This window comes from Triticum urartu, chromosome 3A, assembly GCF_056163025.1.
Source record: "Triticum urartu cultivar PI428250 chromosome 3A, HENAU_Tu73, whole genome shotgun sequence".
Taxonomy (NCBI): domain Eukaryota; kingdom Viridiplantae; phylum Streptophyta; class Magnoliopsida; order Poales; family Poaceae; genus Triticum; species Triticum urartu.
The window spans coordinates 380,235,737-380,307,825 of NC_141875.1; the positions used below are offsets into that span (position 1 = coordinate 380,235,737).

The 72,089-nt window shown below is 48.4% G+C and overlaps 1 protein-coding gene and 2 long non-coding RNA genes across 5 annotated transcripts; all 3 read left to right on the forward strand.

Moving 5' to 3' along the window:
• Nucleotides 1-4,439: 4,439 nt before the first annotated feature.
• Nucleotides 4,440-5,336, forward strand: LOC147979766 (uncharacterized). Its single transcript, XR_015599736.1, has 4 exons — nucleotides 4,440-4,513; nucleotides 4,636-4,737; nucleotides 5,026-5,111; nucleotides 5,239-5,336. It is a non-coding gene; the product is annotated as an uncharacterized LOC147979766 (long non-coding RNA).
• A 12,029-nt stretch (nucleotides 5,337-17,365) lies between these two features.
• Nucleotides 17,366-21,036, forward strand: LOC147979767 (uncharacterized). The gene is made up of 3 exons (XR_015618995.1): nucleotides 17,366-17,775; nucleotides 19,058-19,135; nucleotides 20,749-21,036. It is a non-coding gene; the product is annotated as an uncharacterized LOC147979767 (long non-coding RNA).
• Nucleotides 21,037-24,430: 3,394 nt separating this feature from the next.
• On the forward strand, nucleotides 24,431-50,981 carry LOC147979768 (uncharacterized). Of its 3 annotated transcripts, XM_087547155.1 has the most exons (3): nucleotides 24,446-25,082; nucleotides 26,365-26,442; nucleotides 36,816-50,981. In XM_087547155.1, exon 3 carries the CDS (start codon nucleotides 42,015-42,017, stop codon nucleotides 43,167-43,169), a length of 1,155 nt encoding a protein of 384 aa, XP_087403281.1. In that variant the 5' UTR covers nucleotides 24,446-25,082; nucleotides 26,365-26,442; nucleotides 36,816-42,014; the 3' UTR covers nucleotides 43,170-50,981. The 3 variants fall into 3 exon arrangements, with proteins under 3 accessions (XP_087403282.1, XP_087403281.1, XP_087403280.1); XM_087547156.1 differs by lacking the exon at nucleotides 26,365-26,442 and having other exon boundaries at nucleotides 24,431-25,082; XM_087547154.1 differs by lacking the exon at nucleotides 36,816-50,981 and having other exon boundaries at nucleotides 24,474-25,082; nucleotides 26,365-36,624.
• The last annotated feature ends 21,108 nt before the right edge of the window (nucleotides 50,982-72,089 follow it).

The following is a 72,089-nucleotide window of genomic DNA, read 5'->3' on the forward strand; positions in this document are numbered from 1 at the left end:
AGTTGGATCTTCTGATGTTTTCTTCCACCTCTACTCTCTTGTAATGGATTGAGTTTCCCCTTTGAAGTTATCTTATTGGATTGAGTCTTTAAAGATTTGAGCACACTTGATGTATGTCTTGCCGTGTGTACCTGTGGTGACAATGGGATATCATGTGATTCACTTGATGTATGTTTTGGTGATCAACTTGCGGGTTCCGCCCATGAACCTATGCATAGGGGTTGGCACACGTTTTCGTCGTGATTCTCCGGTAGAAACTTTGGGGCACTCTTTGAGGTTCTATGTGTTGGTTGAATAGATGAATATGAGATCGTGTGATGCATATCGTATAATCATACCCATGGATACTTGAGGTTACATTGGAGTATCTATGTGACATTAGGGTTTTGGTTGATTTGTGTCTTAATGTGTTATTCTAGTATGAACTCTATGATAGATTGAACAGAAAGAATAGCTTCATGTTATTTTACTACGGACTCTTGAATAGATCGATCAGAAAGGATAACTTTGAGGTGGTTTCGCACCCTACCATAATCTCTTCGTTTGTTCTCCGCTATTAGTGACTTTGGAGTGACTCTTTGTTGCATGTTGAGGGATAGTTATGTGATCCAATTATGTTATTATTGTTGAGAGAACTTGCACTAGTGAAAGTATGAACCCTAGGCCTTGTTTCAACGCATTGCAATACCGTTTGTGCTCACTTTTATCATTAGTTACCTTGCTTTTTTATATTTTCAGATTACAAAAACCTTTATCTACCATCCATATACCACTTGTATCACCATCTCTTTGCCGAACTAGTGCACCTATACAATTTACCATTGTATTGGGTGTGTTGGGGACACAAGAGACTCTTTGTTATTTGGTTGCAGGGTTGCTTGAGAGAGACCATCTTCATCCTACGCCTCCTACGGATTGATAAACCTTAGGTCATCCACTTGAGGGAAATTTGCTACTGTCCTACAAACCTCTGCACTTGGAGGCCGAACAACGTCTACAAGAAGAAGGTTGTGTAGTAGACATCACGTAGTAATTTCAAAAAAAATCCTACGCACACGCAAGATCTATCATGGTGATGCATAGCAACGAGAGGGGAAGAGTGTTGTCCACGTACCTTCATAGACCGTAAGCGGAAGTGTGATGACAACGCGGTTGATGTAGTCGTACGTCTTCACGATCCGACCGATCCTAGTACGGAAAGTACTGCAGCTCCGCGATCTGCACACGTTCAGCTCAGTGACATCCCACGAACTCTCAATCCATCTGAGTGTCGAGGGAGAGCTTCGTCAGCACGACGGTGTGATGACAGTGATGATGAAGCCACCGGTGCAGGGCTTCGCCTAAGCACTACGACGATATGACCGAGGTGGATTATGGTGGAGGGGGGCACGGCACACGGCTAAGGGATCAATGATCTACTTGTGTGTTCTAGGTGCCCCCTGCCCCCGTATATAAAGGAGCAAGGGGGAGGCCGGCCGGCCCTAGAGGAACGCCAGGGGAGGAGGAGTCCTCCTCATAGTAGGAGTAGGACTCCCCTTTCCTAGTCCTACTAGGAGGATGAAGGGGGAAGGAAGGAGAGGAAGAGAAGAGAAGGAAAGGGGGGCACCGCCCCCCCTTCCCTAGTCCAATTCGTACTAGAGGGGGAGGGGCGTGCGGCCCTGCCTTGGCCGGCCCTCTCTCTCTCTCCACTAAGGCCCATGTTGGCCCATTTGTCCCCCTGGGGGTTCCCATACCCCCCCCGGCACTCCGATAATTAGCTGGTGATCCCTGGAACTCATCCAGTTTCCGAATATAGTCATCCAATATATCAATCTTTATGTCTCGACCATTTCGAGACTCCTCGTCATGTCCATGATCATATCCAAGACTCTGAACTACCTTCGGTACATCAACACACATAAACTCATAATATCGATCGTCACCGAACATTAAGCGTGCGCATCCTACGGGTTCAGGAACTATGTAGACATGACCCAGACACGTCTCCGGTCAATAACCAATAGCGGAACCTGGATGTTCATATTGGCTCCCACATATTCTACGAAGATCTTTATCGGTCAAACCGCATAACGATATACGTTGTTCCCTTTGTCATCGGTATGTTACTTGCCCGAGATTCGATCGTCGGTATCTCAATACCTAGTTCAATCTCGTTACCGGCAAGTCTCTTTACTCGTTCCGTAATGCATCATCCCGCAACTAACTCATTAGTCATATTGCTTGCAAGGCTTCTAGTGATGTGCATTACTGAGAGGGTCCAGAGATACCTCTCCGATACTTAGGGTGACAAATCCTAATCTCGATCTATGCCAACTCAACAAACACCATCGGAGACACCTGTAGAGCATATTTATAGTCACCCAGTTACGTTGTGACGTTTGATAGCACACTAAGTGTTCCTCCGGTATTCGAGAGTTGCATGATCTCATAGTCATAGGAACATGTATAAGTTATGGAGAAAGCAATAGCAACAAACTAAACAATCATCGTGCTAAGCTAACGGATGGGTCAAGTCAATCACATCATTCTATAATGATGTGATCCCGTTAATCAAATGACAACTCATGTCTATGGTTAGGAAACATAACCATCATTGATTCAACGAGCTAGTCAAGTAGAGGCATACTAGTGACACTCTGTTTGTCTATGTATTCACACATGTACTAAGTTTCCGGTTAATACAATTTTAGCATGAATAATAAACATTTATCATGATATAAGGAAATATAAATAACAACTTTATTATTGCCTCTAGGGCATATTTCCTTCAAAATTATGTTGATAATAATTGTTATACTATTGGTGCTATTCATACTATTAATTATAGTACACATGCACGTGCAACGCACGTATCATAATCTACAATAAAAACATCTATTTGAGTATATTTTCTCTTCTAGCGAGTTTTTTACCGACCCATTCAAATCTGTCTTATGCTCAGTGATATGAGCGCGCGTGTAACATACGACCCATAAACATGTCTTCATATAACATTGATGATCACATAATTCTATTATAATTTGTTACATAATTTAAAAAAACACAACTAAACACCATTATCTCTTGAAGGTCCATTTATTGATACGATCTATGGTGCTTCATCCGATGAATGGGATATTGGTTTGAGCTTCGTTCCCTTCGTACTTTAAAATATATATCAAAAACTTCCTCGTCAACTTCATTTCCTTCATACTTTAAAATATGAAAAAATATGTCTTACTCTAGTAAAGGGACATCATCAATCATACCGATGAACAAAGTTACTCTATTAAGTCATCATTTGTTGGAGTGACAGTCGGTGAAAGGATAAATGATTGTGAGATGAGCTCAACTTCGGGTGATATGTTCGATGTTTTTGGGGGGGGGGGTCTATCAATAATCATTCAATCTTTGGGGTCTGTGTTGTTTCCGTCATCTTTCAAGTCTTGATTTCTTGTAATATCATCATTTTATTCCTAATCCACTAAAATGACAGGTAGTTTTGTTCTAAAATATGTCATATGATCCTATAAAATTTTATGGGTCTATCAGAGTTAGTTAGTTTTGATAGACCCATAAAATTTATATCTCCGGTGAAGTACTCCATAAAATTTATATTACTTTACAAGAGGGAGTATTTCATAAAATTTACCATCCACGCACCACAAGATGACCTACAGGATTACAAAACATAAAATATATCAGTTTTATTTAATTTTTATTGATATTTATACGAAACTTTTTAAACCATCAACTGATCATCATGATCATAACAAGCCGTGATGATTAAAGAAATGGCACCCAAAATCGAACATGCGCTATAAAAGAAAAGTATTTTTCTAGAAGATGAAAGAAAATTGGTTTGGACAACGCCACAGTCACTCACAATCCTTCTCTGGACACTGCTAGTATATACTGTAGTTGTACTAAAAAAAGCCAGTCATTCCACCGCCCCTGTCTTTTCTCCTCCCTTCCCTAATCTTCCATGGTCGCTAGATCCCTCCCTCCATAGCCGGCGCTCCCTGTAAGGCCGCCCCTCCCCTTCGTCACCCACGCCGGCGGACGTGCATGCCCCTGCTCCACCTCACTCCTCCTTCAAATTCGGCCGTCGAAGTGCTCGAGGAGGCGGTCGAGCTTGGCATGCTCGCCGGCGACGCCGGCCCCTTACCGCACACGCCGGACTACTGACCTCTCAGGCGGGGGGCGCACGCCGACCCCAGGAAGAGAGAAGCGAAGATTTTGTGCCGGCTTCTTGCTCAGCTGGGAGTTTGAAGAGGACGGCCGTGGCCATGGCCTTGGAGGAGGTGGAAGTTCCCGTCCCCACAGAGAAGTTGTCCATGGATCCAAATCTGTAAGCAGAAAGAAAAGAACCTGATCTTGGATTTCTTCACTTGCATTATTCAGAGTCATCCTAGTCCACCATACGTTCCCTTATTCAACTGGATGACCGCAGAGACGGCGGAAGGCGGGGTGGTGTTGTGCTGGTGGCCACCGGGAGCTTCAACCTTCCCACCTACATGCACAAGCATGTTTGGTAAGCCGCAGCACCTGTTAAATCTGTTTAGAAACTCTGAAGTGTTGTGTTAATATTAGAACAGGCTGAGAATCAGAACAAACAGATTACATATTACCCCATCTCTTGTTTCATACGTACAGAGCTTGCGAAGGATGAGTTGCAGCAGCGAGGGTAGTCGGTGCTGGGATGTTACTGCCTTAATGGATACATGTCCCTGGTGAACCGATGCTAACAAGAAGAAGGTACTATGCGGAACTGGAAATGTGTATGGGTTTGTGTTAACACCACATTCTCATGACCGAATTTGCAATTTGGGGCTGCTCATGACCTCTTGCCGTCTGCTCACCGGATTCGCCTCTGCGAATTGGCATGTTGAAGCTCGTCTTTCGTGATGGTTGATCCATGCATAATAACCTGATTTTTCATGTTATCAGTACATGCGTACCATTGGATTTTCGCTGTCACATAAGGTACTTTCAGTTCGGATGATGTGTTCATTTGATGGACACATTCTTGTGTTCTTGATACAGGCAATGCAGAAAGGTCATCAGCGTACCTTGACCATTCTCTCAAGAGTTAAGAATTCTTTTGTGCAAGGACGGCTTAGCTGATCAAGGTATGTGACAATGATTTTTGTTGTTGCAACACAGTAGTGTCTTCTCTCACATTGTTGGATCACCAATTGTATCAGTACTATAACATTGTATATAAATCAGTTGTTTACGACTTGCGTTTTGTCTCAGGAAGTGTCAAGGTAATGCTGCTATGTGGTTCTGACCTGCTCGAGTCATTCAGCAAGCCAGGGGTTTGGATTCCAGATCAGGTACAAAACTTGAACACTTTTTGGTAATAATTGTTATACTATTGGTGCTATTCATACTATTAATTATAAGAGTGATTATGCTAAAGATATGCAAAACTACAAGCTTGGGGATGCTATGTTTGCCGAGAATGACATGTTTGAGAATTTGTTTGCTACAATTAATGTTTATACCAAGCTTGGTGATGCTATGCTCAATGAAAATGATCCTTTTAGTCCCCCTACTTTCAATGATCAAATTTGTTATGATGGTTGCATGCCTCTCCTATTTATGATGATTGCAATAATTATGAAAGAGGGTTTGGAAAAGTGTCAACTTTAGATAATAATTATCCTACTATCTTGGAGGGTGTTGAATCTTATTATAATGATAAAAGTGGATTTGGAGAGGCCTTGAATTTATTTAGTTGATTCCACTATCTTAAAAGAGGTTTCAATTGGTTATGATGAGGACAAAGTTGCTACTTATGATGATTATTGTGATGATACTTATGTGATAAAAAGTAGTGATAATTATTGTCATAATTATGAATACCCTTTTACTGAACATTACTCTTTTAATGTGGAAACAATTTATAGTATTCGAGTTTCACATGATACTCCCACTATTATGCATGAGAATAAATTTGCTTATGTAGAGAATAATAAAATTTCTACGCTGTGAATCATCAGAAGAATGCTTTATGTGATATTTATATTTTTGAATTCATTCATGATGCCACTGAAAATTATTATGAGAGAAGAACATGTGCTTTTACATATACATCTCAATAATATCAAGTTCCTCTCTATGTGTTGAAAGTTTTGAAGTTATACTTGTTTTGCCTTCCTATGTTAGTTGATTCTTTCTCCCATAAATTGTTTGCTCACAAAAGCCCTATGCATAGGAAGTGGTTAGGCTTAAATGTGTTAGTCATATGCTTCATGATGCTCCCGCTATGTTTCAATTCGTTACTTTTATGTAGCATCATTGAAATCATCATGCCTAGCTAAAAAGGCATTAAAGAAAAGTGCTAGTTGGGAGGCAACCCAATATTTCTACATATTGTTTTTGTGTGTTAACATGATTAAGATACTGTAGAAATCATGTTTTATAGCCTTTGTTTCAATAATTGCCCAAGTAAAGCCTTTGGGATGATTTGGATGATAGTTGAATTGATACTGTGCAAAAACAGAAACTTTTGCACCCAGTGCTGGAATTACCATAGTTCACTGAGATGTGATCAAATTCTTAAAGTTTCACACATGATTTATATAAAAATTTCCTACATTGTCCTAATTTTTTAGAATTTTTAAGTTACAGAAGTATAGTGTTTGTTCAGATCATTACAGACTGTTCTGTTTTTTGACAAAATCTGTTTTCAACGCATAATTTTCTTGTTTTATAGTTTCTATGGCTTATATTGGTCAATATAAATTGTATAAATGATAGGAAAAATAGGCATTATGTAATAAAAAATATGAATATTGTCTTGACATTACCAAAGTGAATCATTTTCTCTTTATCATACTAACCTATCTCACGAAGTTCCAGTAAGTTTTGTGTGATTGAAGTTTTCAAGTTTTGGGTGAGACATTGATATAAGGAGAATAAGGAGTGGAGAGACCCTAAGCTTGGGGATGCCCAAGGAACCCCAAATAAATATTCAAGGAAGACTCAAAAGTCTAAGCTTGGGGATGCCCCGGAAGGCATCCCCTCTTTTGTCTTCAACATTATCGGTAACCTCACTTGGAGCTATATTTTTATTCATCACATGGTATGAGATTTTCTTGGAGCATATTTTCATTTTGTTTTTCCATTTGAATAAAATGCTTAGATCTTAAAGTTCTAAATGAGAGATAGTCCTCACATAGCTACCTAATTGTTTGACTACTCATTGATCTTCACTTATATCTTTTTGGACTAGTTTGTCATTTACTCTTGTGCTTCATTTATATCCTAAAAGTAAATTTTTGAGTGAATTGAATATCATAAAATCGAAAGTATATATGCTCCATATGCTTAGTAGTAGTTTCACTTTGTGTTTGAAAAGTAAAATTTATTGAAGTTTGATAATCACAATATTGGTCATACAAGCAATTCATGAATGATTAGTATATGGAAGAGAAATTTTACATGCAATTATATTATCTTGGACATCTTTTATGATTGTGAATACCCATTAATTATTTTCAAACTTGATCAAATTGGTTGAAATTGTACAAGGAAGACAATGTAATGAGTTATGGCTGGGTATATTTGCATCGAAGTTATATTGTTATGGATCCTCCAACATGTGGTGATTTGTTTATAATATTTGCTAGAAAAAAATTTTGTACTAAGCAGGAATGCTGCTTGTGCATCCAAAATCCTTGAGCCAAGTTTCTTCCATAAAGTGTCCACCATACCAACCTATATACGGTATTACCCTACCGTTCCAAGTAAATTTGCATGTGCCATCTCTAAAATCTTCAAATAAACATATGTTTTGTGTGCCCATACCACTCATAGAGCAACGGGGCGGTCAGTACCATCCATGCTAAGTGGGTTATTCTCATGATGGGTGTTTATTCACTTGTCCTTGCATGAGAGAGGCTGGCAATTGGGATGCCCAGTTCCTTAAATAAAAAATATATAATAAAATAAACCCCCCTAGAAAGTTGACTATTTGGAGGGCACCCATGAATTCGGCTAGCCATGGCTTGTGTTTGTATGGTTGAGGGGGAGTAAACTTTTCATTTCCTCATGCGAACCGCCAATAATGTGTTTAGCATGGAAGATATTGAAATCCTTCGTCGTGACGTTGATAGGAAAAGCACACCACTCAAAATGTATTCATCTCTGTTTTAAGCAATGAGCTCTGGCACCTCTACAAATCCATGTTTCCCTCTGCGAAGGGCTTATCTTTTACTTTTTCTGTTATTTTTATTTTTATTGAGTCTATTTCTTATTACAACCTATTCTTTAGATGGCAAGCATCATGTGGTGGGGAAAGATCTAGGCACACATATACATTCAAATATATTTGATAATGAATTATTGTTGTTGACAATTATCTATATGATAAATGAGTTGGGAGGCGAAACATTAAGCCCCTATCTTTCTCTGTGTTCGATGGATGCCATTTGTTCTAAAAATATGCTTTAAGTACTAGCAGTCATAGAAGACTATATAATAATTGAGTATGTGGAGCTATTACTTAGACTTTACTGAAAATAAGATGCATTGAAATTGTTCCGTGACTAAGAACATAGGTTGTTAAGTGATGTCTACTACACAACCTTTCTTCTTGTAGACTCGTGTTGGGCCTCCAAGCACAAAGTTTTATAGGACAGTAGCAATTTCCCCTCAAGTGGATGGCCTAAGGTTTATCAATCCATGGGAGGCGTAGGATGAAAATGGTCTCTCTCAAACAACCCTGCAACCAAATAACAAACAGTTTCTTGTTTCCCCAACACACCCAATACAATGGCAAATTGCATAGGTGCACTAGTTCAGATAAGAGATGGTGATAAAAGTGTAACATGGATAGTACAAATAGGTTTTTGTAATCTGGAAATATAAAAATAGTAAGGTAACTAGTAAAAAAATGAGCAAAAACGGTATTGCAATGCTTCAAAACAAGGCCTAGGGTTCATACTTTCACTAGTGCAAAGTCTCTCAACAATGATAACATAATTGGATCACATAACAAAACCTCAACATGCAACAAAGAATCACTCCAAAGTTTCTATCGGAGAACATAGGACAAAAACATGCATCAACCCCTATGCATAGATTACACCAATGTCACCTCGGGAATCCACGAGTTGAGTGCCAAAACATACATCAAGTGAATCAATAGAACATCCCATTGTCACCATAGATATCCCATCACAAGACATACATCAAGTGTTCTCACATCCAATAATCAATCCAACATAACGAAACCTCAAAGAGCAAGACACAATTCATCACAAGAAGGTAGAGGGGGAGAAACACCATATGATCCAACTATAGTAACAAAGCTCGCAGTACATGAAGATCGTGCCAAATCAAGAACACGAGAGAGAGAGAGATCAAACACAAAGCTACTGGTACATACCCTCAGCCCCGAGGGTGAACTGCTCCCTCCTCATCATAGTGGCCGCCAGGATGATGAAGATGGCCTCCGGTGATGGTTTCCCCCTCCAGTAGGGTGCCGGAACGGGCTCCCGATTGGTTTTTCGTGGCTATAGAGGCTTGTGGCGATGGAACTTCCGATCTAGGGTTCTTGTCGGAGGTTTCTATATTTATAAGAATTTTTGGCATCGGAAACAAGTCAAGGAGGTGCCTGAGGGGCCCACAAGCCCTCAAGGCGCACCCTGGGGGTAGGGCACGCCCCCTGTCTTGTGGACTCCTCGGGACTCTTCTGGTCCAACTCCAGTGCTTCGGGGTATCTTTTGGTCCATAAAAAATCACCGTAAATTTTCAGCCTATTCCGAGAACTTTTATTTCTACACAAAAAACGACACCACGGTAGTTCTGCTGAAAACAACGTCAGTCCGGGTTAGTTTCTAATAAAATCATACCAAAACCATATAAAATTGTTGCAAACATGGCATGAATACTTCATAAAATTATAGATACGTTGGAGACGTATCAGCATCCCCAAGCTTAATTCCTGCTCGTCTCGAGTAGGTAAATGATAAAAGAAAGAATTTATGAAGTGTGAATGCTACCTAACATATTTATCAATGTAATCTTCTTTATTGTGGCATGAATGTTCATATCCATAAGATTCAAAACAAAAGTTTAATATTGAGATAAAAACAATAATACTTCAAGCATACTAATAAAGCAATCATGTCTTCTCAAAATATCATGGCTAAAGAAAGTTATCCCTACAAAATCATATAGTCTAGATATGCTCTATCTTCATCACACAAAATATTTCATCATGCACAATCCTGATGAAAAGCCAAGCAATTGTTTCATACTTTTAATGTTCCCAAGCTTTTTCAACTTTCATGCAATACATGAGCGTGAGCCATGGATATAGCACTATAGGTGGAATAGAATATGGTGGTTGTGGAGAAGACAAAAAAGAAGGAGAAAGTCTCACATCAACTAGTCAAATTAGTGGGCTTTAGAGATGCCCATCAATTAATATCGATGCAAGTGAGTAGGGATTGCCATGCAACGCATGCACTAGAGCTATAAGTGTATGAAAGCTCAAAAAGAAACTAAGTGGGTGTGCATCCAACTTGCTTGCTGACGAAGACCTAGGGCAATTTGAGGAAGCCCATCATTGGAATATACAAGCTAAGTTCTATAATAAAAAATTCCCACTAGTATATTGAAAGCACAAGTGGTCCCTAGGTGATTTTGGTAATTAATGTTTCAACATATCTCTTGTTGGACTAATACTTTTATCTAGTATATTTCAGATAAATTCAACAGTGGCATGGCATGGACAAGAGGATGTGAAACCCCGTCAAAATGCTAAGGACACATGTTGGCAAAAGCTCAAGACTCATCATTTATATTTTAGTGATCCAAGATCACATTGAGTCCATAGGAAAGACAATACTATTAAAAGGGGATGAGGTGTTGCTTATGGTCTACTTGCTCAGAGTGCTTAGTGATATTGCTCCAAATCCCTCAACCATTTTCTCTTCCAAATATGTCCAAAACTCAAATTCAAACTCGGCCCCATCGAAATGATCCATCCGGCGCCACCGAGATCAGTTGACGTAGCCACTGCCAGAAACCCTAGCAATTCGGTTACACCGATACGGATCTCGGTCTCATCGAGATGGCCCTGCAAACTCTTTGTTGCCTATTGCAATTATTTGGGTCTCACCGAAATGTGCAATCGGTCCCACCGAGTTTGCTTGACCAACTCTCTGTTTGCTCTTTGCTGAAATCGGTCTCACCGAGTTCAAGCAATCGGCTTCACCGAGATGAGGTTTTTCCCAAGCCCTAGCTAGCACATCGGTCTCACCGAGTTCTTCTAGTCGGTCCCACCGAGATTCCTAATGTTCACATTTTGAACTGAATCGGTCTCACCAAGTTCTTCTATTCGGTCTGACCAAGTTGGGTCAAATGTATGTAGCAGTTGGATTTTGTGCGGAGGCTATATATACCCCTCCACCCCTTCTCCATTTGTGATAGAGCCATCAGAACGTACCTACACTTCCACTACACATGTTCTGAGAGAGAATCACCTACTCATGTGTTGAGACCAAGATATTCCAGTCCTACCACAAGAATCTTGATCTCTAGCTTTCCACAAGTTGCTTTTCACTCAAATCATCTTTCCACCATAGCCAAATCTGTGAGAGAGAATTGAGTGTTAGGGAGACTATCATTTGAAGCACAAGAGCAAGGAGTTCATCATCAACACACCATCTATTACCTTTTGGAGAGGGTGTCTCCTAGATTGGTTAGGTATCGCTTGGGAGCCTCCGACAAGATTGTGGAGTTGAACCAAGAAGTTTGTAAGGGCAAGGAGATCACGTAGTTCGTGAAGATCTACCCGAGTGAGGCAAGTGCTTCATGAGCGATGGCCATGGTGGTATAGACAAGGTTGCTTCTTCGTGGACCCTTCATAGGAGGAGTGCTTCGTGGACTCAAGCAACCTTACCCTTCGTGGGTTGAACTCTCCATCAACATGGATGTACGAGAGCACCACCTATCGGAACCATGCCAAAAATCTCCGTGTCTTCATTGCGTTTGCACACTCCAAACCCATCCCTCTACTTTCTTGCAATTAGCATGCTTTACTCTTGCCGTTGCTCATACTCTTGCCATGCTTGCTTGAAATGTATTGTGAGTGCTTAAACTTGTGCTAAAACTCCACCTCAACTTGAAGAAATTAAAAATTACCACTTGTACTTGTTGAGGGTCTAATAACCCCCGCCTCTAGACCCCTCTTCTCGATCCTTTCATATGCGAAAGTGATAAAATAAGAGACTCTCTATCATGAAGAACATGGTGCTACTTTGAAGCACAAGTGTGGAAAAAGGATAGTAACATTTTCCCTACTCTCTTTTCCTCTCATTTTTTATTTTCTTTTTTTATTTGGGCTCTTTGGCCTCTTTTTTATTTTGGGCTCTTTTCCTATTTTTATTTTATGTCCCGAGTCTCATCCCAACTTGTGAGGGAATCATAGCTTCCATCATCCTTTCCTCACATGGGACAATGCTCTAATAATGATGATCATCACACTTTTATTTACTTACAACTCAAGAATTACAACTCGATACTTGGAACAAAATATGACTCTATATGAATGCCTCCGGCGGTGTACCAGGATGTGCAATGATCAAGAGTGGCATGTATAAAAATATGAACGGTGGCCAAGCCAAAAATACTATGCCAACTACATGATCATGCAAAGCAATATGACAATGGTGGTATGTGTCATAATAAATGAATGGTGGAAGTTGCATGGCAATATATCTCGGAATGGCTATGGAAATGCCATAATAGGTAGGTATGGTGTCTGTTTTGAGGAAGGGTATATGGTGGGTTTAATACACCGGCGAAAGTTGCGCGGTACTAGAGAGGCTAGCAATGTTGGAAGGGTGAGAGTGCGTATAATCTATGGACTCAACATTAGTCATAAATAACTGACATACTTATTGAAACAATTTATTAGCCATCGAAATAAAGTACAACATGCATGATACTAGGGGATATATTGGTAGGAAAAGACCATCGCTCGTACTTGACCACCACTCATAAGGAAGACAATCAAAAAATAAATCATGCTCCGACTTCATCACATAACGGTTCACCATACGTGCATGCTTTGGGAATTACAAACCTTAACACAAGTATTTCTACCAATCCACAATTACTCACTAGCATGACTCTAATATCACCATATTTATATCTCAAAACAATATGCAAGGAATCAAACTTCTCATAGTATTTAATGCTCTTTATATGAAAGTTTTTACTATACCCCTCTTGCAACTGACAAACTACTCCAAAAAGATATAAGTGAAGATCAACGAGTAGTTGAATAATTATGTAGCTATGTGAGGACTCTCTCTAATTTAAAAAAATAAGATCTTGGGATATTATTAAAACAGCAAGCAAAACAAAATAAAATGGCATTCCAAGGATAGCACATATCATGAGAAGGAGCAAAAACTTAGGCTCAACCGAGGCTAATCGATAATTGTTGATGAAGAAAGGTGGGATGCCTACCGGGGCATCCCCAAGCTTAGATACTTGAGACTTCTTGAAATATTATTTTGGGATGCCTTGGGAATCCCCAAGCTTGAGATTTTGTGTCTCCTTAATTCCTTTTATATCACGGTTTCCCTAAACCTCAAAAACTTCATCCACCCAAAACTCAACAAGAACTCATGAGATAAGTTAGTATAAATCAAATGAAAAGCCTTATCATTCTCTACTATATAAAATCACTAAAATTATTATTTAACATTGCATACTAAGAGCCTCTACATATTTAATACTCCTATCCTCAAATAGAATCATTAAACGAGCAAACATATGCAAACATAATAGCAATTTGTCTAAACAAAATAGTCTGTAAAGATTGCAAGAGGAATCATAATTCCCTAACTACAAAAATTCTAAAATGTTACCACACTGTAGAAAATTTGTTATTGCTCAACGTGTAAAAATTTCAAGATTTTATCACGTTTTGACTTTCCAGAAGAATTTAGACAATGATAGAAAACTTTTTGTATTCAAAACAGCAACATATAGACTTGCAAAATAAGCATGATAAAGGCTATACTTGACCTTTTTATTGAACTAAAAGATGCAAAAGATTATTCAAAATAACAACAAGCAAATCCTAATAAAAGAAAATGACACTCCAAGCAAAACTCATATCATGTGGTGAATAAAAATATAGCCTCAAGTAATTTTACCGATGGATTGAAGACAAAAGAGGGGATGCCATCCGGGGCATCCCCAAGATTAGATGATGGGTTGTCCTTGAATATTACCTTGGGGTGCCTTGGGCATCCCCAAGCTTAGGCTCTTGACACTCATTATTCTGTAGCCCATCGAAACTTCACCCAAAACTTGAGAACTTCACAACACAAAACTCAACAGAAAACGTGTAAGCTTGGTCAGTATAATAAAGCAAATCACCACTTAGGTACTGTTGTGAATGTCGGTGTCAAAACTGGCCGATCTAGGGTAGGGGGCCCGAACTGTGCGTCTGAGGATCAAAGGTAACAAAGGACACAGGGAACACGAAGTTTACCCAGGTTCGGGCCCTCTTAATGGAGGTAAAACCCTACGTCCTGCTTGATTGTATTTGATGAGTATAGGGGTTACAAGAGTCGATCTACCTCGAGATCGTAATGGGTAAACCCTAGATGTCTAGCCTATATGAATTCTGATAGCTTCTACGGACTAAACCCTCCGGTTTATATAGACACCGGAGGGGCCTAGGGTTGTACAGAGTCGGCTTGCAAAAGAAGGAAATTATACATCCGGACGCTAATCTTGCCATCCACACATAGGAGAGTCCTATCCGGACACAGGGGAAGGTCTTCTACCTTGTATCTTCACGTTCCATCAGTCCGGCCCATATCACACAGCCCAGACACCCGAGGACCCCCTAATCCAAGACTCTCTCAGTAGCGCCTAAACCAGTCTTCAACGACGATATGTTCGGCACACGACTTGTCTTCGGCATTGCAAGGCGGGTTCCTCCTCCCGAATACTTCAAAGCAATCTTCTGAATAAAATAACTGTATGCGGCTCTACATGACAGTCACAACCCTCAACCACGAAGGCAAAAATATTTAATCAAAATAATGCCTGTCAACTGACAACTTTTCCGCGAAACGCCACATCTGGCCTCTTTAACATTTTGAACAGTTTTTTCGCCTCCTACTTCGTGTTTCGAGGCGCGACCTCTATTGACACGTCTTGTCAAAATAGAGATCGAGTCCTCTTATCACGGGATCCTCATCAATATGGGTTTGGGTAATCCAACCGTGCCATTCACACGACCCCTTGGGAACAGGCGAGTTTTAAGGCTCGAGGTGGGGGCGCTTGATATTCACTGCCTATATAAGTGGATAAAGATCCCATTTTTCCTCCCCACGCCTTCTTCCTTCTCCTGCTTCCCATCCTCAAGCTCCAGAGCCCAAGCTTCAATCTTTCCCACCGCCACCAACCTCACCAGCCATGTCTGTATCCGGCTCAAAGGGCAAGAGGGAGGCCTCCTCCGTCACGGAGAAGGACGTCAAGGAGATCCAGGAGGTGAGGTACCTATCCGCGGACATCGCACACAGGCTCCCTGCCAAGAAGCAGGTTATCCCAACCCCATAGCCCGGCGAAAGGGTTGTGTTCATCCCTCACTTCCTCCGCGGACTAGGGTTTCCCCTCCACCCCTTTGTCTGCGGCCTCATGTTCTACTACAGGCTAGACTTCCATGATCTAGCCCCAAATTCTATCCTCAACATCTCGGTGTTTATCGTCGTGTGTGAGGTGCTACTCCGCATCCCCCCACACTTCGGCCTATGGCTAAAAGTCTTCAACGTGAAGCCGAAGGTGGTCGACGAGCAGCATGCGGACTGTGGCAGTGCCATGGTGAGCAAGCTTCCCAACACCACTTGGCCTAAAGGGGCCTTCGTGGAGATCGTCAAGGTGTGGTAGCAGGAGTGGTTCTACATCACCGAACCCTGCGGCGCCAGATGAGTGGCCACTCCTGAGTTTAGATTCGGACCCCCTATGCGGCTCGCTTCATGGACAAATAAGGGTCTGGACTGGGGGTTGATACGTCTCCAACGTATCTATAATTTTTGATTGTTCCATGCCATTATATTATCTATTTTGGATTTTTAATGGGCTTTGATATGCTCTTTTACATTATTTTTGGGACTAACCTATTAACCGGAGGCCAAGTGCCAGTTTTTGTTTTTTCGCCTATTTTAGTGTTTCGCAGAAAAGGAATACCAAACGGAATCCAAACGGAATGAAACCTTCGTGATGATCTTTCTTGGACCGAAAGCAAACCAGGAGACTTGGAGTGGAAGTATGGAACTCCATGAGGCGGCCACGAGGCAGGAGGGCGCGCCAAGGGGGGTAGGCGCGCCCCCACCCTCGTGGGCCCCATGAAGCTCCACCGACATACTTCTTTCGCCTATATATACCCTTATACCCTAGAAACACCAGGGGGAGCCACGAAACCACTTTTCCACCGCCGCAACCTTCTAAACCCGTGAGATCCCATCTTGGGGCCTTTTCTGGCGATCTGCCGGAGGGGGACTCGATCACGGAGGGCTTCTACATCAACACCATAGCCTCTTCGATGAAGTGTGAGTAGTTTACCAAAGACCTTTGGGTCCATAGTTATTAGCTAGATGGCTTCTTCTCTCTTTTTGATCTTCAATACAAAGTTCTCCTCGTTGTTCTTGGAGATCTATTTGATATAATACTCTTTTGCAGTGTGTTTGCCGAGATCAGATGAATTGCGGGTTTATGAACTTGATTATCTATGAATATTATTTGGTTCTTGTAACACCCCCAGTGTCATGCTACAGTAACCCACCGTTATTAAGCTAATCATTTTACTAAATAGTGTTTAATCACCTTTGATTCAAATATCCTTTGAAATTTCCACTTTCAAGTCAAATTCAATTTGCAAGTGAAATATGAAGTTGCACAAAAGTTGCTGCAAAATAGTTCATCTTTTACCCTAAATTCCATAACATTTAATTGTTAAGGAAAACAACATCACCTCCAAGCCAAGATGGACTTTAGCGATTAGAACAGTGCTATTTCACCATTTTAAAATGCTATTTTATTTGTGAAAATTCCAATTAGATTCAATTGTCCCTCAAACTATTTGTGGCAGTGCCAAATACTACAAAGAATTTAAGTGGTCTAGTCCCACCTTTTTCAAGGTATTTTGGTAGCCCATACTTTTCCCTTTGTCTCTGTTTTAATAAAACAAAAAGAAAACAGAAGCCTAAAAGGAGAAAAGGTGAAAATAAAAAAAAGGAAGGTGAAAATAAAAAAAAGGACCCCCCGGGCCCCTTGGCCCAAAAGGCCAAGGCAGCCCAACTGGACCAACCGGCCCAACCCTTCCCCGGGTCGTCTCTCCCTCTCCTCCCCTGTACGACCGACTGGGAGGGGGCTCCCGCTCGTCCCCGCCGGACCTGGCACCGCGCCCCATACGCCACCGACGGGAGGATAAGGCCGCCCCCCCTAGCGCCTCGGTTCCCCCCTGGCCTCACTCCCGCTCTCATCCACTTCCTCCCTCTACTCTAGAACGCCTCCGACGCCGTTGTTGCCGTCGACCTGGCGGCCATCGTCGCCCCCACGCCAAGCTGGGAGGTCCCGCGGAACCGCCGTCTTCTGCTTCGTCTTCCTCGCCCACGAGCTCAAGCCCAGAGCCACCGCATCGGCCGGATCGATACCATCTCCTTCCTCGGTCGTCGCCGTCGTTCATCATCGATCCGTCGCCTCTGCATCTCCTAAGTCACCAACAGGCCTCCGTGTGCCTCTGTGGTGAGCTCCTCGACCGATTCCCCTCGTTTTCCCCTTCGATCCGTGCCGTTCTACCCCACTGTTCGCCGTGGACCGAGCCCCCGAGAGCTTCCATGTACGTGTGTGTGCGTTCTCTAAGCTGTTGCTGCTCCTTGCACGCTGGTACTGCTGCCGCTCCTGTGCAACGCTGCTACTGCTCCTCACCGCGCCTGCGTCCCGCGCGTGCGGACCTCGCGCCTCTGCGAGCCGGCGCTCGCGCCCGCGCCCGCTCACCCCGCCGTTGGCCGCGCTCACCGCGTCCCGCAGCCACGCCTCGTACGCGTCGCTCCTGCATCGCCCGCGCTCCACCCGTGACCTGCCTGTGTGAAGCCGCGGTCCCTGCTGCTCGGCTGCTACCTTGCCGCTACTTTGTCGATGCTTCATACTGCTGTCGCTACTGCTGACTCCTGTTGCTTGCTTCTGCTATGCCGCTGTTTTGCTTGCTGCTGTCGCCGCTCGTTGTTTTTGCTGATGCTCCTAAGCGTTGCTCCTGAGTGCTAGTTACTGCTGCTTCTACATACTGCAACTTGCCGCTGCATTTTCCTCCTGATGCCGCTGCTACTTGCTGCTAATGGCCATGCCCGTGGCCATGTCCAAGCACATGTGGTGTGCGTGTGTATGCACATCCACCACCGGCCGGCAGTGCAAATTATCTTAGGGACTAATTACTAGTTAGTTTTACTGCTAGCCAATAACAATGGCCCCCACTATTAGCTAATCTAATTTAATTAAAGTCTAGTTAACCATAGGCAATGACACGCGGGACCCATAGGAACTATTCACCGGTTGACCCAGTCAACAGCTGACTGTACTGTTGACTTTGACCTGGCCCTACATGTGATTGACTGTGGCTGGCAACACACTTGGTGACAAGTGTAATTTTACTGTTTTATTTTCGAAATAGTAATAAATCCAGAAATTCATAAAATCTATTAAAACTTTGAAAAATAATATAAACTAATCCGTAACTCGTATGGAAAAGTGTTATACATGAAAGTTGCTCAGAACGACGAGGCGAATCCGAATACACGGTCCATTCGTCCGCCACATGCCCCTGGCATAGCGAACATGCAACCTTTCCCCTCCGTTTTGTCTGTCCGAAAATGCTAAACTTTGGGAAAACTTTCTCGGATGTTGTCCCCCTTCGCAGGTACCGTGTAACACCGCGTTAGAACACCTCTAGCGCTGCTTTTGTCTTGTCTTGCATAGTATTGCACTTGTTTGCTCTGTACTTACTGTTTCTTCCCCCTCTTCTCTCCGGTAGACCCCGAGACCGTTGCTGATGCCGATGTGATCGACTACGTCAACGTCGACCCTTCTTCCCTTTCAGCGGAGCTTCCAGGCAAGCCCCCCTTTGATCATCCCGATATCGCCCATTTCATTCTCATGCTTGCATTAGATTTTGCTATTGTTATTGTTTGCTCCTATTCTGATGCATAGCCTGGTTTTGTAACTTGCTTATTGTTACCTTACCCACTTATCCTAAACTGCTTAGTATAGGTTGGTTAGTGACCCATCAGTGACCCCCACCTTGTCCTTGTTGCCCCTGCTTCATCATCGAAGACCCGATCAACGGGATTGAAGACCAGGCCCTGGCACCGCACATCACTTTCCCTTAGTTGCTCGACACTACTAGGTTACTATCGAGTGCCGAGGGTGAGAACTCATCAGCACTTCTGATGTTAACCCTATAGAGTAGCTATTCGGTCGTGGACATCGAGGGTGATTTCCTCCTTAATCACTTCCGTTACGACTAGTCGTGCAACCCCTCAAGAGTGAACCTCGAGGGTGGTTCCTCTTATGTTCACCTTGATGATTACATCGAGTGGAATCCACCGAGGGTGGTTCCTCAGGGTTCTCCTTGGTGTTAGACACACAGTTACTATGGTTACTATACTTTACATTGAACCATGTTACTAAAGACGGGTCGACCCTGAAGGGTACCCGCGCGAGCTTAATTACGAGTGATGTGGAGTCGGGTTGACCTGGAGGGTGCCAGCGAGATAATTACGAGGCGTGGCCGGGCATTCCTAGCCCTTGCTGCAAGTCCTCGAGACGGGGCGACGGGGTCACATCTTTCGTGAGTCTCTGCTTGTTACCGCGCGTTCCTAATCCACTACGATTTGGATATTTGATCCGAGGGGCCTCTGGCCTGATAGCACTAACCATCACGTGGGCATAGTATGGGCGTTCTGCGTCGTATGCATCAGCCAAAGCTTAATAGACGTCATGCGATTGAGCGGCGCGCGCCGGGTTGGACTGGTAAGCTCCTGCCTTTTTAAGGAGGTAGCTAGGTCTGCTCACCGGCCGCCCACGCAACATGCAGGAGTTCCCGGGGCGATGGCCCAAGACCCCTAGGGGCATAGGTTTAGTCCGGCGTGCTTGACCTCTCTATTAAGCCTAGGTCGGGTTGCGGCGTATTGTTTGGCCGAGGCCGGGCATGACCCAGGAAAGTGTGTCCGGCCGGAGTTAATCAAGCTAGTGGGTAAGTTGGTGCACCCCTGCAGGGAAGAAAACATCTATCGATAGCCTGTCATATGGTAACGGACACTTGGAGTTGTATCCCGATCGATACAATTAGAACTGGATACTTGTGATGAGAAATGAATGGATATGAGAAATGGATAGTATGGCTCTGGGATTGCTTTCTCACAGGGATTCGAGAAAGGATCTCTGGCCAAGGTTGATAACACTACTATTACTTTACATTATGTTGATCTGTACTCTTCTAAATGCTGCAAGATGCTTGAAGATACTTGAAGATGCTAGTCTTCGATAGGCTAGGCTTTCCCCTTCTTTCTGGCATTCTGCAGTTTAGTCCACAGATACAACCCTTTTCCTTTGATACAGATGCATACTTAGATTAGATCTGATGTAAGTCTTGCGAGTACTTTGGATGCGTACTCACGGCTGCTTTGTTACCTCTTTTCCCCCATACCCGATTGTTGCGACCAGATGACGGATCCCAGGAGCCAGACGACACCACCGAAGACTACTGCTACCCCGAGGGTGCCTACTACTACGTGACAGCCGCTGACGACTTGGAGTAGTTAGGAGGCTCCCAGGCAGGAGGCCTTGCCTTTTCGATCGTTGTTGCTTTTGTGCTAGCCTTCTTAAGGCAAACTTGTTTAACTTATGTCTGTACTCAGATATTGATGCTTCCGCTGACTCTTGTGTATTCGAGCTTATGTATTCGAGCCCTTGAGGCCCCTGGCTTGTAATATAAAGCTTGTATTATTTTAATTTGTGTCTAGAGTTGTGTTGTGATATCTTTCCGTGAGTCCTTGGTCTTGATCGTACACATTTGCATGTATGATTAGTGTACGGTCAAATCGGGGGCGTCACAAGTTGGTATCAGAGCCGACTGCCTGTAGGTGGCCCCCTTTCCAAGTCCTTGGCCGAAGTTGAGTCTAGTCACTGAAAAACTTTTTACTAACATGGTTGTGTGTCTTACGGGCCCACGTCGCCATTGGGTGGTATTATGATCTTTTACTCCTCGTCTATACTCTGGGATTCTGATCTCTCTTCCATTCGGGTTAAATGGTTTTGCTAACTCTAACTCTAGGTTCTCGTAAATACTTTCTCCCAGAGAGCCCCTTTATTCCAGATGATGGCCTGCTTCACCAGAAGATTCCGAAGGTACCCTTCAGTATTTCCCGAGACTTTTGTGCTTGTCGCTTTTGCAACTCGCTACCTCCGATATATCCTTACGGATAACTTCATACCCTTGTCGTTCAAACAATCATTCCCAGTTGCTCTTTTTATTACAAGATGCATCGAATTATTCTTCGACTTTTAAGAATCCCCTATGTCACTGCCTTGTGATTCTTTGCCACATGAATACATCTACGAATAATTCCTCACACTTATCGGGGATTCGTTCATCCCTAGTTGATCATATGTCTCACAAAATTCTTCGAATGCAATTCGATCTCCCGAAGATCCTCTAAAGCCTAGTGCTCCCGAAAGTTTTGCCTGCCTGCATTATGGTTAAATCCATATGTCTGGCAATATTCATTAAACATCCTTTGTCATTGTCATCCTGAGCCTATTGATTCATTATGTTGCGATTGCTCGCAATCATCATTCGAACCCTGAAATTTGACCTTCCTGCTCATAAGTCATTCTGGACATGAGTTGGTTCTCGGCAAACCAAACCTTAATTGATTGTCGATCTATATCTATTCAACTTACTCGTCTTTTGATCAACGTGTCTGCTTCTGATCTTCTAATTTGGAAATCATAATTCCTTTGCATTTGAGCTTTGAATTAGTCAGTTGTTTCTATAATCCAATGCCTTTGCATTCTTTCCTTCTTCTGATTGAGTACTGACACTCAAATCAGATCCATTGAGGACCGTTGAATCCTTTGTTGGATTATTATCTGGCAGTTTCCTTCATGTTCAAAATTTTGTGCGCTCTTCCCCTGACACATAATGCCTTTGGTAAATTCTATCATCTGCTTTTGTCAACCATGCTCTGCTTTCGAGCTGGTATATTTTAATCCTGAAGTTAGTGGTATATGTTCCTAAGATACCCCTACGGGTTGAACATATGCCTTCCCTAATCCGTGTGAACTCGAAAGAGATGTGAGTCAAACTCTTCTGGTGCTTCACCAGATAATCTTTCGTACTACAAATTCTTCGAAAACGAGGAGTGAATGGAAGGTTATGCATTGAAGAAGTGGGAGTCGACCTTGAACATTTGTGTTCATGCCCATGGACCCGATGTAGAACTTATCATGGAAGCTACTCGTAAAAATAATTATTTCTTTGGTACAAGCTCATCTTGTATCTATGAATTGATCCTTTGCAATCGTGGTTCCGACCATATTTCCTCCTTGATTCCATTTACTGGATAAGTTAAAATACTTATCCTCTGCAAATCATTTCCCCCGTCCAACCTCTACTCCGATTTACCTTCCGGTGTTACACCTAGTACTTGATACTGGGAAGATTTATACCCCATCACATCATTTCTAGCCTGATCGGCTATATTTTTATCGTGTCAACTTTTAACTGTGCTACCTGGTCCTTATTCCCGGAGCACAACCTTGCGACGATGAGCGAAGCTTACGTCGATCTTCTTCACCTTATCATTTCACCTCGAACAACAAGCTTGATTTCGAGTTTGTGTCGTATCTGTGGTTCCAATAGCCTTTCGCTTCATCCTTCCTGTTGCTTGATGTCGTCGCTCCTCGATGGCATCTTCCTAGAGCCTCTCAACAAATGCGTCGTGATCAGCATCAACATTTTGACTTCTGTTGAGATGACAATTGAATTCATGGTGAGAAATACCATCCTTGACCTTCAATGATTTGAGTTATCATCGACAACCCCTTGTCTTCCTTCCAACACATGTTTGATTATGTCTTGGTTATACCTTGGACTCCTTGCTATTCCTGAAATTGTTCCTTGAGTATTTCTTGTGATCTTCAACTCCAACCCCTACTTGGAACACCATGTTAATGCTACCTCGGAGCATGACTGAGGTTTTCCGAATATCAACAAGAACATTGGGAGCGCAATGCTAACTGTTCTTGATCAATTATCCAAACACCGTTGTATGGGTAAACCTCATAAATTCCTTGCCCCTTTGTCTAAATGGTTTAATACTTGGAGCCCTATCATGCTTTGCTTTTCCTTGGGAAGGATATACTCCCAACTCTTCCTTTCCATTGGATTATTTGATCTGATAATCATATTTTTCCTGTCCATTGGTTTGTTTAAACCTTTCTTGTGACGTATATGGTATAATCAGAAATAAATTTTTATAAAACACCCCGATGTACAACCTTGTCAGTGAGACCCTGTTACTATTGTTGCTGACATTTCGGTATCACCGATGGACACGAACTTTGCCTATTGGTCCGCCTCGAATTAACGAGCAGCCAGTAAGATGTCACCACCCTCCCTACTATTGATCGATTTTCATCACAGTTCCACAGGATCGGAACCCTCTCCTGTACAACCTTGATTCTGAAGTATCCTATGCCCTTGGTTTTGTGTGTTATCATGAGCCACCTTTCGAGATATGATCTATTCCCGATGCTCTGAACCCCTTTTCACACTCTGTTCAGGTATCGATCAGATGTACATTCACTTGAAAACTTTTTATTGTACCTTCATACTTTGCTCTCGATGTTTCCTAAGTTTCAAATTGAGAGGTGCCTCGATGCCACGTTCACTGAGATAGCCCCCAGGTACCTATCTTGTGTTGAGCTCCGTCCTTCCCAAGTCTTTCCCCCTTACACCACCCCTTAAATCTCGGGACGAGATTTCTTGTGGTGGAGGAGATTTGTAACACCCACAGTGTCATGCTACAGTAACCCACTGTGATTAAGCTAATCATTTTACTAAATAGTGTTTAATCACCTTTGATTCAAATATCCTTTGAAATTTCCACTTTCAAGTCAAATTCAATATGCAAATGAAATATGAAGTTGCACAAAAGTTGCTGCAAAATAGTTCATCTTTTACCCAAAATTCCATAACATTTAATTGTTAAGGAAAACAACATCACCTCCAAGCCAAGATGGACTTTAGCGATTAGAATAGTGCTATTTCACCATTTTAAAATGCTATTTTATTTGTGAAAATTCCAATTAGATTCAATTGTCCCTCAAACTATTTGTGGCAGTGCCAAATACTACAAAGAATTTAAGTGGTCTAGTCCCACCTTTTTCAAGGTATTTTGGTAGCCAAAACTTTTCCCTTTGTCTCTGTTTTAATAAAACAAAAAGAAAACAGAAGCCTAAAAAAGTGAAAAAAGGACACCCTTGGGCCCCTTGGCCCAAAAGGCCAAGGCAGCCCAACTGGACCAACCGGCCCAACCCTTCCCCGGGTCATCTCTCCCTCTCCTCCCATGTATGACTGACCGGGAGGGGGCTCCCGCTCGTCCCCGCCGGACCTGGCACCGCGCCCCATACGCCACCGACGGGAGGATAAGGCCGCCCCCCTGGCGCCTCGGTTCCCTACTGGCCTCACTCTCGCTCTCATCCACTTCCTCCCTCTCCCAGACGTTCCCCTCTCCAGTTCTGCCCCACTCTAGAACGCCACCGACGCCGCTGTTGCCGTCGACCTGGCGGCCATCGTCGCCCCCACGCCGAGCTGGGAGGTCCCGCGGAACCGCCGTCTTCTGCTTCGTCTTCCTCGCCCACGAGCTCAAGCCCGGAGCCACCGCATCGGCCGGATCGACACCATCTCCTTCCTCGGTCGTCGTCGTCGTTCTTCGTCGATCCGTAGCCTCTGCAGCTCCTAAGTCACCAACAGGCCTCCGTGTGCCTCTGTGGTGAGCTGCTCGACCGATTCCCCTCATTTTCCCCTTCGATCCATGCCGTTCTACCACACTGTTCGCCATGGACCGAGCCCCCAAGAGCTTCCATGTACGTGTGCGTGTGTTCTCTAAGTTGCTGCTGCTCCTTACACGCTGGTACTGCCGCTGCTCCTGCGCAATGTTGCTACTGCTCCTCACCGCGCCCGCGTCCCGCGCGTGCGGACCTTGCGCCTCTGCGAGCCGGCTCTCGCGCCCGCGCCCGCTCACCCCGCCGCTGGCCGCGCTCACCGCGTCCCGCAGCCACCCCTCGTACGCGTTGCTCCTGCATCGCCCGCGCTCCGCCCGTGACCTGCCTGCGCGAAGCCGCGGTCCCTGCTGCTCGGCTGCTACCTTGCCGCTACTTTGCCGATGCTTCATACTGTTGTCGCTACTGCTGACTCCTGTTGCTTGCTTCTGCTATGCCGCTATTTCGCTTGCTGCTGTCGCCTCTCGTTGTTTTTGCTGATGCTCCTAAGCGTTGCTCCTGAGTGCTAGTTATTGCTGCTCCTAGATACTGCTACTTGCCGCTGCATTTTCCTCCTGCTGCCGCTGCTAGTTGCTGCTAATGGCCATGGTCGTGGCCATGTCCAAGCACATGTGGTGTGCGTGTGTATGCACATCCACCACCGGCCGGCCGTGCAAATTATCTTAGGGACTAATTACTAGTTAGTTTTACTACTAGCCAATGACAATGGCCCCCACTATTAGCTAATCTAATTTAATTAAAGTCTAGTTAACCATAGGCAATGACACGCGGGACCCATAGGAACTATTCATTGGTTGACCCAGTCAACAGCTGACTGTACTGTTGACTTTGACCTGGCCCTACATGTCATTGACTGTGGCTGGCAACACACTTGGTGACAAGTGTAATTTTACTGTTTTATTTTTGAAATAGTAATAAATCCAGAAATTCATAAAATCTATTAAAACTTTGAAAAATAATATAAAATAATCCGTAACTCGTATGGAAAAGTGTTATACATGAAAGTTGCTCAGAACGACGAGGCGAACCCGAATACACGGTCCATTCGTCCGCCACATGCCCCTGGCATAGCGAACATGCAACCTTTCCCCTCCGTTTTGTTTGTCCGAAAATGCCAAATTTCGGGAAAACTTCCCCGGATGTTGTCCCCCTTCGCCGATACTGTGTAACACCGCGTTAGAACACCTCTAGCGCTGATTTTGTCTTCTCTTGCATAGTATTGCACTTGTTTGCTCTGTATTTACTGTTTCTTCCCCCTCTTCTCTCCGGTAGACCCCGAGACCGTTGCTGATGCCGCTGTGACCGACTACGTCGACGTCGACCCTTCTTCCCTTTCAGCGGAGTTTCCAGGCAAGCCCCCCCTTTGATCATCCCGATATCGCCCATTTCATTCTCTCATGCTTGCATCAGATTTTGCTACTGTTATTGTTTGCTCCTATTCTGATGCATAGCCTGCTTTTGTAACCTGCTTATTGTTACCTTACCTGCTTATCCTAAACCGCTTAGTATAGGTTGGTTACTGACCCATCAGTGACCCCTACCTCGTCGTTGTTGCCCCTGCTTCATCATCGAAGACCCGATCAACAGGATTGAAGACCGGGCCCCGGCACCGCACATCACTTTCCCTTAGTTGCTCGACACTACTAGGTTACTATCGAGTGTCGAGGGTGAGAACTCATCAGCACTTCTGATGTTAACCCTGTAGAGTAGCTATTTGGTCATGGACATCGAGGGTGATTTCCTCCCTAATCACTTCCGTTACGACTAGTCGTGCATTCCTAGCCCTTGCTGCACGTCCTCGAGACGGGGCGACGGGGTCACATCTTTCGTGAGTCTCTGCTTGTTACCGCGCGTTCCTAATCCACTACGATTTGGATACTTGATCCGAGGGGCCTCTGGCCTGATAGCACTAACCATCACGCGGGCATAGTATGGGCGTTCTGCGTCGTATGCATCAGCCAAAGCTTAATAGACGTCATGCGATTGAGCGGCGCGCGCCGGGTTGGACTGGTAAGCTCCTGCCTTTTTAAGGAGGTAGCTAGGTCTGCTCACCGGCCGCCCACGCAACGTGTAGGAGTTCCCGGGGCGATGGCCCAAGACCCTTGGGGGCATAGGTTTAGTCCGGCGTGCTTGACCTCTCTATTAAGCCTAAGTCGGGTTGCGGCGTATTGTTTGGCCGAGGCCGGGCATGACCCAGGAAAGTGTGTCCGCCCGGAGTTAATCGAGCATGGTGGGTAAGTTGGTGCACCCCTGCAGGGAAGAAAACATCTATCGATAGCCTGTCCTACGGTAACGGACACTTGGAGTTGTATCCCGATCGATACAATTAGAACTGGATACTTGTGATGAGAAATGAATGGATATGAGAAATGGATAGTATGGCTCTGGAATTGCTTTCTCGCAGGGAGTCGAGAAAGGATCTCTGGCCGAGGTTGATAACACTACTACTACTTTACATTATGTTGATCTGTACTCTTCTAAATGCTGCAAGATGCTTGAAGATACTTGAAGATGCTAGTCTTCGATAGGCTAGGCTTTCCCCTTCTTTCTGGCATTCTGCAGTTTAGTCCACAGATACATCCCTTTTCCTTTGATACAGATGCATACTTAGATTAGATCTGATGTAAGTGTGGGAGTCCTGGATTAGGGGGTCTCCGGACAGCCGGACTATCTTCATTGGCCGGACTGTTAGACTATGAAGATACAAGATTGAAGACTTCGTCTCGTGTCCGGATGGGACTCTACTTGGCGTGGAAGGCAAGCTATGCAATACGTATATGGATATCTCCTCCTTTGTAACCGACCTTGTGTAACCCTAACCCTCTCCAGTGTCTATATAAACCGGAGGGTTTTAGTCCGTAGGACAACAATCACAACATACAATCATACCGTAGGCTAGCTTCTAGGGTTTAGCCTCTCTGATCTCGTGGTAGATCTACTCTTGTAACACCCATATCTTCAATATTAATCAAGCAGGACGTAGGGTTTTACCTCCATCTAGAGGTCCCGAACCTGGGTAAAACTTTGTGTCCCTCGCCTCCTGTTACCATCCGGCCAAGACGCACAGTTCGGGACCCCCTACCCGAGATCCGATGGTTTTGACACCGACATTGGTGCTTTCATTGAGAGTTCCTCTGTGTCGTCGCCGTTAGGCTTGATGGCTCCTACTATCGTCGGTAGCGATGCCGTCCAGGGTGAGACTTTTCTCCCCGGACAGATCTTCATATTTGGCGGCTTTGCACTGCAGGCTAATTCGCTGGGCCATCTGGAGCAGATTGAAAGCTACGCCCTTGGCCATCTGGTCAGATTTGGAAGTTTGAACTACACGACCGACATCCGCGGAGACTTGATCTTTGACGGATTCGAGCCACAGCCGGGCACGCCGCACTGTCTTGATGGGCATGACCTAGCTCTGCCACCAGACGGTACTCCATAGGCCGCGCCCACACCAGCTCCGACCCTTAGCTCGGAGCCAGCTGCACCAATCGAGGATGGGTGGCTAGACACCACCTCAGGGGCTGCAGTCTCAACGGCGATCGAGCCAAACACCAGCATAATCCTCCGCGCAGCCCGTGACTCCAAGGTGCCGGACTCTCCTCCGGACCCCGAACCATCCGCGCCCCTGCCAATCGAATCCGACTGGGCGCCGATCATGGAATTCACCGCTGCGGATATCTTTCAGCACTCACCCTTCAACGACATTCTGAATTCACTAAGGTCTCTCTCTTTGTCAGGAGAGCCCTGGCCGGATCATGGCCAACAGGACTGGGATGCGGACGACAAAGAAATTCGACGCCCACCCACCACCCACTTTGTAGCCACTGTCGATGATTTAACCGACATGCTTGACTTTGACTCCGAAGACATCGACGGTATGGATGACGATGTAGGAGACGAACATGAACCAGCACCTATAGGGCACTGGAAAGCCACCTCGTCGTATGACATATACATGGTGGATACACCCAATGAAGGCAACGACGACGAGATAGCGGAGGATGACCCCTCCAAGAAGCAACCCAAGCGCCGACGTCAGCGGCGCCGCTCTAAGTCCCGCCAAAGCAAAAGTGGTGATATCGGCACAAGAGATAATAACACTCCGGATAGTGCCGAAGACAACGAAAACCCCCTCCAGCAACAGTTAGATCAGGAGGATGAAGGAGCCAGCTCTCCTGAGAGAGCGGCTGGCGGAGAGGAGGAGGATGACAATTACATGCCCCCCTTCGAAGACGAGGCAAGCCTCGGCGACGATGAATTCGCCGTACCAGAGGATCCCGTCGAACAAGAGCGCTTCAAGCGCAGGCTTATGGCCACGACAAATAGCCTAAAGAAAAAGCAGCAGCAGCTTCAAGCTGATCAAGATCTGCTAGCTGACAAATGGACTGAAGTCCTCGCAGCTGAGGAATATAAACTCGAGCGTCCCTCCAAGAGTTACCCAAGGCGCAGGTTACTACCCCGACTGGAGGAAGAAGCGTATGATACGGCTGATCTGCCACCTCGTGGCCGCGATAGAGAGGCATTCATGCCGAAAGCTCAGCCTCCACTCCAACGCCATCCAAATAAAAAGGCATGGGGAGATACGCCAGACCTGCGAGACATATTGGAGGACAAAGCAAAGCACTCAAGATCGATCTACGGATCACGAGAGCGCACCACTCTACGAGACGGTAAATGTCACGTCGGATACAGTAAAAGCAAATCCGGCCGGGCCGAACACAGCGGGCAGGACCCATACGAGCTGCGTCGCGATATAGCCCAATACAGAGGCGCCGCACACCCCTTATGCTTCACAGACGAAGTAATGGAACATCAATTCCCAGAAGGTTTCAAACCTGTAAACATTGAATCATACGACGGCACAACAGATCCCGCGGTATGGATTGAGGACTTCCTCCTCCACATCCACATGGCCCGCGGTGATGACTTACATGCCATCAAGTACCTCCCACTAAAACTCAAAGGACCAGCACGACATTGGCTTAATAGCTTGCCAGCGGACTCCATTAGCTGTTGGGAAGATCTGGAAGTCGCATTCCTCGACAACTTTCAGGGCACTTATGTGCGACCACCAGACGCCGATGACTTGAGCCACATAATTCAGCAGCCAGAAGAATCGGCCAGGCAATTCTGGACTCGGTTCCTTACAAAGAAAAACCAAATCGTCGACTGTCCGGATGCGGAGGCCTTAGAGGCTTTCAAGCACAATATCCGAGACGAGTGGCTAGCCCGGCACCTTGGTCAGGAAAAGCCGAAATCTATGGCAGCCCTCACGACGCTCATGACCCACTTTTGTGCGGGAGAAGACAGTTGGTTGGCTCGCAGTAAAAACATATCAAAGAACCATGGTACCTCAGATACCAAGGACGGCAACAGCAGGTCACGTCACAACAAGCATAAGCGCCGCATTAACGGCGAAAGTACTGAGGATACGACAGTCAATGCCGGATTCAAAGGCTCTAAACCCGGTCAGCGGAAAAAGCCATTCAAACAAAGTACGCCGGGTCCGTCCAGCTTGGACCGTATACTCGATCGCTCGTGTCAAATTCACGGCACCCCAGACAAGCCAGCCAATCACACCAACAGGGATTGTTGGGTGTTCAAGCAGGCCGGCAAGTTAATTGCCGAAAACAAGGACAAAGGGCTGCATAGCGATGACGAGGAAGAACCCCGGCAGCCGCACACTGGAGGACAGAAGAGGTTTCCCCCGCAAGTGAGGACGGTGAACATGATATACGCAACCCACATCCTCAAGAGGGAGCGAAAGCGTGCGCTCAGGGACGTATATGCGCTGGAGCCAGTCGCCATGAAGTTCAACCCTTGGTCCTCCTGTCCGATCACCTTTGATCGCAGGGACCACCCCACTAGTATCCGTCACAGCGGATTCGCCGCACTGGTCCTAGACCCAATCATCGACGGATTTCACCTCACTCGAGTCGTCATGGACGGCGGCAGTAGTCTGAACCTGCTTTATCAGGACACAGTGGGCAAAATGGGTATAGACCCCTCAAGGATCAAACCCACAAAGACGACCTTTAAAGGCGTCATTCCAGGCGTAGAGGCCCACTACACAGGCTCAATTACACTATAAGTGGTCTTCGGATCCCCGGATAACTTGCGAAGCGAAGAGTTAATCTTCGATATAGTCCCGTTCCGCAGTGGTTATCATGCACTGCTCGGACGAACCGCATTCGCTAGATTCAATGCGGTACCACATTATGCATACCTCAAGCTCAAGATGCCAGGACCTCGCGGAGTTATTACAGTCAATGGAAACACAAAGCGCTCTCTCCGAACAGAGGAGCACACCGTGGCCCTCGCTGCAGAAGCGCAAAGCAGCCTTTCAAGGCAATCTACCAGTTCGGCGTTTCAAAGCCCGGACACCTTCAAGCGCGCTCGGGGCAATCGGTAAACAGACCGCCTAACACGATCTGAGCTCGCGTAGCAATACGGCGGCCACCCCAACCACAGCCCAACGACGTTGTTCGTGCCGCGCGTACATCATTATGCATTAAAAATACCATGGGCATAGATGGGGAGGAGGAGGCACAACTACGGCACGTCCCAAAACGAAGCCTAAACCGCACCAGGGGCTTCCCGTTTGGTTATTTTTCTTTTTCTTTCAGGACTTCAATCTCTGGAAACACTGTCCGGCAGCTCTATTGCCGAACACATGATACAGCAACCAAGGAGGCCGACGACTACGGAATTCCCAGGTGGATTACAGATTTCACATAATTCCTCAGCTTGCCCTTGGATGGGACATAGTCCTACTCTTTTGCTCATTACACTATCTGTATCACTCTGCTTTAATGCATTTTTTTAATATACAATGCGTGACATTACGACTATTATCGCATTTTTGTTATATGTATACATATCTATGCGTTCATTAATGACGCCTAGCAACCGTACACTCTGGTACGGCCAATGCACCAGGGGCTTACGTACCCACAATATGGTGTGAAAAGTCCGAACACTTTCACAAGTGCAGCATCCCGAACATATAGCATTACATGCATCAGCTCCGAATCATGTCTTTGGTCAAATGTTGGGTTTGCCCGGCTCCTATGTTTTGGTACCTTACGTTCCGCTCTATCGGCTAAGGTAGCGCTAGGAGAACTACTGCGATTGTGCCCCGGTTCTGCCAGGCCGAGCACCTCAGTAGAGAAAGCTAAAACTGACTGTCATGATAAGGCGAGAGACTGGTCGCTGTTCGGCGAGGTTTTTCAAGTCCCTAAAGACTTATGCTGCTTAGGGCGAGGGGCCGGCTCCGTCCGGCTTACAGGCGTGTATCGCGCCCCGAATTCGGCCTTCCGAATACCAGGGGCTTCGCCGAAATTTAAAATTATAGAATTCTATGGCTAAGTGAGAGTGATAAAGCATTATTGGTCCGGTTGCCTTGTTCGTTGTGCTGAGCACCTCCCTCGAAGGACCCAAACATGGGAACAAGAGTGCTCAGGTTTATCCCGAACACCCCGGCACTCGTGGCATGGGGGCAGAAGCCGAGGACTAGCCATCTCTCAGATTGGATAAACAGCCAAACAGAATGTAATATTTTAAATTCACACAGGCGTTGCATAGCGCATATGAAACAAGTTTTCATTACACAGGATAAAAAACGAGCAAGTCTCATTCAAATATTACATTTTTTGAACACTCATCCGCGATAAGACGGGCGCCCGGCAGAACACCCTCGTAGTACATCTCGGGGTGGCGGTGCTCCTTGCCCTCTGGCGGCCCCTCCTTGATAAGCTTCACGGCGTCTAGCTTGACCCACTGCGTTTTCACACGGGCAAAGGCCCGGCGTGCACCTTCAATGCAGACGGATCGCTTGACGACCTCCAGCCATGGGCGGGCATCCACAAGCCGCCTCACCAGGCCGAAGAAGCTGTTTGGAAGGGCGTCGCCAGGCCACAACCGGACTATGAAGCCCTTCATGGCCTGATCGGACGCCTTATGTAGCTCGGCCATCTGCTTCAGCTGGTCGCTCATTGGCACCGGATGTTCGGCCTCAGCATACTGAGACCAGAACAGCTTCCCCGTCGAGCTTCTGTCCTCGGCCTGGTAGAACAGTGCGGCATCGGACACACTGCGGGGCAAATCTGCGAATGCTCCTGAAGAGCTCCGGATTCGGGTAAGTAATCGGTAATTCACCTTTACATGCTTGCTTTGCATATAGAAAGCCTTACCCGCCGCTATCTTCTTCATCGCGTCAATCTCCTGAAGGGCCTTTTGGGCCTCGGCCTTGGCACTCTTCGCGCTCTCATAGGCCGCGACAAGCTCAGACTCTCTCGTCTTCAAGTCAAGCTCCAACGCCTCGTGCTTGGTCACGAGAGCCTGGAGATCTTGCTGCACCTCGCCCACCCGAGCCTCGTGCCTCTCTCGCTCGGTGCACTCCTGGGCCGCCTTTTCTTCCGCCTGGGACAGCGCTTGCTTCAGGGTCACCACCTCGGTCGTGGCCCCTGGCAAACATACAATGATCCTGTCATTTAGTAATCGCGTCCTTTTTCTCATCTACAGACGGGGTATCACTTACCCTTGTTCTCCTCGAGCTGCCTCTTAGCAAGGCCGAGCTCTTTCTGGGACACCTCGAGGTCCTCCTTCAGTACGGCGACCTCCGCAGTCAGTGCGGCGGACGCCAGCAGCGAAGCCTGCATATGCATATTGACATACTTATATTAGAATCCTGCGATATTATTTGATCCTCTGTTCGGCTTTTCTTTGTGAACACCAAACAAAGCATCAGGGGCTACTGTCTATGCGGTAACACTTCTACGACATTTTAAAACACTTACCTCGAAGCCTGTTAGAAGGCTAGTACAGGCTTCAGTCAATCCGCTCTTGGCGGACTGAACCTTCTGGATCACCGCACTCATGATAATGCGGTGCTCCTCCTTGATGGAAGCGCTGCGAAGCGCTTCCAACATAATGTCCGGCGCCTCTGGATGGACAGAGGTCACCGGTATAGGCGTCTCACTCTCCTTATAAGGGGACCGCCTGCCCGAGCTCGGGTCCGTTGGAGGGTCCGGCGTGGTGTTCGGCTGAGGGCCGAACTCGGAGCTCTCGGGGACCCCGTCCCCTTGGCTCCTGGAGTTCGAAAGGTTGCCTTGCGGTGCCTCCGGGACTGTCCCCCCTCGATCCAGTGCCTCTTGAGACAGCACCTCGGTGTCATCGGCTGGATGAGGGGAGGTGGCCGTCGGGACTGGATCGCTATCCATGTCCGACGTACCCAGGGAGCCGTCCGAGGATACCTCGATATTGGCTTGGGGCGGCCTGCACAATTGAGTTCGGTGTTAGGGAAAGCAACGCGACAAAGGAATCCTATGGGTTACTTTGGTATCCGAACACTTACGATCTCCCCTGGGGCTTGCCCCTGGGCAACCACTCGTCTTCACTTTCGTCGGCGGCGGTAGCGCTGTCCGGAGGGAGCGTCCTTCCCTTCTTGGACCCTTCGGCCTCCCCAGTTGGGGCGGCCTTTCTTTTCTTGTCTCCCCCAGTCGGTGGGGAGCCTCTTCTTCCTCTTCCTCGTCTTCGGGGGAAGAGTGCGCCGCAGAGTCATCGGACGGCGAGTCCGACGACGCCTGGCGTCGGGAACTCTTTCGAGCTCCCTTGGCCTTCTTGGTCTTCTCCGGCACCTTATAGGGGGCCGGAGTCAGCATCTTCGTCAGAAGAGCGTCTGCGGGGCCTTCGGGCAAGGGAGCCGGACAGTCGATCTGTCCGGCCATCTTCTGCCAGTCCTATCAAAATTATGGGAGTTTAGATCCCGCATAGAGCCAATCTATATAAAACAAATATCCTGTAAGAGGTAAAACAACTTACCGCACTGGCGTGGCGCTTCGCGCTAAATCCGCGATCCTCAGTAATGGGGGGGGGGGGGGAGGGAACCGGACTCCAGTCATGTATTCAGAACATGGTGGATAAGAAGCTCAAGCTTGTCAACATAGTCCAGGTTATGCTCGTTCACCGGATACTCCCGTGCCAACAACGGGAGTTTACCTTGTGGGAGTTCAATCCGGCGCAGCACCGAACTCTGAACAGGCTCTTCTCTTTCCAGGAGGTGAGCCGCATGGGGATGCCGGATCGGAACTCGGGGGCCGCTACCCATGCGGGGTCGCGCGGCTCGATGATATAGAACCACCTCGATTGCCACCCCTTTATGGTGTCCATGAAGGTGCCCTCGAGCCATGTGATGTTGGGCATCTTGCCCACCATGGCGCCTTCGCACTCCGCCTGGCGGCTGCTCACTACCTTCGGCTTGACATTGAAGGTCTTCAGCCATAAGCCGAAGTGGGGCTTGATGCGGAGGAAGGCCTCGCACACGACGATAAACGCCGAGATGTTGAGGATGAAGTTTGGGGCTAGATCATGGAAATCTAGGCCGTAAAAAAACATGAGCCCCCGGACGAAAGGATGGAGAGGGAATCCTAGTCCGCGGAGGAAATGGGTGAGGAATACCACCCTCTCATGGGGCTCGGGGGTGGGGATGAGCTGTCCCTCATCTGGGAGCCGGTGCGCGATGTTGTCGTGCAGGTATCCTGCTCTCCTCAGTTTCATGATGTCTCCCTCCGTGACGGAGGAGACCATCCACTTGCCTCCTGCTTCGGACATGGTTGGAAAAGGTTGAGATGGAAGTGAGGACTTGGGCGCTAGAGCTCGAGTATGTGGGAGCGGATGAGCAGAGGAGGAAGAAGGCATGGATAGAAAGGTGAATCCTTATCCCTTTATATGGGCGGACAAAATTAAACGTCCCCACTTGTCTAGTAAAACTCTCTTATCCCCCAAGCGCCGCAATTGATGGCGCGGTTGGGTTACCCACGCCCGTATTGATGAGAATCCCGTAATAATGGGACACGGTCTCTGCTTTGACAAGACGTGTCGAAAAACTGCCTCGCGTTATGTGCGGGGCTGGTTAAAAGAAACGGTTTGAATAATCACCGGGCCATGACATAACGCCATGCTGTCAAAACAAGCCAGCAAATTAGATCTGCGAAAAAAACATTATTCTCTCTACGGTGAAATGTGGGACTTATTTTGCAGGGTCGGACACTATCCTCGTATTCAACTTCTTCTATAATGTATTCGAAGAAGGAACCCGCCTTGCAATGCCGAAGACAACTGCACGCCGGACTCATCGTCATTGAAGCCTGGTTCAGGGGCTACTGTGGGAGTCCTGGATTAGGGGGTCTCCGGACAGCCGAACTATCTCCATTGGCCGGACTGTTAGACTATGAAGATACAAGATTGAAGACTTCATCTCGTGTCCGGATGGGACTCTACTTGGCATGGAAGGCAAGCTAGGCAATACGTATATGGATATCTCCTCCTTTGTAACCGACCTTGTGTAACCCTAACCCTCTCCGGTGTCTATATAAACCGGAGGGTTTTAGTCCGTAGGACAACAATCACAACATACAATCATATCGTAGGCTAGCTTCTAGGGTTTAGCCTCTCTGATCTCGTGGTAGATCTACTCTTGTAACACCCATATCTTCAATATTAATCAAGCAGGACGTTGGGTTTTACATCCATCAAGAGGGCCCGAACCTGGGTAAAACTTTGTGTCCCTCGCCTTCTGTTACCATCCGGCCTAGACGCATAGTTCGGGACCCCCTATCCGAGATCCGCCGGTTTTGACACCGACAGTAAGTCTTGCGAGTACTTTGGGTGAGTACTCACGGTTGCTTTGTTACCTCTTTTCCCCCATACCCGATTGTTGTGACCAGATGACGGTTCCCAGGAGCCAGACGACACCACTGAAGACTACTGCTACCCTGAGGGTGCCTACTACTACGTGACGGCCGCTAACGACTTGGAGTAGTTAGGAGGCTCCCAGGAAGGAGGCCCTGCCTTTTTTATCGTTGTTGCTTTTGTGCTAGCCTTCTTAAGGCAAACTTGTTTAACTTATGGCTGTACTTAGATATTGATGCTTCCACTGACTCTTGTGTATTCGAGCTTATGTATTCGAGCCCTCGAGGCCCCTGGCTTGTAATATAAAGCTTGTATTATTTTAATTTGTGTCTAGATTTGTGTTGTGATATCTTTCCGTGAGTCCTTGATCTTGATCGTACACATTTGCGTGTATGATTAGTGTACGGTCAAATCGGGGGCGTCACAGTTCTTCTCTGAATTCTTATATTCATGATTTGATATCTTTGCAAGTCTCTTCGAATTATCGGTTTAGTTTGGCCTACTAGATTGATCTTTCTTGCAATGGGAGAAGTGCTTAGCTTTGGGTTCAATCTTTCGGTGCCCTTTCCAAGTGATAGTAAGGGCAGCAAGGCACGTATTGTATTGTTGCCATCCAGGATAAAAGGATGGGGTTTGTGTCATATTGCTTGATTTTATCCCTCTACATCATGTCATCTTGCTTAATGCGTTACTTTGTTCTTATGAACTTAATACTCTAGATGCATGATGGATAGCGGTAGATGTGTGGAGTAATAGTAGTAGATGCAGAATCGTTTCGATCTACTTGACATGGACGTGATGCCTATATTCATGATCATTGCCTTAGATATCTTCATAACAATGCACTTTTCTATCAATTGATCGGCAGTAATTTGTTCACCCACCGTAATACATGCTAACATGAGAGAAGCCACTAGTGAAACCTATGGTCCCCGGGTCTCTTTCTTATTATATTGCATCTCTTTTATTATCGCATCTTGTTTAATATTTTGCAATCTTTACTTTCCAATCTATACAACAAAATACCAAAAATATTTATCTTACTATCTCTATCAGATCTCACTTTCGCAAGTGACCATGAAGGGATTGACAACCCCTTTATCACGTTGGTTGCGAGGTTCTTGATTGTTTGTGCATGTACTAGGTGACTTGTGCGTTGTCTCCTACTGGATTGATACCTTGGTTCTCAAAAACTGAGGGGAATACTTACGCTATTTTGCTGCATCACCCTTTCCTCTTCAAGGGAAAACCAACGCATGCTCAAGAGGTAGCAAGAAGGATTTCTGGCCCTGTTGCCGGGGAGATCTACACCAAGTCAAGACATACCAAGTACCCATCATAAACTCTTCTCCCTCGCATTACATTATTTTCCATTTGCCTCTCGTTTTCCTCTCCCCCACTTCACCTTTGTCGTTTTATTCGCCCTCTTCCGTTCGTCTCTTTTTGCTTGCCTCTTGTGCATCCATATGTTAGATCGTTTGTTTCGCCTTCATGGCTAGTTCTCCTATCATTGTTAATACTCCCGATAAATGAAGTTCTTAATTTTAATCAAAGGGAAGGAGAAAACCTAAAAGATGCTTGGTATAGAATTTGCAATGCTCAAAATAGATCTACTAAAAAGCAATCTACTTCCATTCTTTGCAATTTTTACATAGACATCACTCCTTGGTATAGATATGTTCTTGACACTATTACTGGAGGGAATTTCTTGGGAAGCCACACTTTTGATTCTTATAATGCTATGATAGATTTGTTAGTCCCACCACCTATTTTGGTCAATGGAACTATTTTAACTTTGGAACATGTGATGCAAATGCTTCATATTATTGAAAATAAAATTGCCACTGTAGAGTTAATAAAAATTTTGGATAAAAAGATCCACAACCAAATTACTTAATATGGATCTAAGGTAGGAGTTACTCTGAAAAATCTTAAGGAAAAGGAACCCATAGTTAATGAGAAGATAGATCAAGATTCCACTAGAATTGATAAACTCAAAGATATTATTACCAACTTGGTGTCCTCTTTCTCTGCCGTTAAAAACACCTCAAATCCTCCTCCTACCAAAGTTCCAAGTTTATCTATGTTCCTAAAAATAAGGGTGAATCTTGTAGTAAGAAAAATGAAGACCTCAAATCAGTAAGTGTTCACCCCAACTTTTTCGATATCATTAAGAAACCTTTTGCTAAAAATGAATTTCTTGATTTCCTACCTAGGAGTTTGATCATTAGCAAAACAAAGAACCTCCTAAGGGTTATAAGTGTTCAATTGAAGAATTGCATACAGAAGATGACAATACCTAGATCTACTTTTGCTTTTATGCCTAGCTAGGGGCGTTAAACGATAGCGATTGTTGGGAGGCAACCCAATTTTATTTTTGTTCTTTACTTTTTGTTCCTGTTTAGTAATAAATAATTTATTTAGCCTCTTTTATGATTGTGTTTTTTATGTTTTAATTAGTGTTTGTGCCAAGTAAAGCCTTTAGGATCTTCTTGGGTGATTGTTGTTTGATCTTGCTGATAAAAACAGAAAGTATATGCTCACGAAAATAATTTTAATTTTTTACCAGAGAGCGATAAAATACCAATTCCAACTGCAGTAGATCAATATAGAAATTGTACTGGTCGTCCTAAGTTTTTAGAATTTTTGGAGTTACAGAAGTATTCGAAACCTTCATATTGCTACAGACTGTTTTGTTTTTGACAGATTCTGTTTTTCGCGTGTTGTTTGCTTATTTTGATGAATCTATGGCTAGTATCGGGAGGTATGAACCATAGAGAAGTTGGAATACAATAGGTTTAATACCAATATAAATGAAGAATGAGTTAATTACAGTACCTTAAAGTGGTGGTTTATTTTCTAATAGTAACGGAGCTCATGAGATTCTCTGTTGAGTTTTGTGTTGTGAAGTTTTCAAGTTTTTGGGTAAAGATTTGATGGATTTTGGAACAAGGAGTCGCAAGAGCCTAAGCTTGGGGATGCCCAAGGCACCCCAAGGTAAAATGCAAGGACAACCAAAAGCCTAAGGTTGGGGATGCCTCGGAAGGCATCCCCTCTTTCGTCTTCGTCTATCGGTAACTTTACTTGAGGCTATATTTTTGTTCACCACATGATATGTGTTTTTCTTGGAGCATCTTGTATGATTTGAGTCTTTGTTTTTTAGTTTACCACAATCATACTTGCTATATAAACCTTTTGGGAGAGACACGCATGAATCAGAATTTATTAGAATACTCTATATGCTTCACTTATATCTTTTGAGCTATACAATTTTACTCTAGTGCTTCACTTATATCTTTTTAGAGCACGGTGGTGGTTTTATTTTATAGAAATTATTGATCTCTCATGATTCACTTATATTATTTTGAGAGTCTTTTAGAATAGTATGGTAATTTGATATGGTCATAAAATTAGTCCTAATATGATGGGCATCCAGAATGGGTACAATAAAAACTTTCATATAAAGTGCGTTGAATAGTAGGAGAAGTTTGATACTTGAAGATTGTTTTGAGACATGAGGATGGTAATATTAGAGTCATGCTAGTTGAGTAATTGTGAATTTGAGAAATACTTGTGTTGAGGTTTGCAAGTCTCGTAGCATGCATGTATGGTAACCGTTGTGTAACAAATTTGAAGCATGAAGTATTTCTTTGATTGTCTTCCTTATGAGTGGTGGTCAGGGACAAGCGATGGTATTTTCCTACTAATCTACCCCCCTATGAGCATGCGCGTAGTGCTTGGTTTTTGATGACTTGTAGATTTTTGCAATAAGTATGTGAGTTCTTTATGACTAATGTTGAGTCCATGGATTATACGCACTTTCCCCCTTCCACCATTGCTAGCCTCTCTAATACCGCACAACTTTCCCCGGTACCATAAACCCACCATTTACCTTCCTCAAAACAGCCACCATACCTACCTATTATGGCACTTCCATAGCCATTCCGAGATATATTGCCATGCAACTTTCCATCATTCCGTTTATTATGACACACTCCACCATTGTCATAATGCCTTGCATGATCATGTAGTTGACATCGTATTTGTGGCAAAGCCTATCAGCGTTCTGGGAACGGGGGTCCCCAAACTTGCCTACCTGTGGCCCGCTGCGTGGCTAAGCCAGCAGGTCGTACGACCCATCTTCATCAACAAGGTATCCAAGACCCTCGCGAGGCGGATGACACAACACCTCCTCTGGAGTGGCCTAGTCGGGCAGGCTCACGAGGAGCGGAGATATCAAGGCGAGGCAAACCTCATGAGGCTCTCATGACGTGTGCCATGACGATCGGCACCAGGCGGGCGACAGGCGGGCAACAGCGCGCACAGCGTCCTTGTTTCCTCTTTGGTGCTAAGGAGGCCTGCGCAGACGAGGAGTACCGAGGCATCATGCAAAGGTTGCCATATCGGTGCAACAACACCAGGACCAGAAGGACGGCAAGACGGAGGTCATCGTGGAGCCCAAGACGACGTCACCACCAAAGCCTTTCGCAGGCGGAGACCGCCTTTGTCAGGATAGCTTGTACTAGCTGTGCCCCTTCAAATTTGCCCGCCGTTGTTGGCTCCCTTCCCGCTCAATATTTGGGAAGAGGACCAGGGCATCTATAAGTAGGATTAGCCACCACCATAGGCAAGAGAGGACCATTTTGGACCATCCAGAACCACACAAGTTAGCCAGGCACAAGAACACCTCAACCTCAGGAGGCTGTTCTTCCCATTGTATTGTTCATCATCAGCCCTAGAGGCAATCCACCACCACCACACTGGAGTAGGGTATTACACCACAATGGTGGCCCGAACCAGTATAAATCTTGTGTCTTTCTGTGTTGCGAGTTCGTCGAGTTCGTCCGCGAGATCTTAGTGAGCTAGGGCGTAGATCGGTGGGAGGAAAAGACTTCACGCGCACCCCAGTGTTCGAACCTTAAGGGTTTGCCGGAACCCCACATCCGACATTTGGCACGCCAGGTAGGGGTGCACCATAGCTTCCCCTCCGTCGCCATCGCGCTTCGCCCACATGGCAGGCGCCCTGCCGACTCCGACGGTCAGCGTTCACAACGGGGCCAGGGGCTCCGAGCCCTGGCCCCCGCCTTGCGACGGGTGCAGTGGCCGCCCAAGTTCAGGCCGGAGATGCCGCCGCGCTACGACGGCGCGGCGGACCCGTCAGCTTTCCTGCTGGCGTACGAGGAGGCCGTCCTCGAAGCCAGGGCAATGACAAGGTCATGGCCAACTAGCTTCCCATGGCCCTCGCCGACGAGCCACGCGCCTGGCTGCTCAACCTTCCTGGATCCACGGTGGCATCTTGGGAGGAGCTCCGCGACCTCTTCACTGCTCGCTACGCGGTGACGGCGCACCACGCAGTCGCAGCCCTGCTGGGCGGTTCTCAAGGACCGTCGTCAGACCACCACGCCAAGCCATTCGTACGTCAGATCGGGGCCTCCTCCAGGTGCCCGGGGGCTCCGCCGGGTTGGGCTGCGCCAGAGGCCGACCTCACCTTCGGCTCAGAGGACCACCCCGACTCCACCGCCGGCTCCGGAATGCTCCCGATGCTCTGCATGCCCACCATTTGCAACGTGGCCGTCACCAAGATCCTCATCGACGGTGGTGCTTGCCTCAACTTGCTCTCCATGGAAGCCTTCAGCCTTCTCCACGTGCCACTCGAGCGGCTCGGCCTCAGTAAGCCCTTCTCGGGAGAGGGTGGTGGAGCTACCCACTCCCTGGGACAGATCCGCCTCCCTGTCACCTTCGGCACACGCGCCAACTACCGCACCGAGCTAGTGGACTTCGACATCGCTCGCATCGGTCTCCCGTACAACACCATCCTCGGGTACCCGGCTCTCGCTCAGTTCATGGCGGCGACTCACCCAGCTTACAACCTCATGAAGATGCCAGGGAGCAAGGGCGTCCTCACCATCAAGGGGGACACTAAGGAGGCCGTGACGGCGCTCAGGCTCGCCTTCAAGACCGCGGCAGCAGCACAACCCGCCGACGCCGGTGCCCCCGCGGCCAGGGAGGCCACGCCCACCAAGAAGAAGCAGCTGTCCACCCAAAACAAGGCGGAAACCAAGCAGGTATCGGTCAGCAAGGACGGGTCTTCAGGAGCCATCTTTACCATAGGAGCCGTCCTTGACCCGGAACAAGAAGAAGCCCTGGTGAGGTTCTTGCGCACGAACAAGGAGATATTCGTGTGGGAGCCCAATCAGCTGGTGGGGGCCCCGAGGGAGGTGATCCAGCATCATCTAAGTGTATGCCCCAACATCCGCCCCGTGAAGCAGCGAGCGAGACAACAGTCCACTGAGAAGCAGGCCTTCATCGTCCAAGAGAAACGCAAGCTGGAAGCGCAGGTGCCATCCGAGAGGTCCGATACCCCGAATGGCTGGCGAACCCTGTCGTAGTGCCGAAAAAAGGCGGGAAGGAACGGATGTGCGTTGACTTCACCAATCTTAACAAAGCCTGCCCCCAAGATCCGTTCCCACTCCCGCGCATTGACCAGATTGTCGACTCCACCGCCGAGTGTGACCTGCTGTGCTTCCTGGATGCGTTCTCAGGGTATCATCAAATCAAGATGGCGGTGGAAGATGTGGAGAAGACGGCCTTCCTGACACCATGTGGGGTGTACTACTACACCTGCATGCCCTTCGGGCTGCGCAACGCGGGCACGACCTTTCAATGGTTGATGGACATTGCTCTGGGGTGGCAGCTCGGGAGAAATGCAGAGGCCTACGTCGATGACATAGTGGTCAAGTCTCGCGAGGCGAGGACATTGATTCAAGACTTGGAGGAGACCTTCGAGAGCCTACGCCAAGTGAACTTGAGGCTCAACCCGGAGAAGTGCGTGTTCGGCATCCCCTCTGGCAAGCTGCCGGGATTCCTCGTATCCCACAGAGGGATCGAGGCTAACCTAGCGAATATCAAGGCCATCGAGGACATGAGCCCACCACAGACCCTCAAAGAGATGCAGAAGCTAGTTGGGCGGGTGACCGCGTTAGGGCGTTTCATCTCCAAACTAGGAGAGCGCCCCTACCTTTCTTCAAGCTCGTGAAGAAGAAGGGGCCGTTTGAGTGGAACCCGGAGGCCGACTGGGCCTTCCGAGACCTCAAGAAATACCTTACTAGCCCCCCGGTGATGGTGGCACCGCGGCCCCTCGAACCTCTAGTACTCTACCTTGCTGCCACCCCGTACTCCATCATCGCAGTGTTGGTGGCAGTTCGGGAGGAGCGCCAAGCCAAGGGTGCACCGCGCCAAGCCAGGGCTAAAGTGGCACGGGGTCAGGAAGGCGCAGCAAAGGTGTCAACGGTGGAAGGCCAAGCTCAGCAGGGCGGCATCGCAGAAGCCCCCGAGGACAATCAGGTCTCAGGGATCCTCCCACCTCAGGATATTCCCCGATCTCCGCATGACCCGAGCCTCGACAGTGTGCCGGCCCTCGTCGAACACCCGGTGTACTTCGTCCGCATTGTACTACGGGACGCAAGGGCATGCTACCCCATGCCCTAGAAATTCCTGCTCGCACTCCTGGTGGCCTCACGCAAACTGTGACACTACTTCCAGGGCCACCCCATCAAGGTCTTCTCAGCCTACCCATTGGAGAGGGTACTTAGGAGCCCTAACTCGGCCGGAAGGATCGCTGAGTGGAACATCGAGCTGCAAGCATTCTAGTTGGAGTTCAGCACTACCAGGGTCATCAAAGGGGCCGCACTCGCTGACTTTGTGGCAGAATGGACGGATGCCCCGATACTCGAGGAAGGAGAAGACCGGTCCACCTCCCCAGGAAGTGAGGCCCCGAACGGCTGGGTCATTTATTTCAATGGCGCCTTCGCGCACCAGGGCGCGGGGGCTGGAGCGGTGCTCATCTCGCCCACCCAGGACAAGCTCTACTACGCCGTGCAACTCCGCTTTCAGCACGGCGAGAAGGTCTCCAACAATATCGCAGAATACGAAGGCCTCATAGATGGCCTGAAGGTTGTGGCGGCTCTAGGGGTGAAGCGCCTCAGCGTCAGAGGCGACTCACAACTCCTCGTCAACTTCTCCAACAAGGTGTATGAGCCGAAGGATGAGCATATGGAGGCCTACCTCGCGGAGGTGCGCAAGATGGAGAAATAGTTCTCGGGCCTGGAGCTGCAGCACGTGCCCCGGGGCACTAACAAGGAGGCCGACGACATCGCCAGGAGAGCATCCAAGCGGCAACCACAGGAGCCAGGCGTCTTTGAGGAGCGGCTCTTCAAGCCATCATCTGCGCCACCTCTTTCAAGCATGATTCAACCTCGGGAGGAGCTCCCCCAGCCTCCGGCCATAGGAGCCCCAGCCTGTGGCCCGACCTCAGGAGCTCGGCTGCTCTTGGCGCTCGAGCCCCAGGAGGAATGTTGGACCAAAGAATTCAAGGAGTACTTAACGCACGGGACGCTGCCAGAGAAGGAAGAGGAGGCAGAGTGCGTGGCCCGGCAAGCCACGACATACTGTATCTAAGATGACGAGTTATAGAGGAAACGACCGAACGATGTCACGCTGCACTGCATATCCAGCGATCAAGGAAGGGAGCTGCTGATTGACATACACGGCGGGGACTACGGACACCACTCGTCATCATGAACCCTTGTCTGCAAGGTGTTCCGTAGTGGATTCTACTGGCCTACAACACTCAACGACGCAGTCGAGCTGGTGAAATCCTGCGAAGCTTGCCAGTTCCACGCCAAGCAAACCCAACAGCCAGCTTAGGGTCTTCAAGCTATCCCACTCACATGGCCGTTCGCGGTCTGGGGGCTGGATATCCTAGGCCCGTTCCCTCGGGCGCTAGGGGGCTACCGCTACCTCTACGTCGCCATCGACAAATTCACCAAGTGGGCGGAGGTGGAAGCCGTCCGTACCATCCCGGCCGGCTTTGCTGTCAAGTTCATCAAGGGCCTCGTAAGCCGCTTCGGGGTCCCCAACCGCATCATCACAGATAAAGGTTCGCAGTTTACTAGCACCTATTCAAAACCTACTGTGCTAACCTTGGAACGCAGATCTGCTACACTTCGGTGGCCCATCCCAGGAGTAATGGTCAGGCCGAACATGCTAACGTGGAGGTCCTGAGGGGCCTCAAGACCAGGACCTTCAAGAAGAAGCCGGAGGCCTGCGGCATGGGCTGGCACGACGAGCTCCAGTCCGTACTATGGTCCATCCGAAGCACCGCCACCAAGCCAATGGGAGAGACTCCATTCTTCCTCGTTTACGGAGCTGAAGCGGTCCCTCCTCACGAGGTCAAGCATCGCTCCGCACGGGTCCTGGCGTTTGACGAAATGCAGCAGGACGCCACGCGGGGGATGGACCTCGTGCTGGGGGAGGAACGTCGCCGCGAAGCTGCGCTACGGGCGGCGAAGTACCAGCAAGCATTGCGGCGATACCACTGCCGCAACGTCCGCTCCAGGACACTCGAGACGGGCGACCTAGTCCTGAGGTGTGTCCTCTCCAGGGAAGGGCTGCATAAGCTTTCACCAATGTGGGAACCGTTCAAGGTCGTCCACATCTCCAGGCCTGGCGCCGTGCGCCTGGAGACACAAGACGGGGTACCAATCCAAAACGCCTGGAACATCCAGCACCTCCGGAAGTTCTACCCATGAAGCAAGGCGTAGAGCCTGTGAAGCAAGGCCCAGAGCCTGTGAAGCAAGGCCCAGAGCCTGTGAAGAAAGGCCCAGAGCCTGTGAAGAAGGCTTGGTGCCTGTGAAGAATCCCCGCCCGTGACACTCTCACGTAATAATGAGTTCGGGCTATACACGCCCCGGAGTCTCAGGAGTGCCGGCCTCAGGCCCTGGGGCTCCCGCCCACGCCTAGTGCAGCACTTAGCTCCGCATTGGTGAGAAGACTTGAAGACTAGATTAGGTGCCGGACGTGGCTTTTCATTTGCTTTCCGTAGTTGGCTTGCTTTTCCTTAATTGAAGTTTGCTTTTGGCATTCCTTGCTGATCTGACCCCCTCACCTCTCACTGCATTTTTCCGGCTTAGGTTTGCTCACGTTCTCTCTCTCTCGCATGCCTCGCGAGGGGGCTAGGCAGGTGCCCTCGCGAGCATTTTTTTCTCCCTTCTCTGCCTTCTCAAGAGCCACCCTCATTCGAGCCCAAAAGTTGGTGTGCTTCTCCTAGTCCGTGCCCCTCGGGTACCGCGGCACAAAGCGCCAGGTCAGGGGCAGGGTGAGCGACGAATCTTTTAGCGCACTTCCTAACGAGTTTTTGTAGTTCCCGAGCGAATGCAGGCCGCCGAGGCAAGATGGACACGAGGAAATGAGCGCCTCCTAAGGAAGAGGGCCTCCCGAATATACCAGGTTAAGTTACCTTCGCACGAAGTAACGACACAACACGGGAACAACACACATAGTGCAACAACCGAGGAACTATAGTTCGATACACGCCCCCCCTGGGCCCATACTAGTTTCATTCTTGATGCAGGAAAAAGAGTAAAACAAAAGTAGCATTGCAGCAATCCGCAGAGGCAGACCCCTAGCAGCACCCCGAGCCTAGCCGGATCGTTCTTCGCGCTTCACGGAGGCGCGGCGATGAGATGACCCACTACCGCCTTGAAAGCGGGCGCGGAGGCTGGTCGTGGCCACTGCTGCTGGAGCTGTCACCGGAGGAAGAGCCGCCGTAGCTGGACAAGACACAGCCGCCCCCGAGGGCAGGCTCGCCCTCATCCTCATCGCGACCGTCCCGGAGACCGAGCACCTCCTCACCATCGTTCGCCTCGGGGCAGCACTCGGCGCGGCGTCCATCTTCCCCAAACACCATCACGTAGAGGGTCGATCCACCATCGTACTTGAAGTGGAGGGCGCACCGCCTGCCCAAGCCGCGCGCGCGGGCGAACGTCTGCCAGCCACGGGCCAGAGCTATGTTGCCCACGGCGGAAGTCGCGACTGCAACCCAAGACGCCTTGCTACAGAAACCATCCGCCTGCAGCCAGAGTCCGCCTGGACCGGAGGCCGGCAGCTCGTTGGTGAAGAAGCGCGGAAGTGGGAGCCAGTTGCCGGCCAGATTCTCCGACCAGACGACAAACTCCGGCGACACTTCCATCGTGTGGAAGCGCGGACGGGGGGGGGGGGGGGGGCACCAGAGCACGCCTCCCCTCGTCAACTGGATCGCCATGGCTGGGACGACCCCCTCCGCGGGCCGCGGTGCTGCTCTGACAGTGGGCCACGGCAGGGGCGCGGTGCGCTTGCGCGGACGGTCGCGTCCGCGCTTGGGCGCCGGGTCCCTCGCGAGGGGCCTTTCCCTTCTCGGCGGCAGAGAACTTCCTTCGTGGCGCCATTGGTGGCACTCCAAGCAATGGAGCGAAGAAGAAGAAAGCAAGCGAGGAAGAGATGGGCGAAGGGGGCTCCGCCCCCCTCCCCATTTAAAGCAAGGGAAGGCCAACCGACGCCTCCCACGATCGCAGGTAATGATGGTTTTCTTTGCATGCCGTAGAGACTTGTCGAATCGTGTGGTTGTCGAGACAGCATGGGGAAGCGGAGACGCCCGCATCTGATCAACCGCCACGCGTCAACCGAGGGTGCAGGCTTTTGGGGGCCCGCGGTGCTCCGTACTTGACCCTTGGCTTCGCCGTGAAGCCAAGCCTGAGCGCACCTTGGGCCCGCGGGCTACTATCGGCATTCTGGGAACGGGGGTCCCCAGACTTGCCTGCCTGCGGCCCGCTGCGTGGCTAAGCCAGCAGGCCGTACGACCCATCTTCATCAACAAGGCATCCAAGATCCTCGCGAGGCGGACGACACAAGACCTCCTCTGGAGTGGCCTAGTCGGGCAGGCTCACGAGGAGCGGAGATATCAAGGCGAGGCAAACCTCATGAGGCTCTCGTGATGTGAGCCATGACGATTGGCACCAGGCGGGCGCCAGCGCGCGCAGCGTCCTTGTTTCCTCTTTGGTGCTAAGGAGGCCTACGCAGGCGAGGATTACCGAGGCATCAGGTAAAGGTTGCCATATCGGTGAAACAAGACAAGGACCAGAAGGACGGCAAGATGGAGGTCATCGTGGAGCCCAAGACGGCATCACCACCAGAGCCTTTCACAGGCGGAGACCGCCTTTACCAGGATAGCTTGTACTAGATGCCCCCCTTCAAATTTTCTCGCCGTTGTTGGCTCCCTTCCCGCTCATTATTTGGGAAGAGGACCAGGGCCTCTATAAGTAGGACTAGCCACCACCATAGGAAAGAGAGGACCATTTTAGACCATCCAGAACCACACAAGTTAGCCAGGCACAAGAACACCTCAACCTCAGGAGGCTATTCTTCCCATTGTATTGTTCATCATCAGCCCTAGAGGCAATCCACCACGACCACACTGGAGTAGGGTATTACACCACAATGGTGGCCCGAACCAGTATAAATCTTGTGTCTTTCTGTGTTGCGAGTTCGTCGAGTTCGTCCGCGAGATCTTAGCGAGCTAGGGCGTAGATCGGTGGGAGGAAAAGACTTCGCGCGCACCCCAGTGTTCGAACCTTAAGGGTTTTCCAGAACCCCACTTCCGACAAAGCCACCATTCATAATATTTTCATACATGTCACTCTTGATTCATTGCACATCCTGGTACACCGCCAGAGGCACGCATATAGAGTCAATATTTTTTTTCTAAGTATCGATTTGTTATCTTTGAGTTGTAAATAAATAGAAGTGTGATGATCATCATTATTAGAGCATTGTCCCATGTGAGGAAATAAAAAAAGGAGAAAGGCCAAAAAAGGGAAGGCCCAAAAAAGGAAAAAAATGAGAGAAAAAGAGAGAAGGGACAATGCTACTATCCTTTTCCCACACTTGTGCTTCAAAATAGCACCATGATCTTCATGATAGAGAGTCTCTTATTTTGTCACTTTCATATACTAGTGGGAAATTTTCATTATAGAACTTGGATTGTATATTCCAACAATGGGCTTCCTCAAATGCCCTAGGTCTTCGTGAGCAAGCAAGTTGGATGCACACCCACTTAGTTTCTTTTATTGAGCTTTCATACATTTATAGCTCTAGTGCATTCGTTGCATGGCAATCCCTACTCACTCACATTGACATCTATTGATGGGCATCTCCATAGCCCATTGATATGCCTAGTTGATGTGAGACCATCTACCTCCTTTTTGTCTTCTCTACAACCACCACTCTATTCCACCTATAGTGCTATGTCCATGGCTCATGCTCATGTATTGCGTGAAAGTTGAAAAGGTTTGAGATTACTAAAGTATGAAACAATTGTTTGGCTTGTCATCGGGGTTGTGCATGATTTGAGTATTTTGTGTGACGAAGATGGAGCATGACCAAACTATATGATTTTGTAGGGATGAACTTTCTTTGGCCAGGTTATTTGGAGAGGACATAATTATTTTGTTAGTATGCTTGAAGTATTATTATTTTTATGTCAATATTAAACTTTTGTCTTGAATCTTTCAGATATGAACATTCATGCGAAAATAAAGGAAATTACATTGATAAATATGTTAGGTAGCATTCCACATCAAAAATTCCGTTTTTATCATTTACCTACTTGAGGACAAGCAGGAATTAAGCTTGGGGATGCTTGATACGTCTCCAACATATCTATATTTTTTTATTGTTCCATGCTATTATATTATCTATTTTGGAGGTTTAATGAGCTTTGATATCCTCTTTTGTATTATTTTTGGGACTAACCTATTAACCGGAGGCCCAGTGCCAGTTTCTGTTTTTTTCCTATTTCGGTGTTTCGCAGAAAAGGAATACCAAATGGAACCTAACCTTCGCGATGATCTTTCTTGGACCGAAAGCAAACCAGGAGACTTGGAGTGGAAGTCTAGAACTCCGTGAGGTGGCCACGAGGTAGGAGGCCGCGCCCCCACCCTCGTGGGCCCCACCGAGCTACACCGACGTACTTCTTCCAACTATATATAGCCTTATACCCTAGAAACACCAGGGGGAGCCACGAAACCACTTTTCCACCGCCGCAACCTTCTGTACTAGTGAGATCCCATCTTGGGGCCTTCTCCGGCGATCTACCGGAGGGGGAATCGATCACGGAGGGCTTCTACATCAACACCATAGCCTCTCCGATGAAGCGTGAGTAGTTTACCACAGACCTTCGGGTCCATAGTTATTAGCTAGATGGCTTCTTCTCTCTCTTTGATCTTCAATACAAATTTCTCCTCGATGTTCTTGGAGATCTATTCGATATAATACTCTTTTGCGGTGTGTTTGCCGAGATCCGATGAATTGTGGGTTTATGAACTTGATTATCTATGAATATTATTTGGTTCTTCTCTGAATTCTTATATGCATGATTTGATATCTTTGCAAGTCGCTTCGAATTATCGGTTTCATTCGGCCTACTGGATTGATATTTCTTGCAATGGGAGAAGTTCTTAGCTTTGGGTTCAATCTTGCGGTGTCCTTTCCCAGTGACAGTAGGGGTAGCAAGGCATGTATTGTATTGTTTCCATCGAGGATAAAAAGATGGGGTTTATGTCATATTGCTTGAGTTTATCCCTCAACATCATGTCATCTTGCGTAATGCGTTACTCTGTTCTTATGAACTTAATATTCTAGATGCATGCTGGATAGCGGTCGATGTGTGGAGTAATAGTAGTAGATGCAGAATCGTTTCGATCTACTTGACACCACTGGTACGGCGGCGTCCTAAACAAACGGTTAAAAACCCCTTTCCGCGGCAGCATTTGGAACCGTCGCCAAGTGAGTGTGTGCGATAGGGTGTCCTTCCCAGACGACCTAGAAATCGTCGGGATAGGCCCTCCTAGGACCCAGGCTGGGGCCGTGTGCGATCGGGCGAGGCATCGAAACCCAATCATTTTTGTAGGTATGTACATACCACACGGTGAATCCCAGAAATCATTTCCGTAGGTATGTACATCCCACACGGTGAATCCCAGAAATCATTTCCGTAGGTATGTACATCCCACAAGGTGAATCCCAGAAATCGTTTTCGTAGGTATGTACATCTCACACGGTGAATCCCAGAAATCATTTCTGTAGGTATGTACATCCCACACGGTGAATCCTAGAAAATCATTTCCGTATGTATGTACATCCCACACAGTTCTTTGTGTGGAAATGTTTGTGCAAGGTGGCCTAACGCAAACAGTTCGCTGCTGGAAGCTATGTGTAATTGTTAGTTGATCAAACACGCCTACTTTCTAGAAACCGTGTGGGTTGTTTGAGTTCATCGCCCACAGTGCTATCTGAGTAACCGTTTGCAATAGAAAACCCCAATAAGTAGGGTAATTACCCTATTATTGATAATCCATGTACTAATCAAACTGATATTTGTTATAAAACACGTCAGATATTTCATATCCATATAAAAGCAACCAGGATTTCATAATCGAATTACATCAGATAGCTTCGGCACTCAGTTACACCATTACACAACAGCACCAAGTTTCACATGCAGCATAAAAAACGTTTGGAAAGTAGCATCATACACGGTAAATAGAGAGATGAATCTCATCTAGGAAACTGCAGAAGCGGAAGGCAAATATTGAGCCTTTAGTGATGTTGAATGTCCTTGCAACTTTAGGCCAGTGGCTATGGATAATTGCCCGCCCAACCTTCATCCTCTTCAGTAAGACTTCAATATTGTACCGTGGGTGTTGAATGAATACCTTCCTCGCCTCTTGACCATGCAAGTGGTTTGAGAGGTAATCATCGGTGAACTGCTTTGAAAAGTGTTGAAAACAAAGCTATTCATAAATTGTTGTTGTAAATTTTGAAATGGCGCAAGGGGTAAAAACAAGGTAAAAGAGTTGGTACCATCCTATAGTTGACTCATGTCATCTTCATTGTGCAAACAAATATCTTGGTGTTATTCGTCGCAAGTTTCTTCATCCTAACAATCATTCTGAGTTTCTTGACTTGACTGATATTCATGGACATCTCATTTCCCCATATGCAAAATGGGTCGAATAGTGGGTCTAAGCCTCTGATAGCAGGACCTACATCTGCAAGACCAAATTGTAAGAAACCTAAATATTAGAATGATTCCCGCAACTGCACAGTAATGTGCTATTAGCCAAAGGACCCTGCTTGAACAAACCTCTATGGTAAACCGCAGTGTCTCCCATTGTTTCCTTGCAACACACATAAGGAGGATCTTGATCAGGTTAACTGAGAGTTGCCATACTATCAATAGAATATGTATTGAGTACAACAAAATTTGATTGGTGTCACATGCATAACAATACAAAATTGTACACACAGCAAATGAAAATCAAATTGCAGAACTGAACCAAACAGTTAAATGGACGACAGACCAAATGAACCAAAATAGTTAACTAAGCACGACATTGCAGAATAGAAACATGTACTAGAAGATAAGACAGTTAACAAAACAAAGAATGCTTGAGAACAGTACTATGAAATTTAGCAATTGTTGGACCAAAGTGTTAACTAAAAATTACATTTCAGAGGACCAAACTGTTAACTGAACATTAGATTGCATATTAACATTACAGAGGACAAATCACTAGAAGGCACTGGCGGTGGCCTCGAGAAAACATCACGAACAGTATTTAAAAGTAGACAACTGCGCGGCGGTGTCGACGGTGGCCTCGAAGATGAGGTGCTCCTCCAAGATCTAGCGGTCGACACACATGTTAGCCATAGCGACCTCGATCGCGCGTGCGGCCGCATGCTACTCAGCTACACGTTATACTGCATGTAAAATGGTTGTGGGCGGCACTTAATTGGAGGAGGGGGGCAGTGATTTCGATGGAAGGTGTCGCTCCCTCACTCAGGGCATGTGGGACGGGAAAGGAGGAGGATGGTGTGGGTGGTGGGTGGATTACCTGACCATATCAACGAGGCCGCGCAGCAATAAGAACGATCGGTGGAGAGGAGGCCGCGCAACAAGAAGGGTCGCCGGCGAGGAGGCGGCGCTGCAAGAAGAAGGGTAGGCTGTGAGGAGGCGGCGCTGCAAGAAGAAGGGTTGTCGGCGAGGAGGCCGAGCTGCCAGTAAGCAGCAATGAAGGTTTGAACTTGGAAAGCAAGGAGGAATAGTGGAAATGTGGCTTTTGGTAGGAGGGAGGGGGCGGGAGATAGATATTTCCACGGTGGCAAAAAAATCGCTCGGTGCCGTGAGAAACTGGCACACAAGTGTGGTTCAAGCGGGGGCGGTGGACTGTAGACGATGAAGCTTCCTACGTAAGCCAGACAAGATGGTGCGCCAAGATATTTATATCGCATCCCAATTCTTTCTAGTAGACTATTTGTGGTATACCTGATTTTTTTCATTATGTTTTGAAAGACAAAATGGTGTTATGGAGGGAAAGGATGGTGTTTGAATTGCTAGAACATTTACGTACAGTGAACATGCAACTAGTACATGAGTGTCATGCTTAAATTTGGAATTATTCCGGGTCCGTTTGGCATTTTTATGCATTAATTGAGTTTCTGGGCATTTAATGTGCATAATTCAAATTTGAACTACAAGCACATGCTCCAATGCACCAAAGTTTGCTGAAAAATCACATATGTGTCTTTGGGTGAATTTATAGGTCCCATGCAAGAAATGGGAATAAAATTCAAACATCTGTGTGTCGTGGCTCGGCCGGAATGATTGAGAAACCTGGTTTTTTAATTCCTGTAAATCCAAAACACGCCTAAAAATTATGAAACTTGGCATGGTGTCATGACATGGCACCAATATGATGCAGTAATTTTTTTGGTTGAATTGGGACAAGCTTTGGTGTAAGCTTTTTGCAAACCGGAGCTTCCCTCAAGAAGGCTACTGGTTCCGAGAGGGAACGTGTCACCTCCGTGTGCGAAACGACATACGTACACTGCCTTCTCCCGCCTTAATTTTTTTACACAGGCAGATTAGACCAAATAGAAGTATCGTGATAAATTTTGGAATTATTCCGTGTTCATTTGGCCTTTTTTATACATTAATTGAGTTTCTGCGCATTTAATGTGTATAATTCAAATTTGAACTACAAGCATGTGCTCCAGTGTACCAAAGTTGTTTGAAAAATCACATGTGTGTCCTTGGGTGAATTTCTAGGTCCCATGCAAGCGATGGGAGTGAAATTCAAACGTTTGGGCATCGTGGCTCGGCAAGAAAGATTGAGAAACTTGGTTTTTTAATTCATGTTATTCCAAAACATGCCTGAAAATCATGAAACTTGGCATGGTCTCATGACATGGCACCAACATGCTATGGTAATTTTTTTGGCCGAATTGGGACAAGCTTTGGTGTAAGCTTCTTGCAAACCGGAGCTTCCCTCAAGAAGGCTCGTGGTTCCGAGAGGGAACGTGTCACCTCCATGTGCGAAATGACATATGTACACTGCCTTCTCCCGCCTTAAGTTTTTTTTACACAGCCAAATTAGACCAAATGGAAGTACTGTGCTAAATTTTGGAATTATTCCGGGTTTGTTTGGCCTTTTTTATACACTAATTGAGTTTCTGGGCATTTGATGTGCATAATTCTAATTTGTACTACAAGCACAGGCTCAAGTGCACCAAAGTTGTTTGAAAAATCACATGTGTGTCCTTGGGTGAATTTCTAGGTCCCATGCAAGAGATGGGACTGAAATTCAAACATCTTGGCATCGTGGCTCGGCCGGAAAGATTGAGAAACTTGGTTTTTTAATTCCTGTAATTCCAAAACATGCCTGAAAATCATGAAACTTGGCATGGTGTAATGACATGGCACGAACATGTTGTGGTTATTTTTTTGGCCGAATTGGGACAAGCTTTGGTGTAAGCTTCTTGCAAACCGGAGCTTCCCTCAAGAAGGCTCATGGTACCGAGAGGGAACGTGTCACCTCCGTGTGCGAAACGACATACGTACACTGCCTTGTCCCGCCTTAATTTTTTTACACAACCAGGTTAGACCAAATAGATGTACCGTGCTAAATTTTGGAATTATTCCGCACTCATTTCGCATTTTTATACATTAATTGAGTTTCTGGGCATTTAATGTGCATAATTCAAATTTGAACTACAAGCACATGCTCCAGTGCACCAAAGTTGTTTGAAAAATCACATGTGTGTCCTTGGGTGAATTTCTAGGTCACATGCAAGAGATGGGAGTGAAATTCAAACATCTGGGCATCGTGGCTCGGTCGGAAAGATTGAGAAACTTGGTTTTTTAATTCTTTTAATTCCAAAACATGCCTGAAAATCATGAAACTTGGCATGGTGTCATGACATGGCACCAACATGCGGTGGTAATTTTTTTCCCGAATTGGGACAAGCTTTGGTGTAAGCTTCTTACAAACCGGAGCTTCCCTCAAGAAGGCTCGTGGTTCCGAGAGGGAACGTGGCACCTCCGTGTGCTAAAGGACATACGTACACTACCTTCTCCCGCCTTAATTTTTTTACACAGGCAGATTAGACTTAATAGAAGTACCGTGCTAAAATTTGGAATTATTCCGGGTTCGTTTGGCCTTTTTTATACATTAATTGAGTTTCTGGGCATTTAATGTGCATGATTTAAATTGGAACTACAAGCACATACTCCAGTGCACCAAAGTTGTATGAAAAATCACATGTGTGTCCTTGGGTGAATTTTTCTAGGTCCCATGCAAGAGATGGGAGTGAAACTCAAACATCTGGGCGTCGTGGCTCGGCCGGAAAGATTGAGAAACTTGGTTTTTTAGTTCCTGTAATTCCAAAACATGCCTAAAAATCATGGAACTTGGCATGGTCTCATGACATGGCACCAACATGCTGTGGTAATTTTTCTGTCCGATTTGCGAAGGCGCACACATTAACAATCATCAAAGTCATTTTGGAACAAGTGTTGTCACGTTACAAATCGGAAACGCAAGTATTATTGAAACCATGGGCGTTCGACTTACCAATTACATGCATCCACGCATCCGCTATTTTTATTGGCTAGGAGGTGCCGTGCGGGGTAGCTATTTGAGTATGGGAGGCGTGCGATCAGACCCCTGCGCGTGCTCATCGGGAGGAGAGCCCTTTTGACCGCTACCCGCCGCGCACCTGCCTCCCAACGTCTCCATTAATGGCGCCTGAGCACCTGTTCTATGACGTGGCTATATGTCTCACTAGACTAAGATTCAAGAGAGAAAAATGAAAATCTAAAAAGAAAGTTTTGCACAGATCTTGATGTAAGATCCGACGGACCTATATAGCATCGACTGCGACCTATAGCAAGCATGATGAATATAAGGATGATGGCATTGGATAATAATTGTCTTACATATTTATAAACATAATTAAAAAAGCCACATGCGGCAACATCCGATATACACAAGGGCAAAAGTAGCAGGAAGCCACAGCACAGCAGGAACTAATCTTTGCGGCGGGCGGCGACGAGCTCTTTCTTGTCCTCAGGAAGCTGGTTGAGAGCATCCTCAGATTCCTCCACCAGCCTTCTACGCTCGATGCACAGCATGGCATTCTCGTCCATAAGTTTCTTGACGATGACGCCGGTACTCTTCAACAAGCAGTGATCTGCTCCTGCTGCTCCGCACTTCCGACGATCTTCGCCCTCAGCAGGTCGCGCTCGGCTCGAAGCTTCGCATTGCTCTCATTTAGTTGCCGGATGAAGTCGGTAGAATGTTCAAACGAGGCTTGCAGGTCATCCTGTAGCCTCGCCCAGCTGGAGATCTGATCCATCTGCTTGAGGACGAGGGCACGCATACGCCTGTAAGAGTCCTTGCCTGCCCGCGAGGCAATTTCCCAGGCCGCCGCGGCGTGGGAGGACATCTCTTCTACATTCGCAGTGCGGCGGGACATCTCTTCTGCTTCCGCGGCGCGGTCGGACTAGTATGCTGCATGAACGGCGCAGCGGGTCCTCCGTGTTGCTTCGGCGGCACGGCGGGACCTCTCTACTGCTACGGCCATACGGTGGGACATGTTGGCTGCTTTCGCGATGAGGCGGGACATCTCCCATGCTCCCGCTTCCAGGCTCGCCTCTCCCTAGTGGCAATCTCTCGACCCAGAACTCACGCTGGCCATGGCAGACGCAAGGGAATGATGATGAATGACTTGTTTGTTTTTGACTTTTTGTGGATGAGGAGTTGAGGAGGAATGTGCAATCATCTTGGAGTAGTAGTATTTATAACCGCATAGTAATACGCTCCTAAGTGGGAAATCGTTTAGGTTTTGATCAATGTGAACATGTTTGCAATTTGGAGTGTGATGGGACGCATGCTCAAAATTTACTGACGGTTATAAGTGCGGCACTATTCCCAGAAGGCGTAACATGGGCATGTACGCCTTCTCGGTCGCGTATGTGTCGTTTGCACCATAGGGTGCACCGCAATACGCAATGTCAGCACCATCGTGCACGGTTATTTTAATTAAAATGTGTGTGCCCGTCTAGCGCACACACGTTGATCTATCTAACTATTTCAGTTTGTTGTGGCTAATCGCAAATAGTTCATCCATGTGAAGTGTATGCCATCAATCGCAGACACTTTGATCTGGCTAGCCCATTTCTGTTCTATTGCCTAATCGCAAACAGTTAATCCTTCTGAAGCGTATGCCCTCAATCACACACACCTTGATCTGGCTGACCGTTTCTTTTGTGTTGCCTAATCACAAACAGTTCATCCGAGTGAACCATATGCTATGTATCGCACATGCCTTCATCTGGCTGCCCGTTTCTTTTGTTCCTCCTCATCGCAAACAGTTCATTGAACTGAACGGTATGCCCTTCATCACACACGCAAATAAAACCTGGACCGTGTTTGATGCATCTGTCATCGCAAACGTTTTACACATTTCTGACGGTTTTCATACAACACCGTTTGCGATTATTGCATCGCATATAGTTTCTCGAAGGGTCTCTGATCGTAGTGTCGCGTTAGCAGCATCCTGCAGTAGTGCACGGATGTGATGCCTATATTCATGATCACTTCCTTAGATATCTTCATAACTATGCACTTTTCTATCAGTTGCTCGGTAGTAATTTGTTCACCCACCGTAATACATGCTATCATGAGAGAAGCCACTAGTGAAACCTAAGGCCCCCGGGTCTCTTTCTTATTATATTGCATCTCTTTTATTGTCACATCTCGTTTACTATTTTGCAATCTTTACTTTCCAATCTATACAACAAAATACCAAAAATATTTATCTTACTATCTCTATCAGATCTCACTTTCGCAAGTGACCGTGAAGGGATTGACAACCCCTTTATCGCGTTGGTTGCGAGGTTCTTGATTGTTTGTGCAGGTACTAGGTGACTTGTGCGTTGTCTCCTACTGGATTGATACATTGGTTCTTATAAACTGAGGGAAATACTTACGCTATACTTTGTTGCATCACCCTTTCCTCTTCAAGGGAAAACCAACGCATGCTCTAGAGGTAGCAGGGGTCGACCGCGGAAGTGCTAACATTGCAAAAGAGCTTCAAAAACATGATAAGCAAGAACACTAGTCTCACTGACAGGATTCAGGTGATGCTCTTCTGCCGGATCCTCCCCTGCCAACTCCGGCCTCTCCATATGTGGGAGTTCAATCCAGAAGGTCCCCGGACCCTACAGTGCTTCTTAAGCACAACACACAAAGAGATATGTAAGCTACTCTTCAAGGCCCAGAAGACGTGGCCGAAGAAGAACGATGACATCGGCCTTGACAGCGACAATCCGGCCACTCCGGTAAGTGCATAATTCCCGAACATACCTTTGGTCCATAAATCCTCAGGCATAATGAGTTTTCTGTCCCTTCCACAGGGCTGGATAGCATAGCAGAGTGGATCAAGTGTTCGACTCCGCTGCCTAAAGATCTGCCCACTCCCCAGCTAACGAAGATGCTGGTCCCGGTGCCCTATCAGGCACCAGAGAAGAAGGCCAAGAAGAAGGCCAAGGAGGCCAAGGGCTGCCCCCACCATAAGGGTACTTCAGACGCGGTGTCCAGAGAAACTGAAATCCCCTCCTCGCATGAGGGAGATGAAGGCGAAGAGGAGGAGGAGGAGGCGGAAAGTGAATCTCCCCTCAAGGGGAGGAAAAAGAAAAGGGCAGCCTCCACAGACCCGGAGGAGGGGGTGTCTAAGAGGGGGAAGATAACCCTCTTGGATGGTTCGGATTCGGATGCCGAACACATCCCCAAGAGGCGCCCCAGGGCGTAGTGTGATGGCCTGGCTTATTAGGGATGATAGACTACTCATATAAATAAGGAATTCCTTCTTTTCCGGGAGCCCATTCAGACAGAACTCCAAAGTTAAGTGTGCTCAGCTTGGAGTAGTGTCAGGATGGGTGACCGACCGGGAAGTTGCTCTCAGGTGCACACGAGTGAGGACAAAGTGCGTAGAAAAGACTAGTATTGATCTGTGGGGCCAGTCTAGATCCCGCCAGGAGTAACGACCACTGGCGGGTGTGTCCGGGGCATTACAAGTTGGTATCAGAGCCGACCCTCGCGGTTACACGGATGGTTGCGGACAGGTGCGTGGTTATGTTGTTCATGACGTTTGTGACCCGTCGTGGCACCCGACATGGCACATGTACCGGACTGGAAGCACAGACGTTTGTGCCAAGAGGGAACGTTCCTGTGGCCCGACGAGGACGTCGGTTCCTCTGAGTGGGGGTGTATGTGATGGCGTGGCTTATTAGGGATGATAGACTACTCATATAAATAAGGAATTCCTTCTTTTCCGGGAGCCCATTCGGACAGAACTCCAAAGTTAAGTGTGCTCATCTTGGAGTAGTGTCAGGATGGGTGACCGACCGGGAAGTTGCTCCCGGGTGCGCACGAGTGAGGACAAAGTGCGCAGAAAAGACTAGTATTGATCTATGGGGCCAGTCTAGATCCCGCCAGGAGTAACGACCACCGGCGGGTGTGTCCGGGGCATTACACGAAGCCCCTGGCTGAATTGTAAGTACCAAAGGATTCGTTACAAGTATTCGGTCCTCTATGCTTTTAATATAACAAATTATGTTGTGTGTATTTCAGCCCTGCTTACGACTTCCCCAACGCTTCATTATCTGAGGGGAGCTCTCTGCCGCCTGAGATGGCGGAGAGTGAGACGCCTCCGCGAGCTTCTCCGCTTACCGCCGCGGATGACACCGAGGTGTTGTCCCAAAGGCCCTATCTAGGCCAAGGAGGGGTGAGCGAGGCCGCCATGATGACACCTAAGGGTGAGGCCTCGGCTGCTGAGAACATGGGGGGTGCAAGCCCCATGGAGACCGACGGCAGGGGCCCTGACCAGTCCGACCCCCAACCGAACACTATTCCGAAGACCCATATGGCTCTGGAATCGAGCGAGAAACCCCCTTCGAAGGAGGGGGAGTCGACTCCGACGGTGACCTCCACTAATCTGGAGGCGTCGAATACTCTGGTGGAGGCATACGACATGCTGCCATCGTGGAGGAGCACCGCACCCTGATGGGTGCAGTGGTTGAGAAGGTTTAATCTGCAAAGAGCAGGCTGAATGAAGCCTTCACCAGCCTGCTAACAGGCTTCGAGGTATGCGACGTAATACTCTTAGATGCTTTTCATATGAAGGAAATATGCCTATATATAGATAGTAGCCCCTGAGACTCTGTTTGGCTTTGAAAAAGGCCGAACAGAGGATCGAGTAGTAATCGCAGTAGGTGACGTACTTGTCTATTGGATATTAGGCTTCCCTATTGGCGGCGAGCCCCCAGGCCGCTGAAGTTTCCGAACTCAATCGGAAGCTGAAGCTGGATGATGATGAGATCGACCGCATTAACAAGTGGTTCGATGAGGCGCAAGGTATGTTTAAAAGAGCTTTCTTTTTAATATATACCTGAAGTGATATGCAAACTCAGAGTTTAGCTCATGCCCTGTGATGATTATGTTTGTAGGTAGCGCAACCGAGGTTGAGGCCCTCAAGAGCGCTCTTGCCCAAGCCAAGGAGCAGGCGAAAGCGGCTAAAGCGGCCGTTGACAAAGTGGCTGCGGACTTAAAGACTGAATAGGTCACTCACCGCCAGCACGAGGAGAGGGTGGCGGAGGTAGAGCGAGAGTTGAAGGACGCCATCGGCAAGTGCGAGGCATTGGAGGAGAAGAGTATGACCCAAGCATCCGATCTTGCCAAAGCCCTCAATGAGGCCAAGGTGGCGCGGACCGAGTCCCGGGCGGCTCGGGAGGATATCCGGCAAGCCGAACAGATAGCTGCTGGTAAGACATTTCTTTTTCAGAGTGTATTTGGCGGTCAAAGATATGCCTTGCTCACTCGACTATGGATTTCCCTAGACGCCTTTGCGGATCTTCCAAAGAGTGCTGCTGACACCACGTCGGTCTTCCGGGCCCAGGAGGGGAACACAACGAAGAAGCTCTTCTGGTCACAGTTCCTGGCGCCGGAGCGTCCGGCGCTATTGAACAACCATATGATGCAGCTGGCGGAGCTGCATAGGATGTCCTATTTGGCCATGAAGAACGTCATAGTTCGGATGTGACCAACCAAACCCATTCCTAGCAGCTACTTCGGCCTGGTGGAGTGACTCACCGACGCACTGCCCCGAGTCGAAGTTGTAAAGCGCTCGGCGTGCATAGAGGGTGCGCGGATGGCCTTTGCCCATGTCAAGATGCACTGGGCGAAGATGAAGGCCGCTGTCGTGGCGACCGAGGGCCCACCCAAAGGCAAGGACCACCGCAAGCCGGAGCGATATTTTGACGATGTCCTGGAGGGTGCCCGAATAGTAGAGGGCCAATGCTCAAAGGATATCATGTTTGAGTGAATGTATCCGGCTTGTCCAGACTCTGTTTTATGAACCAAGGGTTTGTAATATAATTATGCCTTTATCGGGAATTATTTTCCTCCCATGTGGCCATTTTAATTCTAAAAGTTTGCCAGACGTCGGCTTCAGCCCCCACGTAGATACTACGGGGGTGTTCAGGGTAGCGCATGATCACACTTGACCCAACGTCTTGGTCCGTAAATGAGGTGTCTGCGCAGCGAACCAAGTGAGGGAGTCCTGGATTAGGGGGTCCTCGGACAGCCGGACTATATACTTTGGCCGAACTGTTGGACTATGAAGATTCAAGATTGAAGACTTTGTCCCGTGTTTGGGTTGGACTCTCCTTTGCGTGGAAGGCAAGCTTGGCAATTCGGATATGTAGATCTCCTCCCTTGTAGCCGACTCTGTGTAACCCTAGCCCCCTCCGGTGTCCATATAAACCGGAGGGTTTAGTCCATAGGACGAGAACAATCATAATCATAGGCTAGCTTCTAGGGTTTAGCCTCTACGATCTCGTGGTAGATCAACTCTTGTAATACTCATATCATCAAGATCAATCAAGCAGGAAGTAAGGTATTACCTCCATCGAGAGGGCCCGAACCTGGGTAAACATTGTGTCCCCTGCCTCCTGTTACCATCAGCCTTAGACGCACAGTTCGGGACCCCCTACCCGAGATCCGCTGGTTTTGACACCGACACCAGGCAATCGGACTATGCGGCTTTATCACTTTCACTTAGCCATAGGAGTTTGACGGTGAGACTAAGTACTAGCCCCTGGTGCGTATGCGGCTATCCGAACTAGGATGCCTTAGGCGCGTGACTGGACGAAGGCCAGTCCTTCATATAATACGGAAGAAATCGCAAGAGATTTATATAAAATTGCTGAATCGCCGACTAGCTCTCGTTGTATCATGACAGTTAGTATTCGGCTTTCTCTACGGAGGTGTTTGACCGGATGAACCAGAAACACAATCGCAGTAGTTCTCCCTTTACTACCCTAGCCGAACAAGCGGAACGTAAGGTGGTAATCACAGGAGCCGGGCAACCCAACTATTGACCAAAGACATGATTCGGAGCTGATGCATATAATGTCATATTCGGGATGCCGAGGTATACTCCAGAAGTGTTTGGACTTTTAGGAAATATGTGTGGCCGAATAGAACCCCTGGCATTTAAGTCATACCAAAGTATATATGGCAATCTGACAACAAAGAAGGAATACCGATTTTATGAAATAAACCAATACCGAACAGGGGTTGGTGAAAAAATGTTTCCATTATAATCTGATTGATATGTCAAAACATGCTATTACAGATAATGCCATAAAGATCAAGGCTATTTTACATGCTGAGAGTTTGTACACAAGGGGAATCTGTATACAGGGCCGAAAAAAAGAAAAGGTTATTCTTGAAGATTCCCTTAACACCCTGCCGCACGGCTGCGCTGCTATCGCCTTGGTGCCGAATCCTTTGAGAGAGAAAATCGACAATCGTATGTATAGAATAGGCCTGTGAAGGAGACCTTGTGCGCCCGTCAGGCGATGAGGTTTTAATGAACCTGTAATAGGAGGGGGGAAAGGAAGAAAAAGGAAGGGGTTGAGGTCAAAATAGGGTTAAACCAAGCTATAGACCCTGCCCGCATTCTGCCTTCGTCGTTGCCCAAGGTATTTTAAGTGCGTAGTTGTGCACACGCGGTACATATGTTGCTGTTAGATGGGGCGAGTGACGGAGGTAGAACTGCTAGTCCATCTCGGAATTCACCGAGCTGTTGTTCTGTAGGGTAGGTCAGACTCTTTTGACCGTGTCCAGGGGCTTGATGGCTGATGAAGTGTTCGACTTGATGAGGCCACTCTGTACCTTAGCCGCAAGGGCCGCGGTATGCTCCTCGGTATGGAGCGAGCGCTCCATGTTTCCATTGACTGTGATAACTCCACGCGGTCCGGGCATCTTGAGCTTTAAGTAAGCATAGTGCGGGACTGCATTGAAGCGGGTGAAGGCGGTTCGTCCGAGCAGTGCGTGATAACTACTGCGAAAGGGGACAATGTCAAAGATCAAGTCTTCGCTTCAGAAGTTATCCGGGGAACCGAAGACTACTTCCAATGTTAAGGAACCCGTGCAGCGGGCCTCTGCGCTGGGTGTCACTCTAGGTGGTGTTACTAGGCTTGATTCTTGACAGGTCAATACCCATTTTGTGGACAATGTCTTGATAAATCAAGTTAAGACTATTGCCTCCGTCCATAAGGACTCGAGTGAGATGGAATCCATCGATGATTGGATCGAGGACCAGGGTTACCGAACCTCCATGATGGATACTGGTCGGGTGGTCCCTACGATCGGAGGTGATCAGACAAGCCGACCAAGGATTGAATTTTGGGGTGACCGGCTATACGGCGTAGATGTCCCTTAGCGCGCGTTTGCGCTCCCTCTTGGGGATATGAGTGACGTATATCATATTCACCATTTTTACCTTGGGGGAAATTTCTTCTGCTCCCCTATGTTCGGTGGGTGGGGCTCATCATCATCCTCGCTTGGCGGCCCTTTCCCCTTATGTTAGGTATTTAACTTACCGGCCTGCTTGAAGACCCAACAGTTTCTGTTGGAATGATTTGCAGGCTTGTCGGGGTACCATGAATCTGGCAAGGCCGATCGATTATTTTGTGTAAATTGGATGGGTCGTCCCTGTTCCCTTTGAATGGCTTCTTCCACTGACCGGGTTTAGAGCCGCTGAATCTGGCGTTGACCGCCTTGTCTTCGGTTTCTTCATTCTTGTTCTGACGCTTGTGCTTGCTACGTCGCGGCCGTCCGTTGCCGTCCCTGGCTTCGGAGGTGCCGGGGTCGCCGGTATTGTTCCTTCTACGAGCTAACCAGTTGTTTCTCCCGCGCAGAAGCGGGTCATGAGTGCGGTAAGGGCTGCCATAGTCTTCGGCTTTTCTTGGCCGAGGTGTTGGGCAAGCCATTCGTCGCGGATGCTATGTTTAAAGGCCACTAGGGCTTCAGCGTCCGGACAGTCAAAGATTTGGTTCTTTTTAATTAGGAACCGAGTCCAGAGTTTGCAGGCTCACTCTCCGAGTTGTTGGACTATGTGACTAAGGTCATCAGCGTCCGGTGGCAGGACATAAGCACCTTGAAAGTTGTCTCAAAATGCATCCTCCAAATCTTCCCAGCTGCCTATAGAGTTCTTTGGGAGGCTGTTTAACCAGTGTCGTGCTGGTCCTCTTAGCTTTAGGGGGAGGTATTTAATGGCGTGGAGATCGTCACTGCGAGCCATGTGAATATGGAGAAGAAAGTCTTCAATCCATACCGCGGGATCTGTCATTCCGTCGTATGCTTCAATGTTCACGGGTTTAAACCCTTCTGGGAACTGGTGCTGCATTACCTCATCGGTAAAGCATAAGGGGTGTGCGGTGCCTTTGTATCGGGCGATGTCACAACGGAGTTCGGACGACATCCGTGTTGGGTTTTCAGCTCGGGTGAGGTTATGCTTATCGCGCCAGGCTTGATGGCCGTCATCTCGCGTTGGAGCACGCCCCCTTGATCCGTAGATTCATTTGGCCTAACCGGCTCTATTCTCCAGGTCCTGGCGTAAGTCGTAGGTGTAGCCCGGAGCCGCTACCTCCTTGCCTCGAGGGTGGGGTGGGCGGGCTGGTGTTCGGCATAAGCAGTCGCTCTGTCTCGCCCACATGGCGGTCGGTCCGGTTCATCAACATGATTATATCTTGACGATATTAGCTCAAGCGCCTCATCATCGAATTGTGGTAGTAGCTGACATTTCAGATAACTCTTTGTTGGGCGCTCAAGGCTGTATTCCTCACTTAAAGCGTTCTTGCTCGAGGGGCTCCTCTTGCACGATGAAGTCTTCATTGCCGAGGCTGGCCTCCTTGAGGGAGTCCTAGACTAAGGGGTCCTCGGGCGTCCGACCTGTTATCCATGGGCCAGACTGATGGGCTGTGAACACATGAAGGCCTAAGACTATACGTGTGTCCAGATGGGACTCTCCTTGGCGTGGAAGGCAAGCTTGGCGACCAACTATGAAGATTCCTTCTTATGTAACCGACTCTATGTAAACCCTAGATCCCCTCGATATCTATATAAACCGGAGGGGTTAGTCCGGAAAGGATATACTCATTACCATAGTCATATAGGATAGGCTTCTAGGGTTTAGCCATTACGATCTCATGGTAGATCAACTCCTGTAACACTCATATTCATCAATATCAATCAAGCAGGACGTAGGGTATTACCTCCATATAGAGGGCCCGAACCTGGGTAAACATCGTGTCCCCTGTTACCATCAATCCTAGATGCATAGTTCGGGACCCCCTACCCGAGATCCGCCGGTTTTGACACCGACATTGGTGCTTTCATTGAGAGTTCCACTATGTCGTCAACGAAGGGTTCGATGGCCCCTTCAATCGTCTATAGTGACGCTGTCCAAGGAGAAACCTTCCTCCCCGGACAGATTTTCGTGTTCGGAGGCTTCGTACTGCGGGCCAACTTGCTTGGCCATCTGGAGCAGATCAACAGCTATGCCCCCAGCCACCAGGTCAGATTTGGAAGCTTGAACTATGTAACGGATATCCGTGGAGACTTGATCTTCAATGGATTTGAGACCGCAGCGATTGCACCCCCTCACCCCGATGAACATGACTTAAATCTGTCATCGGATCACACCCAGGAGATGGCCCCTGTTGCTGCAACGACCTTAGAACTGGAGCAGATTGTGCCATCCGAGGCCACCGAGTCCGCGGCGTTGGAGCCATACACGGACTCGGCACCCCGCAATATTTGCGTCAATGGAATTCTGGACTCATCTCCGGCTATAAGTCCCAGACCGGGTACGCCTGCGGACACCGAGCTGGATCGGTTATCGATTTTCGAATTTAGCGCCGCCAACATCTTCCAGCACTCACCTTTGGGTGATGTGCTAAACTCTTTAAATAACTTGTCCTTGGAGAAGGACTCACTACCGGACTATGTTCGGTTCGAGCCAGAGGCTGGTGATGGGAAATTTCGCTTCCCACCCACCACCCACTTCATAGCCACTGTCGATGACTTAACCGACGTGCTTGATTACGGCTCCGAAGACATCAAGGGTATGCACGGCAATGCCGACATGGAGCGAGGCCAAGACCCGCCATTTACTAGATGTTGGACCGCCACCTCCTCGTACGATGTGTACATGGTCGACACACCTAAAAAAGCGAGCGATGATAACAAAGGGGATCCAGTTGTGGATAAACCTTCTGAGACACAGTCCAAGCGCCGACGCCCTAAATGCCTCTCTAAGCCTCGTCGCTCAAATAATGGCAACACTGGCACCGGAGAGAATAATACTCCGGACGATGCCGAAAACAATGAAGACCCTGTCGGGGCTGCATCTGAATAGGAGGAACAAGACAACGGGCAAGATAACCCTGATAAACAGGCCATGCGTGACCCAGACGATGATAGCTATCACCCAGTCTCCAAGGATGATGAGAGCCTTGGCAATGAGGACTTCATCATGCCTAAGGCACCCCTCGAGCAAGAGCGCTTCAAGCACCAGCTAATAGCCACTGCAAGAAGCCTGAAGAAGAACCAGCAGCAGCTCCATGCCGATCAGGACCTGCTCATTGACAGGTGGACGGATGTCCTAGCAGCCGAGGAATACGGCCCCAAGCGCCCAGCGAAGAGTTACCCAAAGTGCAGACTACTACCTCAGTTCGATGAGGAGGAACCAGATCCCATATGTCCCTCACGCAATGTGCACCGACCACCCCGCGGTCGGGATAAAACGGCAACTCAGGCCGAACAACAGCCCGCCCCACCGCCTCGCAAAAACAGGGACAGAACGGCTCGGGACCATACATACGACTTTTGGCAGGAGCTGGACAGCAGAGCAGGATGCACCAGATCAATCTACGGATCGCGGGGATGCTTCCCGACTCGGGATGACGGCTACCTATTCGGATGTGACAAACCTAGTCACACCCGGGACGATAACCGCAGACGGACTTCATCGGAGGTGCGCCGTGACACGGCCAGATATAGAGGCGCCGCACACCCTCTCTACTTCACAGATGAGGTGCTGGATCATGAATTCCCCGAGGGGTTCAAACCCGTCAATATTGAATCATACAACGGAACAACCGATCCCGCAGTATGGATTGAGGACTTTATTCTCCACATCCACATGGCCCGTGGAGACGACTGTCGGGTGGTTGGTGCGACATATGCCAACGGGTGGCTTATCATTGTGGGAGCCAATAAAACATCGCCGGTGCCTGGAAACGGGATAAGGCGAAGACATGCATGCCGGCAGATCTTACCCAGCTTCAGGGCTCTCCATGGAGATAACACCCCTACTGCTGCTCTGCGGGGTCTCCGCATGGTCACTAGATCAACAAGCAGCAACAAGAGGCTCCTTGAGCTGTTCGGTGAAAGGATGAAGAAGGGCAAGGCTAGCCTGCCTCTCCTCTCGATGTGGTGTCTAGAACTACTTGAAAAGGCTCCCCCTACATGGGTGCCTTGGGGGGTTTATATAGGGCTACCCCCCAGGGGTACAATGGTAATCCGGCTAGGCGTGGGCCCCAGCCATCTGTGTCTACGCTTGCCGGATTCTCCACCGACTGATGGGGCCCGCCTACTAGTGGACCCCGCCGGCTGCCGGCCTTCCGGTCGACAGGCCGGTCCCACCGCTCGGGGGTCTTGTCAGAGGCTGATTACTGTTGCCTCGCCTTTGGTGACGAGGGCTTTGTCGTGGTAAGCATGGCTACAGTGCTGCCGCTAGGCGGCTTATCGCTATAGCCTTACCTCGTCTTATCTCCTTAATGAGGCGCCTCCTTCGAGGGAGTGAACTAGCCGGCTATTGGGAGTCAGCCATACTCCGGGCCGACTAGGAGAGGCCTGACCGCATTTAGGCGTCTCCCTGACTGAGGGGGCCCGCCACCCACGGGTCGTACTGACAGCTCGCCGTGGGTGACGTCATGGTCAACATGGCAACAGTGCCGCGCCAGACGGGTGATGGCCGCCCCGTACGACGCACTGTGGTCAGGCGCATTCCGGGATTCGGGGGTGGCAGGCTTCACTATAGCCACGCCCCGTCTCATCGCCGTTATGTGGGTGCAGACTCTGAGGGCACGATCTCGGCTGCCTGTTGGGGGGCCGGCTTCTTGGAGTCGTCCTTCTCGTCGCCAGCTTCTTGGAGCCGGCCCTCTCGTGGTTTTCTTCATGAGGATTTTTAGGGCTGGGCCGCCTTCGTGCAGCCGGCCTGAGAGGTAGCCAGCTAGGGGGAGGCGGCCCCACGTCTTGGATGCTTGAAGGCTCGTTCGGCCTATAATTTTTCTGAAGAGCCAGGGGGAGCCGGCTAGGCTACCCTTGGTCATTTACTCCGACAGTAGTCCCCGAAGCTGGTTGGGCTCCGAGGCAGAAAAAAGACGAGAAGCTCAATCAGCTTCCTATCTTGTGGAGCCGGAAACTGGGAGCCGACTTTGATTAGATGCGCCGTCTTCTGGAGGTTTCGAAGCTCGAAGGCGGGAACCAGGCGGCGCGCGAGTCAGGCTGCGAGCTGACCGCTCGTCGCCTACGCGCCACATGGCACCCTACGGCTGGAAGGGCCTGCCATCCCACGCGCGCGACGGGACGCAGCCGCAGTCCGGGGCCCGCCACTACCGGGCCTCGGCCCACACACGGATCTTCTACGACCCGGATGGACCGCACGCCTCCCAGCGGCGGTTACCGCACGCTGTTAAGGCGCAATAATCGCGGGGCGTGGGGGAGTGGGCGCAGTTAATCCCACGTCCCCCCACGCCTCGCCTCCTCGGCTTCGCCGCACGAGGTTATAGGTAGGGGGAGGGGGAGCGGCAAACGCTCGCACGCTCGCCCTAGCTCCGCCCCTTCCTTCTTCTTCTTCTTCCTCCTCTCCATCGCCATAGCCACCTGCCACTGCTCGTTTTTCCTGCCAATCTTCTTCGCTCGCCGTTGCTCTGTAGTGACAGGGTCGCGCGCCTCTCCGCCGCCGCACCTTTCTTGTTGCCGTGCCATCCCCATGGCGCTGTCGAGCTCCTGGGATGGCTCCAACGTCCATGACGACCACGTCGACTTCCTCTGCCGAACGCGGCAACTGCCAGGCGCGAACTACGTGCGGGTCCGTCTCGCGCCGGAGAGGGAGATCTCGCCGGCACCAGAGGAGTACGAGCGGGTAATCTTCCGCTCACACTGCCTGCGCGGCTTCGGCCTGCCGGCGAGCGGATTCTTCCATTCCTTCCTCGAGTTTTATCATTTCCAGCCGCATCACCTCACTCCAAACGCGGTGATGCTGTTGTCGGCCTTCGTCGCCCTGTGCGAGGGCTTTCTTGGCGTCCTCCCCACCCTCGAACTCTGGGGGGAATTCTTCCAGTGCAAGCTTGGCACGGTCGTCGCGGGCGTGCCCGCCCCATGCGGCGCCTTCATCGCCATGCGGAGGACGAGCGACAACAATCCATTTCCGGCCATCCCGCTGATCCAATCAATGAAGCTCTGGCAGAAATCTTACTTTTACGTGAAGATCATCACTCCACAAGGCGACTTCGTCAATCTGCCGGCTTACGTAGCCGGCCCGCCGGCTGGGAGGCAGCCCTCATGGTCCTACCGGGCCAGGTCACTGTCTCAGGGTGGGGCTGCCTCTGTTGCATGGCTCCGGGTGATGATCCAGTCGGAGGGTCTGACCGGGGCCGACCTGGTGGCCGCCTTCGTGGAGCGCCGAGTGCTCCCGCTCCAGGGCCGACCTCATATGATTTGTCAGATGAGCGGCCGCTTCAACCCGTGCCGGCTAAGCACCAAGGAGATGCCTCATGCCGAGGTGTCTTACATGGTGAACTATATTTCCAACTGCAAGCTCACCGAGGAGTGGCAGTACGGTAAGGAGCCGTACTCTCGCGCCAATCCTCCGCCTATGGTAAATTTCTCTTCCTTTCTTCTTTTCTTGTTGCCGGGTTCATGATGGCCAACTCCTGACCAGTCGGCTTGTTTTTGGCAGAATCCCATGCTTCCGCCGGCAGCCGGGGCTGCGGGGGTGGAAAGCCAGTTCCTCCCCGACCGCACGATGGACGACGTTGACGAGCCGGACCTGGGGCGGCCGCCATGGAAGATGACGTCGCAGGGGAAGGCGGCGAGGCAGGCGGCTCTGGGCTCGGGGCCGCCTTCGAGGACTGGCCGGATGATGACGAGGCCGAAATCATTCCGCGCCGCCGACCGGCGCCCGATCATCAAGGCACGGGCCCATCAGCCGCGCCGGCTGGTCATGGTGGCGCGCAGAAACACCGGGCCGCGTCGACCCACTTCAGCAGTCGGCCAAAGAAGCCCAAGTGTGCCGCGGCGGCGACCAAGCGGGATGAAGCGGCCGCGAAGGCGGCCCACTTCCGCAAGGTGGTGAAGCAGCCACAGGCGGTTTCAGCGTAAGTGTTGTTTTTCTTACGCCTTTCTTTTTCTTCTTCGGTTGATATTCTTCTAAGCCTCCTTCTTGACTTATCAAACAGGGCCCCTCTTTCCCTCGGGCGAGTCCCTGCCGCCTCCATAGTCCGAGCCGTGGGAGGGTCTTCAAGCTCCCGCCGTGTGGATCCCTGCGCCGATCTCCTAGAGGCGACGCAGCGGAACGTGCGGGAGGCGCGGGAGGAGCGGGAGGCGGAGGAGCGGAGGGCGGCTCGGGAGGCGAAGGAGAAGTCGGCGGAGGCCCTGCAGAACCAGCCTCCGCAG

Excerpts from the sequence above, each read along its gene's own strand:
- LOC147979768 (XM_087547154.1), top strand. The coding sequence starts at position 28,745 with ATGGAATTCACCGCTGCGGATATCTTTCAGCACTCACCCTTCAACGAC.